Source organism: Triticum aestivum, chromosome 3A, assembly GCF_018294505.1.
Source record: "Triticum aestivum cultivar Chinese Spring chromosome 3A, IWGSC CS RefSeq v2.1, whole genome shotgun sequence".
Classification (NCBI taxonomy): Eukaryota; Viridiplantae; Streptophyta; class Magnoliopsida; order Poales; family Poaceae; genus Triticum; species Triticum aestivum.
Window position 1 is genome coordinate 745,803,898 of NC_057800.1, and position 72,089 is coordinate 745,875,986.

The window sequence follows — 72,089 nt, forward strand, 5'->3', positions numbered from 1 at the left end:
TCATTGCATCCAATCCAAATAGAATTGGAAATTCAGAATTAAGAAAAGCGCATAATATGCTGACTGCTGAGGCCTGGCAGCAATAGACGGGCAGATAAGAATTGTGTGACCCGTAAGAATCAGTCAAGAAAATACATTCACCCAATCAGAGAGAAAACTCTAGTCTGTATCTCCTCATGGTGTAGTGACCACCTGAAAAACACTCGTGTGACTCAAGTTCAGAGGAAGTACAAGGAAAAAGGGATTTACAGTGCTCGTACCTCATGTGTTTGTTTCCTGAAGTGAGCACACTGGAGAAACTGGATGTCGCTCACCGGAAATACATCGCCGTCGCCAGAGAGATCCCTTTGGAGTTGATTGCAAGAATTGGATCCGAGCCTCAGATGGAAGTGGTGGGAGGGGCTAATTCAGAGGGTTTCAGCGGCGTCTGCACACCATCTATTCTTCATCGCTTCTTTTTCTTCCCCTTCAGCGAGCACCTTAGCATCAAAGGAAGCTACCGGGAAACCATGAGGGGCATCTTCTTCCTGCCGTCGGGGGGTCGATGTTGTTCGAACAGTGATGGAGGATGGGAGGACAAGAGGAAGTAGAGGATGCGGTGGTCTGCTGCTGCTCAGGGAACGTGTACGGCGGTCGGGTATATGTTTTAGGGAAGGTGTGCGGTGGTGTGAGGAGGCCGTCGCCGCCGCCATCACCTGGAGAGGCATGCGGCCCTCGCGTGCTCCCTCCCTTGCCTCTGCGCTGACACCAACCGTCTATTCACGATCGCAGGCTACACAACGTCAGTGCATTAGAGGGCCTCCAAGTCGTTCATTGGAGCAGCAGCCCATTTAGTGTTGGGCCGTCCGGGACGCTTGAGGTGGAGTGGTAAAAGGCTGTCGGGCATGCACAGTGAAACGACGGGACAATCGACAACGTTGAATGAACTAATCGGACGGTTTAGAGAGCCAAATCGCTGTGGAGGGGCCTAGGTGGCTCAGTTTTACTGTTTTTCAATCTGTTTCTGATGCTCAGACTATTATAAGTCAGAGGGTTTGTGCATTCTTTATTCAGAGTTAATAAAACTGCTTTTTGAGAACAAAATGCAAGTTGACACTAAAACCGAGTTCCAGCATGATCTTGCAATGTGTCTTCAGGTATTTTGTTAATTCTTTCTCACGCTGGGGTAAATGCAACTCTATTAGGCGCTTGCTTAAAAATGTCACTAGACACCATTACTGTCAGCTCAAACCTTGTTTACCATATTATAATGACCAAAATATACATGGACCAACATGTCATCTCTCCCTCTATCTCATTACGTAAAAGTGTGTATCCCACTTGATCCTAACAACATACATATTTTCCTCTAGAATTATTTGCTTGCTTACTCCTAACAAGTGAGGTTCACACTTATTATTGTAAGATTGAGAAAGCTAACATGTGGGTCTAGGAGTATTATGGTCATATAACATTTTCAATGGGTTTGACCTGACAATAATGTTGTCTAATGGCATTTTTGAGAAAACATCTAATGGAACGATGGAAATTTTGAGGTATCTAATGGCATTTTTGAGCAAGCATCTCATTGAACGATGGCATTTTTGAGTAGTTGTAAATTCTGATGGCAAAACTGAGTAATGAGACACAATTAATGACATAAATGATAAAAACCCTTAAAAATAAAATAAAAATGATTAGGAGGAAGTTGAGGGGAACTGACAAAAGTTGCTTTTGGAAAACTTCCCCTAACTTTCAAGGAAAGTCCAAAAACTAGTTTTACAGAAAGATTTTTAAGGGAGTTGTTAGAGTTGCTCTTTTTCTAAAGAGAAAAATTCACTATAGGTCCTTTAACTTGCGTCGATGACCACTTTAGTCCCTGTAGTACAAAATACCCGAAATACCATCCCTAAACTTGTCCTAGGGGTTCACATACGGTCCATTATACTGTTTGGTCTATGTATTCGCTGATTTGGCAACGTCAACTCGTGCCACGTGGGCGCTGACTGCTACCTCATCTCCAGCCGCTTGAATACGCAGGAAAACAGGGGGTCTTTTGCAAATTACGCACATAAAACAGCTGCCCCCTCCCCATCTGGTCGGACCGTGCGACCCTTCCCACCTGGTCGGACCGCCCCAACCTAGTCCGTCCCCGCCGCCACCTCCCTCCGCCGCCCTCTGCTGTCGCCGCTGCCTCCATTGCAATCTGCCAGTTGCAACGGGGAGGACTGGGATAAGCCACATCACTCCTCCTCCTGTTCTACGCCTTTCTTCGTCAAAAACACCACAACAAAGTAAAACTCCCAATGGCCGAACTGGCGGCGGCGCCCGCGGGGATGGACCCGCCCAACGGATTCTCTGCGGCCACTCGGACCTTCCACAGCGTTCGCTCCAGCTCACGGCCGCGGCCGCGGCCTACGCCTTCTTGCTCCTCGCCTCCCCGACCGCCCCGCGCTCGTCGACGACGCCACAGGCATTGTCGTCTCCTACACGTCCGTCATCGCCTCCGCCCGCTCCCTTGTAGGCGGCCTCTGGTCCTCCCTCGCCCTCCGCCTCGGGACGTTGCCTTGGTCATCGCGCCCTCGGGCCTCGAGGTCCCCGTGCTCCACTGGGGCTCATGTCCATCGGCGGCGTCGTGTCCTGTGTTTTGATTTTCGGTTTGAGATTTTCTCGCCCCAGCCGAGATGGCCGAATTTTGGCCATTTTTAAAAATTTTGACCAAATTTTCACCAAAATTTGACTAAAATTTAACCAAGATTTGTCAAATTTGACCAGTTTAGCCCGAAAGATAGATTTCGCCCCAGGCCGAGATGGCCGAAATTCGGCCGAAATCCAATTTTTTCGGGCAAAATTCAAAACACAGGTCGTGTCCCCCGCCAACCCGGCCTCAACCCCCAAGGAGTACGCGCACCAGGTTGCCCTCTTTAGGCCCGTCGTCGCGTTCGCGGCCCCCGAGGTCGCCGCCAAGCTGCCCGGGCACGTCAGGTGCATCGTCCTCGGGTCCGATGCGTACGAGAGTCTGTCCTGCGCAGGCGCAAAGGCGGCTCCTCCGCCGGCCTTCACGCTGCTCCCACTCCCCCTGTTCCACGTCTTCGGGTTCATGATGGTTTTGCGCTCCATGTCCATGGGGGACACGGCCGTGCTCATGGAGCGCTTCGACTTCGGTGCCGCGCTGCGTGTGATGGAGCGGTACCGCATCACGCTGCTGCCCGCGGCGCGGCCCGTCCTGGCGGCCATGATAAAGTCCGAGGAGGCACGCCGCCGCGACCTCTCCTTTCTCCTCGTCATCGCCGTCGGTGGCGCGCCCCTTGGCCGGGAGGTCGCCGAGCGCTTCGCCGCTGTCTTCACCAACGTCCAGATTGTTCAGGTTAAGCATCAGACTCCATCCAGGCTACAGAATCTACTACCCTATAAAAGCACGAAAGGGCGGAGAACCAAATCATCTCAACCATCAACCATGCTGATCTAATGGTCCAAATCGGCTTGTGGCATCAAACATGTTTAACACTGTAATTACCCACCACTGCCATTGGTTATAACCATGTTTGTTTAGCTCCTACAGAAAAAAGGCCTCTGGATCCCCTCTCCATCGTCACGCCCGCCCACGATCTCCTATTACCCTCGCAAACCATCAGGTAGTTTCGCCCCCACCAGCCCCTTCCCGCACCACCACCCTTCTCTCCCGCTTGCGTGGTCTTTGCCCCGCCCAAACCTCCCACATGGTCTTCATGCTCATGGCCGCCGCCTGGCCCGCCTCTGGAAACCGGCACCATCACGCGGCCAAATCTTCGGCTCCATCCCCTGCATCGCTGCCTTGCTTTGCTCCAAGAACGGCGGCCCCATGTCCCTGCTAGCGTCCATGACTCAACACCCTACACCCTGTGACCGGAGTAGGAGAGGACTTGCTCGAACATGGCAATCCCGGGCCTGTGCCTGCACTCTACACCACCCCTCTGCTCCGGTCACTTCAGCAAGCGATGCCACCGACGGAACCGAGCAGGGGCTTCTCCATCGCGCTGACAAAAGAGATGTGATCGTCGAGGAGTTCTTCTGACGCGCTGCACGTAGAAACAAATCAATGTAAGCATCAGACCCTCACATGTGATTTCTGATGTCCAATTATTTGTGTTGTCGTCGGCGTATCCCGGTAAGATCAGCAATACGATGCATCCCATTCTTGGTTACGTTTCTTACTTCATCTGATAAGGCCAGAGTAATTTATGAAATAAACTAACGCTTCTGCCGCACGGCGTTGACAGTTTTCAGAATCATGAAAAAAATTAACGCTTTGTCTGTTCAATCCAAGTCGGGACGCGAGCCGCCATGCCGCCCGTGCATGTAGACTACGCACCGCGATCAGCCGCCTCTGAGCCTCGTGTAGCGCGCCGTCGTCATCAGCGGCGGCGCCAGGTGATCCCGACGGGAGTGGGAGGATCTACAGCGTCCGTCCTCACTGTTCTTGGTGCTTCTCTGGCGCTGAGTGTGGTCCTGTCCTGCGCGCTGTTCTACATCGTCGGCCAGAAAAGCGAGTCTGGTCCGTCCGGGGAGAAGCAGGAAAACCTACAGGCCAGAAAAACGAGCATACAACTTGTGATGCAATTTTGAGGTCTGTAGGTTTACGTGGTTCTGATCTGATTGTTGCATTTTTTGTTCTGTTTCTATTCTTCAGTGAAAGATCTAAATGTAATCTTCTATATGTCCTTCATGTTTTGTTCGACACAGCCTTGTTAGTATAATTGTTACGCCGTGTTGTGCCATGGTGATTTGTCTATAACTGAATTCAAAATGATCTCAAAGTTGGCATGTGCGAGTGCCTGCGATATTCTCTGGTTGCAGTTTCTCCAATGCTGAATGTTTAGTCTCTTGAGACTCCAGATTGCCTTCACTTGGACGAACTTGAGCTAGCGGCTGTCGCAACATCAGTCGTCTCCTCCCCTTCCGACCGTTGGTAATTTACGGATGCTTCCTGACTTCTATTATCAGTTTAAAAAATATGCAAGTATTCACCTTTCTTTTGCAATGTTGGCCAGTTTAAATATGTCTGTTCAATACCCATTTATACTTCCACACGGTTTTAGACTCTTGATAAAATCACGATAGCTGCAACGTGATTCTTTCTGTAGCTTGTCTTTCACACTTGGAAACAATAGAATAGAAAATAGAATTATGTGTTTTATACATTCAATTAACCTTTTTTGTCTTATTATCCTTTGTATTTAACCATTTGCAATTTTTGATTCTTGCATTGCTTCTGTTATAGTACTATTATACTTTCAATTAACTGTTTCGAAATTATGAGCTTTCTATTATTTTTTAGTAGTCCATATATGATAGAGATATATGGAAATTGCAATTCTTTAGTGTCATATATTTATAAAATCATGGTTCCCATGCCTGGTCAGGGTTGAGGCTCCTTCGAATTTTTTCTTCTCATATGTTAAAACTTATTTGACAGTTGTGCTTTAAAACACAGATCAACAAGAATTATCCAGATGCACATCCATTTGTGTCAAGGGATTGTTCCTCAATTGAGGACCTAACGAACTCATCTGCCAATGGGAATGCAGAAAGTAGCCATACTCACAAACTTGAAAAGAAAAGTAGCCAACCATTGTATAAGAAGAAAGCAAAATTCCTCGCGAAACTTCGTGTCGCCCGACAACAAAAGAAGTCTAAAGTTCTAGGTAGTGTTAACCACGCCCAGGTAGCACGGTCAGATGCTTCTTCTTCAATAGGCCTGAACCGTCGATATCGAGGATGACCGCCGTGGTCGTCCATGAATCCTGAACCACAGTCACCGGGAACGGCTGCCAGTTTGGCATGGTGATCAAGGAGGTCCTTCGCAGGCAAGGCGCTCATGGGTAGTCCACCACTGGTGCCCTTGTGATTTGCTTCATTGGTACTCCCTCCGTCCGCGAATAAGTGTACTTCTACCTTTTGTGCTAAGTCAAAGTTTTAAAATTTTGACCAACTTTATAGAAAAGAGTAGTAACATATATGACATCAAATTGGTATATTATGAAACTACATTTCAAAATGAATCTAGTGATCCTAATTTAGTGCCATAAATACTGCTACTTTTTCCTATAAAATTGGTCAAAGTTTTAAAACTTTGACTTAAAACAAAAGCTAGATGTACACTTATTCGTGGACGGAGGGAGTATTTCAGAAGAACTGTTTTTACTATCATAATTTTCATCCTTGCCTGATTTTTTTAGCAGTACTTAAGCTTATATTCCGTTTGTACTCATATTAATTGTGATGATATTAAGGTTGTGATAATGTACATTTTTTTGAATATTTACTATGGAGCAAGGACCACAACCCTTTATTAATGAAATAAAAGAGTTAACCACTGTACGAGCAGACCAGCCAGTCTCAAGTCCAGAAGTTAGAAGGAATCTACATTATACCTACCTATATTTACATGAGGGTGTTGACCCAAGCTAAGACCTGTTGTTTGATGCTATCTCTAGGCCTATGCGCTAGAAGATGAATATCATGTACAAATTTACATTTCCAGGTAGCAAAAGAAGCACGCTCTCCCCTGACAGTTCTTCCATTCCTTAATATCCAAATGTTCCAAGCTGCCATGAGCATAAACTCGAAGAACAAAGGATGCCCAAACCTTGACCTTGCTTGATATATGCATTGCTGGACATCAGAGCCATGGGTCCTGTCAATCTGAAGGTAATTCCAAACCCTGTAGCTAAAATTAATTACATTGGAAAAACAGATGGGTCGTATCTTCATGGAGGTATGCGTTACATATAACACAGAGATTATCATCACTTGGGGACCTCCGGTGCCTTCTCACTAGCATGTCCTTGGTGTTGAGCCTGTCAAAAAACAGTAACCATGCAAAAACCTTTTTTTTCATTGTGCATCTACTTTTCCATAACCATTTACATGATTGGATTGTAGGAAGTTGAGAGTATAACGTACATTTTATCCCGCTGGCATATACTTCCTCCGTTTTTAAATATAAGTCTTTTTAGAAATTTCAATATGGAGTACATACAGATGTATATAGACGTAGTTTAGACTGTAGATTCACTCTCCATGTGTATATTTAGGAACGGAGGGAGTATATATATAGGTCGAAAGAACAATCAACGGCAGCGCAAGAACAATGAGAATAAAGCCGGGAAGTTAAATTCAATGCCTTTGTACATTAAAAAGTTTTTTTTGATTATAGCTTTTCTAAAACTTCAAGTATAAATATGTTTGTAATATTTCTAACTTCTATGATTGGATCATTTTATCTATATACGTGATTTTTCACGTGCAAGCTTACTAACTTGAAAAGTGTGGTACCATGTCATATGATGAACGTTACCATGGCTGTTTTTTCTTCTTGTCATCTTCTTACAGTACCATCGAGAACTGCCAATATACGATACGAGACATGCTGGCAAGGGGTATTTGATAGAAGTAGATGTATGTCTGAAAAGAGCATTAATCGAGACGTGCATTGCACGTGCAAGCTTACTAGTACTACTAAATCTTTCATGCAGGCTAGAGAATACTACTAAATCTTCCATGCAGGCCGGGCAGGAGGAGGAGGAGCCGTGGAGTGTGGAAGCCTGAGGCGATCTACGTGTGTGATTTAACCCTAATAAAATCGGTTTGTGATTTTGTGGGCCATATGAGGACCTGGAGAGATCGATCGGATCGAAAACGGCACTGCTGGAGGGAGAAGGATGGGGCGCACAACTTCCTAGGAGCATCCTGTGATCTTCCTTTTTCGGCCGTGCACTCAGACTAGAAAGGGACGCGGATTTTTCGAGCACCTGCGCCGGGGCCGCGTTATCCTGGCGGTCGAATAGTCGCGGTTTACCTAGAGATGTCCGACAGGAATACTGGTTTAGCCTACGTATTACCCTCGTCGTAGGGTAACAGCATCACGGGTAGGCTCTGCACATTTTTGTCTTCTATAGACAATTGCCCGTGCGTTGCAACAGGAGTATAAACATTTTAGTAGATTAGCCCCTGACTGCATATCTATTATTGTATTATTGGTTTTGAGAATCCACGTATATTAATATATTGATACGCTAATATCTTATCAAATATTTGTATGCAATCGCCATGATTTATCAGCCATTTTATTGCTAAGCACTTATTTGGTAAGAATTTAATGACTTGCCAACAAAACATGTATTTATTTTGGTAAGTTAATAAACATGAGATAATTGAATGGATGGGAGAAAAATCAAATATGGGAGGAAAAAATCAAAAAGAATAAGGAAAGAGTGGGACGTATATATGGAAGGTTGGACGAAAAGAGGTGAAATGAGAACCTTACGATCTTTTTAAGTATAGGGATATTGATACGCTAAAATCTTACCAAATCTTTGTATGCAATCGTCATGATTTCTTTGTCATTTTATTGTTAAGCACTTATTTGGTAAGAATTTAATGACTTGCCAACAAAATATGCGTTTATTTTGGTAAGATAATAAACATGAGACAATTGAATGGATGGGAGAAAAATCAGATATGGAAGGAAAAAATCAAAGAGGATAAGGAAAGAGTGGGACGTATATATGAAAAGTTAGACGAAAGAGAGATGAAATGGGAATCTTACGTTCTTTTTAAGTAGTAGAGATTTAATGACTTGCCAACAAAATATGTATTTATTTTGATAAGTTAATAAATATGAGACAATTGAATGGATGAGAGAAAAATCAAATATGGGTGGAAAAAATAAAAAAGGATAAGAAAAGAGTGGGACGTATATATGGAAGGTTGGACGAAAGAAAGGTGAAATAGGGACCGCGACTGGCCATCCATTCTTAGCAAGCCGGCAGATCGATGGAGGGGGGGCGGCGGCGGATCTATCCCCGGGCGCCCGAGCGTCTGCCCGCTCCTATTCCCCAAGAACGCGAGCGTCCGCCCATCCATATCCCCCAAAGAACTCCTCTTCATCCATTGACGGGAGGCGGGAGGAGCCTGATTCAGGACTGGCGGCTGGAACGCGAGGGTCTCGTTTCGCCCGGATCCCAGGTATGCGCCGTCCCCTTTATGCCTCCGCTAGATTCGATAGTTTCCTCAGAGAAAGAAAGATTCATTTCTTTGCCTCCCGAAACTAAATCCAGTCATCATCTTCCCGTTCTAAATCCGGTAGTTTCCATTTATTAGCACGAGCGAGGAAGGAAAAAATGGTGTGAGGGGCGTTGGTGTAGAGCGCTGGATTTACGATTCGACGCTTATTTGGCCTGATTCATTTCATAAACTTATGCATGAATATATCTTTTCCCCCCGGTTCCAGGCGTATTATTGCTGAATGTCGCAGTTCGGCAGAACATGCCATACCCATCTCATCCATGGTGCCCGACAGTTACTACATTTTTATATTCAGTTTTGCTAAAGCACATCTAGATGTGCTATAAGTATTGCACATTTAAGTCCTATGTCATTGATCTTATGTTGAGATTCGTGTAGATATTTTTTTTTCTTTTTTCTCTTTCTTTCTATGCTTAACTCACTCACTTAGATGTGCAATAACTAGAGCACATCCAGATGCTTTTATATTTTAATACTCCGGCCATAATATGATTTATTTATACCCACTCAAAAACCTAGATACAAAAAGGTGTGGCTCGCCGTGGTATTTGTATTCCCAGATTAAGCGTAATCTGGACATATCTTATTGTATTTGCATCACTCCAAAATCATGATGTTTTCAAGAAACATTCATTTGTGCATAATGAAGATTTTTTTTAAAACTATGACGAATTTTATAGCAAATTCAAAAACTATACACCCTAATGTTTAAAAATCAAAACTATGACCCCATCGGCCTCTCGCGGGCTGAAAAGGGTTTTTCGGCCTGCTGTTGGCCGAAGTGAGCTTTTTAGCCTCCAGTCGGCCGAAAAGTGGTCAGCTGGGCTGAAAATAGTAACTTCGGCTTACTGTTGACCGAAAAGTGATCTTCGGCTTCGTGAAGGCCGAAGAGTGCCGGAGCCATCCAGGCCCTTTGCCTGGCTGCAGCTGCACGTACACTGGCTGGCTTGCTGCCATATGCATGCAGCAGCCTTTACTCGTGGATATGGACTCAATCTCACATGCATGCAGCTGCACGTACCTTGTCGTTCCATCCATCGATCTTATATGGCATTATCTAATCACGCGAAGCTGGCCGTTGGTGGCTTGGTGCTACTGATTATCTAATCGCATGTACTAATGCATGTCCCAGACGCTCGCCTCGCTGCAGTTACAGACTCGTTGGAATTGACCCGTCGTTCCATCCACCCATCCATCGATCTCACATGGCATGCAAAGTTTGTACGTCCACCACGTGCCTGTTCATCTGGTGATGGAGACGGTACCGCGTGTGCATGTACTATCTATGTAGACTAGTAATAGTGCTTTGCATGTGGATATACTATCTACGTATACTAGTAGCAGTGCAGGATTATTGTGCAAGTGCATGGTCGGTACTAGTAGTGTGTGTTAGAGCAACTCCTACCTGCCGATCCAAACGGATAAAAAGTGGCCGTTTGGATCGGCCGAGCGAGTGCATGTGTCCGATTTTTCGTTTGGGTCGACGCATGCACTCAACGCTCGCAGGACGTTTGAATCGACGCATGCACCCAACACTGGCAGGACCAGACCTCCCAATTGGGAGAGTCGGGCCATCCGCCGCTGCTCTGCCGTGAGCAGCTCGTGCTGGCCCGATTATTAAGATCAATCTAGGAGATGCACATCTACAAGAAAAGAGTGGTGTCTACATACCCTTATAAACCGAAAACGTTAACAATTTAGAGATCGTGGTTGGCTTAGTCGGTCGCGGTTTGGGTTTGGGTACGCACTTCAATCGAAACAGATACGCGTGAACGATTTAGGTTGGCCGGTTGGAGTTGCTCTTATAGCCGCGTACTACATGCTGCAGGTGATTAGATAATACAGTAGCACCAACGGCCAGCTGCGCGTGATTAGATAATGCCATGTGAGATTAATGGATGGAACAACATGTACGTGCAGCAGCATGCATATGAGATGAGTCCATATCCACGAGCAGAGGCTGCTGCATGCATATGGCAGCAAGCCTGCCAACCAGCGTACATGCAGCTGCAGCGAGGCGTACGGCTCCGGCACTCTTCGGCCTTCACGAAGCCGAAGACCACACTCTTCGGTCTACACAGGGCCGAAGACCACTCTTCCGCCAGCAGTAAGCCGAAGCTGCTATCTTTGGCCCAACTGGCCACTCTTTGGCTAGCAGGAGGCTGAAGAGCTCACTTCGGCCAACGGTGCACCGAAAAAATCCTTTTCGGCCAACAGGAGGCCGACGGGATCATAGTTTTGATTTTTATGTATTAGGACGCATAGTTTTCGAATTTACTATAAAATTCATCGTACTTTCAAAAAAAAATCCATAATGAATGTTTGTTCCAGATGATATGTGCGGCTACATCCAAACATAAGTTTCAGACACCTGAGATTTTTTTTAAAATTTCTCACACCATATACTTGTTGTGATATTCGATGACCTGGAACATGCAGGCATACCTAAAACTGATGTGATCGGGCGTTCAATATCACCCATATACGTTTATGGAAACTATTGGCGTAGTATAAACATTTGTTATTATTCATGGCAGAAATATGGACATGTTTTTAACAGCTATTTTTCAATATAATTGCTTATTTTTCGTTTCTTAACATGTAGGCCATGGATTGCCCACTTTGCAAAAACCCGCCTGCCGTATGTGGAGATCTCGAAGGACCATCCTGCCACATTTCAGTTCCAACGACAACCTTCTGCACATTCAGAGCACCGGTTAAATGTAGAACTCTTCAGGACGGATAAACAAAATCGTTGATTTCTATACTACAGCTGTTACCCAACAAACACCTTGGCGCAACCAATGTAAAAAAAAGGCTAACTACAGTGATGTTCGATCATGGAGATAGGAGGACCAGGATTCATGGTCCTGGCTGGCAGATGTTTAGACATATGCAGCTCCAGTGACTATATCTAAGTTTGGTAGGCACGGTTTTACTAATGGAGTAATGGTCATCTGTCCCGCCTTGAAAAGTCTGCTCTAAATATGAGTAGTTCATCTCGGATTTTACTTGCGCAATAACATGATTGGAAAATAAACACTAAACTTCAACGGCAGCAATTCGTGATACAGGATCACAAAGCATGTTGTGGGTTCACCATTGATAGATCACACCATCGCCACCGCTTCCTCCCGGTTGTCCTATTACACATCATGTCCCTGGCACATGCAAGCAATTCATGTGCCTCGCACGTACCATTTCAGAGTTGAAACCCCTCAGCGCGTCTGCATCCTATGCCTTGTACTCCCTCCGTTTCTAAATATTTGTCTTTCTAGGCATTTCAACAAGTGACTACATACAAGGCCGGCCCTGGGGCATGGCGAGGAGTGCGGCCGCCTAGGGCCCAGCCCAAGCAGGGGCCCATCCGTTTGCATGTCTCTAGTAGATATATAAGCATATTAGGAAGAAGAAAAGATAGAGAAGGTAAAAAGACCAGCCAAGAGACAACCATCAGCCAGTCACCTACTCCCGCTGCGCGACCAAGCTAGGAATTAACTCTTGCGGCGAAAATTTTGGCCATGAAATCAGCCAATCTGCTAATATCCTTGATTATCGATCTCAATTATGCCGGATCTATGCAGTATGAGATGTGTATCCATTCCATGCACCAAAAATCCCATTAGTTTGGCAAGTATGAGTCGCAGCATGCAATACTCCTTCTCACAAAATTAAAAAACATGCAACACTCCTTTAATTAGGCCCCATGCATCATGCAATACTCCGATTCAAACTAAAAAAAGCATGCAATACTCCACTAATTAGGCATCATGGCAACCAATGATTTTCTCGTTGGATGAATCTCGTTGTCGGTTCTTCCGACGGGGTCGCAGCCACTACAGCACCTGCCACACATTATTGGTGATAGTCGTGGCAGTCAGAGCCGTGCCAAGGCGAGGGTCCATGGCCGGTGGAGTTCAGAAGTTCGCACAAGGGCCTCTAAGATGCTAGGGCCGGCCCTGACTACATACGAAGCAAAATGAGTGAATCTACACTCTAAAATATGTCTACATACATCCGTATGTAGTAGTCATTTGAAATATCTAAAAAGACAAATATTTAGGAACGGAGGGAGTACATGACACCCATATGTCTTGTGCCTTGTACATGGCACCCACATGTCTTGTGCCTTGTACATGGCACGTGACTGTACCATACTCCACGGTCACATGATTGCCAGACATCTGCAACTGTGCCAGGTACACTATCCAACCTGAATCGGCTGCAAATGTGCACTTAGTCAACTTGGGTGTTCCCAAACCCATGATAAGCGGCCGGTGGCACGTCCAACAATTCCCCTGTGCCAGGCACTTGTTTCAGCATGATACTTACCGTGATCACAATTTGTCTGATTTATGGATACACGTTTGTTGGTCTAAATGTCCTAAAGGTAATATGTCGCCAACCATCTGTCATCGACCTGGATATGAAAGTGAAATTAAGTTAAATCAATTCATTATTTGAATAGAAAAGAAGAAAATTAAAACTAATAATGTTCCATTATATATCTTTTGTCGGAACGCTGTCTACATCAACGTACTCACCACGTGAATATCATATCTCGCTTGGTCCAATGAATTTCATGCAGAAGTTCATGGTGTAAGACCACCTACTACCTTGTGAGCAAAGTGTCCAACACCTTGCGGTCATGGTGGAGACGTGGCCGGGAAGACCACCTAGTACTACCAAAGTAGCCAGTAGGGAAGGGTGGCGTCGACGGCGGGCGTTCGGCGGCCGTTGCAGCGCCTGCCGGAATGTGTTGGAGTCAACGTGTGTGAACGACGACTGTAGCTCCCCTGGAACCGAATGCGGCGACAACCCCTCCGAAAACGCTGGCAGGAACTCCTCCGGAAAGGGGGCGTCTTCCAGCTATGGCAAGCAATAGTTGTGATTTGGCGGGTGGGGTGGGGTGAGGGGAAGGTCTCGTAGAGCAGAGAAAATGAGGGTCTGTGTCCGTGACGGGCGGGCGAGGGAAGGACAAGGGCGCGCGTCCCGCCAGTCCGCGGGCGTCCACTTTGACGCAAACGCGGCCCAAATTTGAGCCGGGACTGGGTCGAAAACGGACATTTGTCTGTTCGCTCACACGCGTTGGGCTGCTTTTTTGTCTGTTTACCCACAAACGGACTCGGCCAGATCATTTGGGTTCGTGCCTTGGAGTTTACTTTAGGGCAACTCCAACGCGGTGACCCAAACGACCGATTTGGTCCGCGTTTTTTCCGCTCGGGTTGCTAGTCTGCCCGTGTCCATTTTTTCGTTTGGGTCAGCCATTGCACCCAATGGAACCGGACGCATTTTGGAGATGTCCGCGTCGGCATTCGGTTGAACACCTGGTGGGCGAGCTCCCGCATCGCGTCCGCGAGCCTCGCCCCATCCCCGCGCCGCAGCTCGCCGCGCTCGACCCATAGCTAGCCGCCACGTAGCCCGCCATCGCTCGCCCTGCCCCGTAGTGGCCGCCCCGCTCGCCTCCGCACGTGCCCCGCCGTGTTCTCGTGCGCTCGACTAAACCGGGCGCGGCAGGACGAGCGCGGCCAGGAGCGCCAACCGGGCACGACGGAGACGAGGCCGAGCGCGGCGCGGGGGCGGCGACGCCCCGATGCATGGGAGGCGAGGCGAGGTCGGCCACCGACGTGGGTGTATGGTGGCATCGTGGGGTGGGCAGGGGGAGAGAGAGAGAGAGAGAGAGAGAGAGAGATAGAGAGAGATGTGTTTGTGACAGTGGGCCAGGCCTCGCATACGCTGGACGAAGAGGACACAGAAAACGTCTGGTGTGTGTCCGCCTCCGATCCAAATGTGACCTAAATTTGGGACTAAAATGGGTCTAAACGGACATAAATCAAACACAAAATGGAAATGGGTATTTGCTTTGGACCGGCGCTTTTGTCCGTTTCAACCCAAATGGATATGCACGGACGAATTGGGTCGGCCCTTGCTCTTATGTCATCTCCAACACCGACCCGCAAATACCTCCTCCCGCCGTCCTACAACCTTTCCCGTGCCTGGACCCTTGCCGTCCTCCACCCCCTGCTCCCAATCCTCACCACAGGGCCCGATCCACCGCCGGAGATGTCGTCTAACCAGACCCAGACCACTGCGATGGAGACGCAGTCCGCCTCGTTCGTCGGTGTCCCTTCGTCAGTTGTGACTTGCAAGGCAAAGAACGTCGCCCGGAAGTTGCGGCGACGCCAGCAGAGAGCGAGGGAAGCGACTGCATCGCGCTAACGCCGCGGCTACAAAAATGTCATCCACATGGACGGGCATTTTCTCGGCGAGGGAGAACTAGAAGGAGGAGAACTACAAGCTCATGTTGGGTGCGCAAAAGGAAAGGATGGAGTGGGACCGAAGGAGGGCGGAGAAGAAGCTCGAATTGTGAGGGAGAAGATCGAGTTGGAGAAGTAAGAAGCGGTGATCAAAAGGAAACTCGAGAAGGCCAAGACATTTGGCGACATAGAGCTTCAGAAGAAGAAGTTGCAACTCGCGCCGGACGCGGACGATGCGAGGATCATGTTGGCGGACGAAAACCCTCTTGGATTTTTGTATGCGAAGAAGTGGCTTGCGGACAAAATGAAGGAGATCAATGACCGTAGGGACTACGAGGCGGTGAGGACGGTTGCAGCACAGATGCAGGCGAAGGAGACAACCCGGATGCAGACGAAACAACCAGCTCGGATGCACGGAGCAGGACGAGCAAAACATATTCCGCCTGGAGCACGATGCATTCCGCTCGGGGCAGGCGCCCAGCCAGTGATCCGAGGCCATCCGTCACGCTTGGACATCGATTTCATTTTGGCATATCCGGACTGTTGAACTATGATTTGCTTTGCTTTGTTTCAAAATTTTAAAATCGAACAATTTGTATCGTATGTGTTAGAGTTGTGTCGAATATTATGTACAAGGTAGGTTACAGTTGGAATAGGAGTTGTATTGTGTTTACATAGGATATGGAGTCGTGTCCTAGTAGGACACTTGTATCCTAGGCCTATCATATATAGCGGGGTAGACACACGATGTAACCTATGCTAACATAATAGCACCGGAACGTAGGGGAAGCCGGCGGCTTGTGCCGGTGTCCAGGGCGACCGGGTGTGGTATTGTAGCGGTGTCATGGGGAGGAGCGTCCATAGTCAGGCCCCGGGGATGTAGCCATATCGATGAACCTCGTTAACAAATCTCGATGTCGTGCTCGTGTGATTGCTTGGTCTTTGAATGATTGACGGAGTGCCTCAGATTTATTTTAACAAGTGGTATCATGAGCAAGGTTGAAAAGGTCCGTGAGGCAATAGAGTTGATCGAGCTGGCTAAGCGCTGATTTTTTTCATCATGAAGGCGATCGTGTATCAGCGGACGCAAGCGAATCGAGTCGAGGCCGAATTCTCGACAAGATCGGATAGCAGCAGACGGCGGCGGTTTGCGGCGGATCGATCGGCGCGGTGCCTGGAAGCGGCCTAGTTGGGTGCGCGTTGGTTCAACGATCGTGAGGCCCGCTGAGCAGCGGCCCTGGCATGAGGCGCCTATAGCACGTGTGGCTGCTGGTCAACGCAGCTGGATCAAGAGGAGACTCCGATGGGGCGCACGGGCTGGACGAGATTCAGACCGTTGGCAAGCGGCCCACGCGGTTTTTTTTTTCTGTGTTCGTGCTTGGAGATGGGCTGACGACGCACGAGATTTGTTTGAAGACAAAAGGAGACTGAGTCTCCATGACACGAGAGGCAGATCACATCTAGTAGTAAAAATCCAACGTGATATAGCAGTACATTGGAAAGCTTTAGCCAAAGCAAGCTAGCATCGGGAGTTGAGGTCAAGGCAAGAGCAAATTCACGTACAATCAACTGGTTGATTTGTTACTGGTAGTACACAAGTTCTGTACTTGAGCATCGCGTGGGAAGCTCGGACATTTTCTTTTCACATTGTCAGCTATATGAAGAACCACGGTGTCATCGGATACTAGGTTTGAGGTGGAGAAGTTTACGAAACTGGAAACCTTGTGTTATGGCAGACACGGGTGAAAGATTTGTTGGCATAACAGGGATGCTTGAAGGCGTTGCGGGAAGTCAGGACAGCTGATATGGAAGTATCATGCGATGGATGGGAATTCGTGGAAGACGGAATGGAAGCCTCAAGCGTGTCGTACAGTCGAACGAGATCGGCTGGGTCGGACTGGATAGTCTGATGGATCGACGCAAGTCGGTTGGTACAGAAGACGGCGGTGGGATCGGCAATGACGACATAGGAGCGTGATGCTGATGGTGACTGACTTCTGGGTGTGGAAACACGTGACGCAGGCCCTGAGGGCTTGTGTGGCTTCGACAAGACTATGGCGCGGGGTTGAATCAAGGTGATGTACACACAGAGTTGATGTCGATGGGGCGCGGGGTGGACTGATCCTCTACCATGGAGTCATGTTGAAGGTGGAGCTGGATTGAGGGGCTACGGCGTAAGTCGACAGAGAGTCGAAGTCTATTCAGCTGGGAAAAGCGAATTTGACTCGGGATGACTATAAGCAACGGTGAAATTCCTACAAGTTTCAGACAGGCGGTCAAGAAAGGAGCGGTGATGTTGAGTTCAGGTAACTCTTATGTGTGACACCCAATATGTGAGTTGTTCATTTTCACGCAGGTCAGTGATCAGTGTGTGATGGCTTTGGACTGATACTCTGGAAGTTGGGAGCACAAACTAGAGTAATAAAGAACTTAATTTTTGCTCGAGTGTTGACTGTGATCATGAAAAGAAGGGACTACAAGTTGCAGGTGGAGTCATATGGAGTCTTTGGAGTAGCAGCGGTACTTATGGGATAAGCTCAAGTCCAATGTACATGGAAGTTTGACGCATTGACGAATTTAAGGTGGTGGAGAATATTCGCCAAGGTGGAGTTTGTTAGAGTTGTGTCGAATATTATGTACAAGATAGGTCAGTTGGACTAGGAGTTGTATTGTGTTTACATAGGATATGGAGTCGTGTCCTAGTAGGACACTTGTATCCTAGGCCTCTCATATATAGCGGGGTAGACACACGATGTAACCTATGCCAACATAATAGCACCGGAACGCAGGGGAAGCCGGCGGCTTGTGCCGGTGTCCAGGGCGACCGGGTGCGGTATTGTAGCGGTGTCATGGGGAGGAGCGCCCATAGTCAGGTCCCGGGGATGTAGCCATATCGGTGAACCTCGTTAACAAATCTCGGTGTCGTGCTCGTGTGATTGCTTGATCCTCGGATGATCGACAGAGTGCCTCGGATTTATTCTAACAGTACAATCGACATGCATGGATTGCATGAATTTAAGAATCCGGATTTGAGGTATATGGATGCGCAGTGCAACATATGAAGGACCTGCAGGACTGTCCGCGAGTGTGCCCGACGCGCCCGTGGATCGGATTTGCCAAATCCTACTGTAAATGCTCTTACACATTATTTACATTTACATAGAAAACCAGCAATGCTGGATGTTTCAAAAAAACATTTACATGGACATGCACTTATTCACTTGATTTAAGCAGCACACATGTACCCACCGAGAATTAAGAAGAACTAGAGGCTGGGGCGCGCCCTAGCGCGCCTCTTGTGCGATCCTGTGCGTACTTGCCTTGATGGTGGAGTTGCGAACGTGCATATGCGTTTTAGAGTACCTCAATTGTTAAAATATGAATACAATTAACACAAGCTTAGAAGAAAAGTGTTCGATCATCATACATATAAGAGGTAGTAGGTGCATATTATAAGATAGGCCAGAGTCTTACAAGGTGGATGATAGAGCACAGCATTGAGATAAGCTAAAGATGATAGATGGTTCATATATATCCTGCTGATGACCTTATGCCTAGAGACGATGCGATGGACGGTGAGGGAGAGACGATGTGATGACCTTATGCCTTTCCTTGCGCTTGAAATAGAAGGCGCGGATGTCGCCCTCCTGGATGTTAGCGTGGTGACGAAACAATGATCAATCTGTTGTGATGGTGGCCTTCTTGCCGGTTTCAAGCATGAAGCGATTGTCGTAGTTCACGGTGCCGGCTGCGAGCTTCAGTGGAAGGGTGTCATCATTTCCGTCAATGTACTTCCGCCCTCTGTGTACTCTACCTGAAAATACTATCAAGACAAAGAGAAGCACTTAATTGATGGCAAGACTTCTTCTGAAATATTAGACATGTACAACTCATCTGATCCCCTTTGGCCGGGAGCCATGAGTCAAAGATTTTGAAACTGCAAGAGTACGACACACGATGCAGAGAGCTAGCCATTCATGTAATTAATACCGAAGCAAAAATCTTAATCAACGACCAAACTAAAATAATACTCCCTCCGTTCCGAAATATTAGTCTTTTCTGAGATTCCAAATGGGGACTACATACGCAACAAAATGAGTGAATCTACATTCGACAATATGTGTATATACATCCATGTGTAGTCCTTATTAAAATATCTAAAAAGACTTATATTTAGGAAAGGAGGAGTATAATCTGGACTAATCCAAAAGCCAATGAGATAAATCATAGACTAAATGAAACTAATGATCGAACTACAAAGAGCAGATATAACCTTGTAATGCCTGAAAAGTGTATCTGAATGTTATGATAGAAGTGTCCATGAGAATAGAGTTGAAGCTATACCTGATGGGTTGCACCCCCGTTTAGTGTGACTCGAGGTGCCGTAGCGCGTTCCTACCTGCGACGGGTGCGGTTCTTGCAGATATGGTTGCCGCGTAGCGCCGCCGACATGGCCATCTTTTTACACGAGGATTAAGAAAAGGCTTAAAGTTTGGATAAAAATAATATTAGTTCATGAAACAATTCTAGATATTAACCACCACAAGCATGTCAAACCTTGACAAACCCAATTGAAACAGTTGTTCTAGAGATAGAAAAGGAAAACATCAATGGCATAAAGCGGGCGACTAGAGGAACGCTGAACTGCGCGACAGTATAGAAATAGCCATATAATCACCATCCTTAAGTTGGTATACATAATCAAGTTCTTGAAAAATCTCTTCAATTTGTGTTTGTACCCTGAATCTCTGGTCAAGTCATAATCCAGTGAAACATTTCTAGATCCCCAGAAAGTACTTTTCTTCTAGTATGCTACTATCTTGAATCAGATGGTCTAATTCAGGTGATATTGATAAACTACAACACATTAATTTCATAATAAGAATGCAACTGACTGTAGGAACCGAATTGCAGGAAACGGGAGACAAATCAGAGGAACGAAAATTTATAACAAAACACCAACAAAATTTGTCCGAGAGTCACGAATCAAAGATTTTAAAACAGCAAGTCTACACACAAACCAAATTTCTAGATCTCCATGTAATGAACTGATGTAAAGAAATTTGTAAAACACGAGCCTATGCACAACCCATCTCACCCCCTTTGGCCGAGAGGCACGAATCAAAGAATAGTAATGTCAAATATCCCCTCATGTCTGATAATTTTTTACTGGCATGGGTGTATGTGTCAATGATACCCTCAATGTTTGCATCATGCAAAAGAACTGTATAATGTGAAGCTGGAATTTGAAGTACGAAAAAATGCATTCTTATAGAGCAGATGTAATTTGAAGCTGGAATGTATAAAAAGTGCACTCAAACAGATTTCATTGCAAATAAAAAAACATGCTTGAGATTTGAACCCTGCCCCGCTATGAATAGGACAAACTACTCAACTCAGTTTCTAGAATTATCATATAAAAATCTCATGCTGGATAAAACAAATCGCGCATCATTTTGCTAATTAGTGGACCATCATGCATGAGCTTTCCGCTCATGCTAGCGATAGTTTTGCGTCTCTTTCTTTGGATTGTAATGAACATTATAGTTAACCAATAAAGGTCCATATTTTCCTTAGAAACATTAGTGCACTGAATAAATGTAGGCAAGAGTAGCTAATACCTGGCTGCAATTGGAGCATCAGTAGTTCCAACTTATCGTGCAGTACCAAGCAGAGGCCATCAATCAGCCATCACCCATGGGATCGGACTAAGTTTGGAATACCTAGGAAAACATATTGCTTTATGAGTGATGTGATGCTATGTAACTTTAATAGGGCAAAGGCAGGGAAGATATGTTCTCATGTGAAATAGAAATCGGCCTATTGTTGATGGTATTAAATTAGAAACAAGTAAACTACAAATTCCGATACAACAAGAATTTCGGACCTGAACAACAGACGATATAGATGGCATATAGTGCAAACATTTTCTTGACATAACATCTAGAGTTCCACAGTAAACAGGAAGTAGAAATCCATGAAATTCAAAATACGAACGAAAGCACGACCTGCTGCGCGTTGCCCGCAAAAGCGGTGGGCCATTGGAATAGACAGCCAACTTGAATGTCGATAGGATCTAAACAGTATATACATAGGTAACTACATTCATAGGTGATTTTTCTTAACCTGGGTCGTCACAAATCGTAACTGATAAGGAGAGAAGTTGATTGCATACATGTAGGTTCAAAGTGAGATGGATCACAAATTTATTATGATAAGTTCAAATGTTTGGAGAAGTATGATCTAAACCCATTGGCCCCCTTTTTAGCAGCACAAAATCGACAGTAAATCCTCAAGCAGTTTGCACGACTGTAATAACGTCAAGTAGCTACAAGAGTTTTGTTCCCGCAAAAAAAAGAATTGTCATTTGTCAAAGCGTTTAGACACTAACCATGTTATTTGAGATGGAAAATTTCCTTCGTAGGTGTATAGGAAAGGATCTTTGAGAGTACCTGGTAAGATACAATTTTCTAGAAGCAAAAAGCCGCCAAAGCGGTGGGCAAACATGATGGGTACCGCAATGATGAGTGTCTGGCACTCCGAAACGGGTTGCGTTATAGCATCGATCATTCAATTTTTCAATATCCACCCACACCACAACAAATTAGTATAGCATGCTCAAAATTAATCTATCTGTAGCTGGACTTGAAGAACTGTTGATGAACTTAAAGAAAAAATGAATAGAATTAAAATGTATTAATTCAAAAACGACATGAAACATCATTGATGAACTTTGTATGTACCTAAGGGAAACATAAATGGGTAGTCCAGCAAAGCATAGTGTGGATAAATAGACCAGCAAAGCAAAGCATAGCAGTAATCTGAAAAACAGACCGACAACCATACTCAATTGTAGATAAATACTACAGCAGCACATACTTTTTATAGTATACTGAATTTAGTAACCTGGGTAGGTAGCTACAAATTTGGATTCTGACCTCCCTCAAATTACCATCTCTTATTGTATCATACCAAGGCTTCCTCACATGGCATCACATATGAAGTGCCCATTACTAACTTGTATTCTTTGTCCTGTTTATATATTTCCAGTACCTAAAAATGAGGAAGCTACATCAATCTTTTATTGCACCAAACCTTCCTCATACAACATCAAGAATATCAAACCCCGAAAAGTCAAGATAAACATGCATGTTAGCATGTATTCCAGTTTTCACTGATCATATTTAAGATCATGTGGCATGTCTCACCATTAAGCACAGAAGCTTGAGACACGATGAAGTACATTATATAGTAAGACATGATCTAGCCCAGCTATGTGATGAGCATAACCACTTCAAAATATAGGAATCTGTTTGAAAAACTTCTAATCTGATTTGGTGGCAACTCTGGCTGCAGCGGCAAGTGCCCATGCACCTGATAAAATATAAACCTTGTAATTAATTTACAGGAAAATATGAAAGGAAGCAAAGAAATTAGGAAGTATACTAAGGGATGCAATAAAACATCACGCATCTCACGGTCAGATATGAACATAGTGTCAAGTCAACTAATTTTTCAGTCTAGAGAAGTAAAATTCTTGCTAATGAAAAAACTCTGCAATGCACGAGCTGCATGGAAGATGCAAAACACAATTAAGCATACCTGATAGTTGTGTAAGGAAAGCATTACACAAAACCTACATATCCAACGGTAAAAAATAAACCTCAAGTGATGAATTAATTAGTGAGCAAACTACATGATGTATCATATCCTCTGCTCTGAAGATATATGGGTGCAACAAGCACTGAAGAGTTGTAACATGTACCGCACCTATAATAAGATTAGTAGCTCTCCTTTACAATTTACAACTGATGTCCACCATGACATGCAAATTATCCGACAATAGCTAATCTTTGGCAAAGAAGAAAATTCTCTTCTGAAATATCAATTGAACCATATGACCCAATTTCAGGATGTGAAAAATCTAGGTAAAACAGAAATTTATGATACAGTCTATAGATAACAATACATATGGATTTTAGTGCCCTATATACCAGTAGACATGACCATGAGCACAGATTAAAAGCCAAAAGGCATGAAAAGGCGTCAAATATTTACCATAGAAAAACAAAACTGGGAATGTCGAAAAGGCCGTAGACAGAGTATACAGATATAACGACACAGTAAGATCAATAACATGATGTAATAGTGGCTATGATTTGTTTCTGGTAAAACCATCACAGAGAAACAAAATTGTTGGACAAACAACCCTCTGTTTTTATGTGTGGCTGGACAAACAACCATATGTTTTCATGTGTAACAATAACACTAATTTCAACTCAAACGTTGGAAATTCAGATCATGGCACCCTTTCATGCACAAAAGAACGAGACCACCAACATTTCGATGCACAAAGGAACAATAATCGTAGGCCCTACCTGGATCCAGACAAAAAACAAAAAGCATAAATTTAACACCCACGCTAAAAACAAGCCAACATGGATACAAGGGAGCTACGAGAATCCAATGCACAGAGAATAGTACTTTTGGCTTTTACCAAAAAAGAAAGCCCTCATTGGCCAACCTGCACATCAATACACACAACAACCAGGACAAGCAGAACATACTGAATCCCAAAAACAAATTGCCATACAGCCGCACACCTAGCTATATATGGAAAAGAATATGAGTGGAAAGGGGGAGGAGAAGAGGGGTTGACCTGTCGATCCATGAACGGAGACGCAGGAGGGTGCTTATAAAGGATGTGCAGGCAGAGATCAAGGGAGGCACATCCAGGGGACCGACCAAGAGGAAGAGAATCCGCTCAAATTGGACCAATCTGTAGGGAAAATGAAAAAAATCTCATATGAGTAGCAACCAATGAACAGGAATGTCCAACCACAACTGGGAGCAGCCATCGCATTTGAGGTGAAGACCAACTTCAGAAACGAGGGGGCATCTTCTTCCTCCCCCGTGGCCTCCTGCCCTCTCTCCCACGACCTCCATGGCCTCCTCTTCTTCCTCCCCCATGAATTCCATGCCCTCTTCTCCTTCCTCCCCCACGACCTCATCTCCTTCCTGTGAGAGGTTAGGGTTAGATGTGCGGGCGCGCCTGGGGGCGTACAACAGCGGCTAGGGCAGCAAACCGGTAGAGTGAGGCGAGGAGGAGCCTTGCCTATTGATGGCGGCGTCGGAGATGGTCGTGCCCAGGAGGAACGGACGTGGCGGTGGCGGCGGCGATTTTTGGAGAGAGAGGGAGTCGGGAGAGCAAGAGGAGAAAGGGGATGGAGGGAGCTGCCTATCTGAGACTGCGATCGATCTCTTTTAATTTTTTTATCTCTCCCTTCGGCACAACACAGTAAAAGTGATGACCTGAATAGCCCCAGCTTTTATCTCTCCCTTCGGCACAACACAGTAAAAGTGATGACCTGAATAGCCCCAGCTTTTATCTCTCCCTTCGGCACAACACAGTAAAAATAATGAGTTTTATTGGTCACCCCGTGACCAACTGTGCTGCATGGGATGGTTTTGCATGGAATCCACTTTACCTGTCCGCGTGCTGCACAGTGCACACTGCAAAAGTCGATACGTCTAGTCCGGGTATCTAATCAGGTGAGTAGATCTTTTGTGCCAAGGGATTAAGGGCCAGTTCTTTTGGACAATTCTCCCAGAATTGACCCCCTCCCCAGCTTCTCCCAGAATTGCCACTCCATCTTTTTTTACAATTCCTAACTAGTTAAGGTCTAATTAGCTAGGAATTGCAAAAAAAGATGGAGTGGCAATTCTGGGAGAAGCTGGGAAGGAAGTCAATTTTGGAAGAATTACCCAAAAGAACTGGCTCCGGCAATGGTCCAGTCGTAGGTTGTAGTAGACGCCACGACGCAGATGAAACGCAGAGTCACGGGCCGCCTCCTGTAGTGTCCGATAGCGGCTGTCTTTATCTCGGTGTACAGTGCCCTATGCTATGTACTATGTAGGTAGGTGGATCACGTCCAGGGTCACACCTAACGCACGCGATATAACCGGTGGCGTGTGAATCTTACGGAAACAGCTGGCCCATATCCCCATGTATATGGACGTACCAGATAAGCGGGCCGGGGTGCAGGAGTTTTAATATATATTTTCGGACTAGAAAGGCAGGCTCTTGTCTTGCCTCTGATCCTCCCGGTCGCGCGAGTTCCTTGGAATGGAACACCTCCCAGAGCCCCTCTACGACACCGCCGACGGAAAGATACACCTTTCTTCAACCCCTCGTGTTTCACTACCAGATAATCGGGGTCCAATTCCATAGTTGATTGCCACATGGAAACCCGCATAAACCCCGCTCCTAGCAGCTTACTCTCCATCAGCTGCAGCTTCAGCTTCAGGTTCAGACGTTCAGTACTGCACTAGTGCGTGGAGTGTAGAAAATGGTGGTGTGGGCCGTCCTGGTGTACCTTGCCACGGTACGCCATGATGCTCATCGCCCTGGCAGTGCGAGGCTGAATGCGCCAAGCTCGAGGAGTGCGCAGGCAGGCTCCACGCGCTGCTGGACATGGCGCGCGACAGCGGGAGCACGCTCAAAAATGGGAGCGCGCGCTGGACATGGCGACAGCGGGCAGCGGGCAGGCTCCACGCGCTGCTGGAGCGGGAGCACGCGGCCGGCCTCGTACAGCGGGAGCGCGCGGCGGGCCTCGTGGCCTCGTACAGCGGGAGCACGCTCTGGCGCCGCGTCCGGACCGGCAGGAGCATGGAGACGCGGCTCCGGGACATGCGCAATCGCGTGAACTGCCTGTGCGCGCTCGTGCTCTGCGTGCACACCAATCTCCTCACGGCGACGGATACTTTTGATACTACGTGAGATGTTCGATCCATCTGTTTATATCCACGTCCATCAGCAGTTCACAGATTGTCTATGTTTAATTGCTAATAACTGGTGCAAGAGCCATCATTCATTACACGGCGCAGAAACCTCAGATACTTCCGACAGTCAAAGGTACGGCAGTATTGGTCAGGGAGGAGCAGACGACACCGAAGCAGGAGGATTTGAATCCGTGTGACTTCGCTTTGCAAACACATTTTTCTTTTTTGTTTCTCTCACATAAAACATGTTTTGAAGTTCAAACCTTTGCAGCGTGGCAAAGCTTTCTATCTAGAATCTAGGATAAATCTTTCAGATTTTTTGGTCAAAAATAAATATACAAAAAATGTTTTTTTAGATTTAAAAATCTGAAAGATTTATCTTAGATTCTAGATAGAAAGCTTTGCCACGCTGCAAAGGTTTGAACTTCAAAACATGTTTTATGCGAGAGAAACAAAAAAGAGAAAATTTCAGATAGAAAGTTAGTTGTGTTGCACAGATCTTAAAGCAATATTGGATAGCTAGGATAGCATGGCCCGGGTGCAGATGTTCTAAAAATCCACGTCCGGGAATCCATCCTTGGGCATAGAAACACAGGAATTTCTGTTTATGATGAGATCACCCTTTTAGCTCAAGCTCTACCAGCACCCGTTGCAATGAAAATCATAATCATGGGATGTTGGGACATTTGGATTCAGTGAAATGGGAAGATCTTCAGATTGCAGCCACACTCGATTTAGTCCTCGAGAAGACTGTTCAAAAATGATTTGTTTCTTCTCAAGCACAGAATTAAGAATAAATTTAAAGCTCAACTTTCTAGTTGAATTGATCGGTCCTTTTAGCTAAGACTGCTATATCATGCCGGGCTTCACTGGAGCAGGGATTGGATAGACGTTTTTTCTTTTCTTTCCTTTGGTTGTATTTATCTGTACATATTAAACCTTTTATTTTAATACATATACCGTAGAATGATTGTTCTACGGGTTTCACTAGAGCAGGGATTGATGTACATATCCTACATCAATGCAGGCAAGAGTTTAGTAGTTAAATCAATAAATGAAGTGAGCTTAGCTACAACAAACTAAACACTTATGTATTAGGGGCTTTAGTTACTAAACTTTTTAATGTACTTAGCACCTCATCTAAACACCTGTGCATTGGAAGAGGCGTTAGTGTGCTAGATGCCTCTCGGCAGCCTCCTCCGACACTGATACGTTGACCTTCGTCTTCTCCAAGTGCCGCCTTCGACCGCCTCCTCGCCACCGTCGGCCACGAAGCTGGAGGACGCAGGAGCACGACCACCGTGCACCACCGTGCTATACGTCTCGGCCACAGTGGCATGGTCGAGGACGTGGACATCTTTGCGGTGCCGGTGCAGTGGCCGAGGGAAGCAGCACCATTGCCATCCCAGCGCAACCTAGGATATCCAATAACTAGGTCATCCTAACTGAATTTTGAACAAACGTAAGCACCATCAGAAAACTTATTTGAAATTTGGACCATTTAAAAACACCAAAGTAATTGGAGTTTATGTTACACATAGTGGTGCGGCGCCACATATTTTGAAGATATAGTTCTATGTGGCGCCAAACTCATTGACTCAAGAGCTCTCCATGATATAGTTCTTGGGATACAATCTATGATCATCTTGTCATTCAAGATAGCAATTTTACTTACACTGCTTTGGTTAAAGACCTTTGGTTCCCTAACCAGAAACATTGGAATGCTCATCTCATTGCCTCATAATTATGGAAACAACAAAAATTATTAAACATGTACCTATCATTCATACAGATGATGATGATCTCTTATGCTGGAAACTAACTCCTACAGGGAAATTTACCTCGAAAAGTGCATATAAACTTTGTTTACAGGTCATGCATCAGGAAGGGGAGCCACAAACTAGAGCCATCTCCAACAGCATAAAATTGCTTTTGAAACAGGTTTGGAAGACAGAAGACATGGCTCCAAGAATTAAAACCTTTGCATGGAGACCACTCAGGAAAGCACTCCCATAAGGTAAAAGAGCAGGTAAATACTTTAAGCATATAGGTCAGCTTTGCAGTAGATGTGGTATGGAAGAAGACAATTTGCACACTTTTTTTTCAAGTGTCCTATTGATCTATTAATACACAATGATGATTCTTTAGTCACTGTTATTTTAAAAATTCAAAGCTCTAATCACCCACATGCTACATTAAGTAATATACTTGCAGGTACAGCAAAACAAAGGCATGATACAAGCAACAATCTCAGCCACTGCAACACAAGCCACTTCACCCCTACAAGCAGAAGGGAAAGGCCTTAAGCTAGCAGCAATTATTCTAAATAAAATGAAGGTACAGGAGGCAGCAGTATTCATAGACAACAGCACACTCGCCACAGCAGCGGCGGCCAGATCTCCACCATCACACCCTGTGAATTGGCAAATCAGGGAATTCATTCCAGACTTTTGTGAGATTACAGGCCCAAAGGAGATTAAGGTTTTCCACACTCAGCAAAGAACATGAAGCAGCAAAATTAGCTAGGTTCTATAACAATACAACTCCTTATGGTTCTAGGTTTAAATGTTCCAATGACGAAGTTCTAGGTTTAAATATTCCAATGAGGATCACTCATTCACTCTGATAGGCATTGTCCTCTAATACAGACTTTGACAGAAGTATTTTCACAGGGATATGCCATCACTCGTGTAAACTGTTTTAAGAGAAATGAAATGGCGCCTGGCACACTCTGGTTTGTTCAAAAAATAAAGTCAGTTTAACGGAGTTTGGGTATGCATGTCTAGACAAGGTATATTAAAATAACTAGGTGATACCCCGCGCGTTGCTGCGGGATCTCTTAGCCATATGCAATGACAATATATAAACAAAATAACTTTGTAAATTTATAAGCTACAGTAACAAATGAAAAAATAATGAAAATTTGTATCGTTTAGGATCTCCAACATGATGAATTCTTTTGTTCAAACCTCGGACAATAGGCATATTCTGAATTTTTATTTCAGCAAATGAAAACTGGGCACAACTAACATGGAGTCGGGCATTCAGATACTGCACAAAAATTACAGTATTTGTGCTAATTTGAGCTGTGTAACTTCCCATATATCCCGACCATCGTCCTTATGATCTTTCATAGGTATACCAAAGGAAGTTTATCCCTCCAATATAGTAGGGCCGGTAACATGATACTAACTGATTAGCAAAGGATCCATACTATGTACGTGTCAGGAAAAATATTTACCTAAAACAACATCATATTTGGATTCAGAACAGAGATACTTGAGCAGAGGAGGACAGGAAGATCAACAACCCAGCAGGGCTTTTAGTGAACGGAGATGAGTGGCAACTACAACAATTATATAAAATAAAAGGGTTGAAACTTAAACTGAGTATATACCACAGCATAGATTACCCATGTTGCTGGTGATATGTTCAAATATAGCTACCTGGCTCCATAAAGCAGCAAAACGATTTATGTCATCTTCGTACATTCCTTGTACTTTGTTTGAACATCCGAAGAACCGCTTTCAATATCTTCTGCATACTGCAAGGAGAAACATAAAAAGATCAAATGCTAGACAATGTGAAGTCCATCATAAGGATTTATAGTAAACCTTCTTTAGTCCTCTAGAAGCAAAGTTCTCATGATCGTTGTCCTGACCGTATTAAATCTTTCTGTATAACTGAACAATGCATTTCGTACTTTAATCTTCTCAGGGCCGGCCCTGTGCTTTGGGAGGCCCTAGGCGAACTCGGCGACATGGGCCCCTATGTAACTTTCAACCATACATCTTTAGTTTAAAATTTGACTACAATAATTTAACTGACTCCATCGACAACAATAATAACTAAATTTGAACCGGCTCCATCGACGACAATAATACCAAAAGGATAGCAAAATGAAACTAACATGACATGATTACCTCAAATAAGAACCAAATTCGACTGACTCCATCGACAATAATAATTCTTCAGTGCTTCAGAAAAAGTTTCTTTGGACGTTTCTTGATGCAAAGTCAATAAGGGCACAATCAAGATCAATATTGTCCAAGATATCCTTCTCAATGCAGCACATAGCCAAGCCATTTAACCTATCTTGCAACATAGTTGACCTCAAATAACTTTTCAGTAGTTTCAGTTTAGAGAAACTTCTTTCAGCTAAGGCTATAGTCACATGCACTCTTAAGAAGATCTGATAGGCAACAAAGACATTTGGATAGCAATCTACAACCATAACAAACTGAAGAATCTCAAGCGCTGACATCAAACCATCTGGCAAAGTTACCTGCAACACTTTGAACTCAGAGACAAAATCATGAAGATCAACATGAGATGAGTTATCATCAGAAAAAGCTTTTGCAAAAGTAGTGCAACATTCACGTAGACTGCTATCATCCAAGGACTTCGTATTTTTTTGAATTGAATAAGAAACCAAACACCTTTTCAAATTTCTTCAACTGATCAAAGCGACTAATCAATGAAAGAATTGCACTGTCAACGATGTAAAGTACTTATTCAAAGAACCAATCAGTGGTTGAAGTTTCAGATCACTTTCTTTCTTTTTTCTCCTTTTTTCAGCACCCAACAATTGCTTCTTCTTTGGCAACATGACAGGATAATGTCCTAAAATCATGAAGAAAAGAGGGTACAAAGAATTAAGAATTTATATATCGGATGATTGGAACCCTAGACATACATGGATGGATAGTTGAATACGTACATAGTAAATAAAAACTAAAGTATACTACTGAAATTGTCAAATTGGGATTTGGGGGGATGGATCAGGTCATCAGGAACATGGTGTCACATCCCTAGCTGCTGGTAGTGCTCTAGGCTAGCTTCATGTGTGCATCATGTCTATATTTTCGAAACTTGAACTGAGGAATTTTGGAAGCCTCAAAAACTTAAATAAAAGAGGGGCAAAAACCCTGGAAGTCTCATTCATTGCTCCAAAAATGCCCTTTTTAAATGTTTGATGATTTTTGGTAAGGGTTCTGGTCCCAACCAAAATATTGAACATTTTTAAGGAATTATTTTTGGGACTTTGGATTTAATTCATTAGCTATTTGAATTTGAATTATATTCATATAATTAGAATATAATTTCAAATACCCCAGAAATATTTTATAAGCTTTTGGAAAAGTCCATCTAGCAATATAAAATATTCAGAGGAGCTTTGGCATTGTTTGAATTATTATTTTTAATTCAAAACAGTGGCAAAGAATTAAATAAAACAAAACAGAGAGAAAAAATAAAAAGAGCAAAGTTACCTGGCCTTACCGTGCAGCCCACCAGAGCCTGGCCCAGCTCCATCTGGCCGGCCCAGCCGGCCCAGCCCACCTCCTCCCCCTTGTCCTCTTCCTCCTCTGCCAGGAGGACGAACAGAGGCGAGGCGTGGCGCGCGCCCGAGAGGCCTCGGCCACCTCCTGCTTCCCCCCCTGGCCACCTCCTGCCTGGTTGCCTCCCTCCTCGACGCCCGGAGACGCCACGCACTCCCCCTCGCCCCCTGCACCTCTCCTCTCCCCCCCTGGACCCCATTCCCTCCTCTGCTTCCCTCTCGCGCACACCACCGAGCGGAGCTCGCCGTCATCGTCGCCGTACCCATGGCCACCGGCCACCCCTAGCCTCCCTGACGCCTCCCAAAGCTCTGCCTCGACCTACTCTTCCTCCCCACCCCTCCAAGCAACACCCGGAGCCCTGTAGCCACGCCATCACCGCCATCTTCATCGCCACGGCCGGCAATCGCCGCCGTTCGATTCGCCGCCGACAGGACGTCCCCGAGCCCACCCAACGTCTCGTCCGACTCCCCGTGAGCTCCTCTTCTCTTCCCCTCACTCCCCGCACCTGATTTCGTCCCCTAGCTCCATCTTCCACCACGGCCGAAGCTCGCCGCCGCCGTGCCTCGTCGCCGTCGTGGCCAGAGCTACTGTGGCTCGAAGCCGGGCACACCATCGTGCTCCACACCTCACCAGGAGCACGTAGCACGCACCAACGCCTCCCCTAGCGCCCTGCATCGCCTAAACCGCCGTTGGCCGAACTCCGGCCGCCGCTCACGAGCTCGCCGTCGTCGGTACCGGCCACCACAGGCACGGCCACCACCACCATTCGATGCGCACCAGCAAGGGCTCTCCAACGAGCCCAAGCACAGCCTCGCCCGTGCCCTGTAGCGCGTTTCCGGCTCGCGCCGCCGTCTCGGGCCTCGCCGGCGTCATGTCGCCGGTGGGTTTGACCCCACTGACCCGAGATTTGACCCTGCTAATTAACCCTGTGACACTGACAGCAGGGCCCCACCTGCTAATTAATCCTAGATTAGTTTCTGTTTAGTTTTTAACTAATCCTAGTGGCCCCACGCGTCAGCTTTGACTAAGCTGACGTGGCTGTTGACTGGGCCCACATGTCAGCGACACTAATCAGCCCCAGTCACTGACCAGTGGACCCCACTGGTCAGGTTTGACCTGAACCTGCCCTGTTGACCTGATGACGTCAAGGTGATGTCATGCTGACGCATTAAATGATTTTCTGGATTTAAAATAAATCAGAAAATCCAGAAAATAGCTAAAACTTCTAAAAATCATAGAAAATTAACCGTAACTCCAAATTAAATAAATTATATATGAAAAATTATCAGAAAAATTCAAGGAATCCATCTGTACCATTTTCATGCATGTTTGAACAATGTTTGTCCTCTGTTTTGGACAAAACAAATAAATGGCATTTAAATAATCACATATGGAGTTTGAATTTGAATCTTGGATTCAAACCAACTTCATTTAATCTGGTTTTAGTTGCATTAGCTCAAAACACATTCATTTTTGCCATGTCATAGCATGCATCATATTGTGCATTGCATTGATCGTGTTTTTCTGTATTTGCCGGTAATTGTCCCCTCTCGATAGACGTGATTCCGATGATGTGATCGTTGACACTGATGAAGACTCAATGCTATCTTCAGAAGTGCCAGGCAAGCAAAACCCCCTTGTTCATTCCGATAAAATCCCACTCTCTCGCTCCTGCTCTCTATTACTGCATTAGGACAACAACGATTCAACTGTTACTTGCTGCGGTAGCTGAACCCCTCTATCCTTTGCATGACCTGTCATTCCACAGTAAATAGATGAAACCCACTAGCATGAGTAGGAGTTGTTTGAGCCCTGATGTGCCTACTCATTCATGCTTGTTTGTCATGCCTGCTACTGCTTAGAGTTGAGTCAGGTCTGATTCATCGGGGATGAATCAGAGACGTGTGAACATGTCCTACTGTGTGTGAGCTAAGTGTGTGAACACGATTTGGTAAAGGTAGCGGTGAGAGGCCATGTAGGAGTACATGGTGGGTTGTCTCATTGCAGCCGTCCTCAGGAACTGAGTTCTGTGTTTGTGATCCATGATCAGTTACTACCACACATTGGGCTCCGGGCACTCCAAGCTCTCTCGACTTATTAATCAACTTGATCTCTGTCCAGGAGTTGCAACTAGTTTCTGGTGTTTGTAGGTAGTGTTAGTAGTCTACCAAGTGGCACCCGGTACAGGTGGGCTTGGGACAGACTAGGCACAGTGGCCCGGTGTACCAAGTGGCACCCGGTTGGTGGGCTTGGGAACCCTGCACACATCGTTTGGGGCCGTAAGCGACACCCCGGCCGGATCTCCTTGCGGATGGAACCCGAATAGGCAATAAACCTGGACTAGAGACTTGTTCGGTTAGTCAGGTCGTGGCCGACTCCCTCGCCCGGCTTCCGCTTGAAGGTTGCCGAGGTACATGACGTGTACAGGGCGATAAGTGGCGAAAGCGTGTGTGAAGAAGTACACCCCTGCAGGGTTATCATTATCTATTCGAATAGCCGGATTCCTCGGATATGGAAACTTGGACCCCTTGCATAGTTCATAGACAAGTGAAAGTGGATACTCTAAAATACGCAAGATAAGCGTGAGTGCTATGGATGGCGTTCTCGTAGGGAGACGGGAGCGGATCCATAGTGGTGTATTGGTTGGTGAATATGTGGACTCGTGTGCGCCACCTCAAAAGAGTTACTTGCAGTCGTAGTTCAGGATAGCCACCGAGTCAAAGCTGGCTTGCTGCAGTCAACCCCTCCACCCCCTTGTTGATAATGATGCATATGTAGATAGTTCTGATGTAAGTCTTGCTGGGTACATTTGTACTCACGTTTGCCTATTTTATGTTTTTGCAGAGAGACTTCAGTCTCACTAGTAGTTCCGCTTGGACTTCGACGTTTAGCTTGTTACCTCAGCTACGATCTTGTGCCCTCGGCAGGGCCTGATAGATAGTCAGGCTTCTCAGCTTTTTTCATTTATAGATGTCTGTACTCAGACATGATAGCTTCCGCTTGTGCTTTGACTTGTATGCTCTGATTGTTGGGTCATGAGACCCATGTTTGTAATATCTCGCTCCTCGGAGCCTATTGAATAAATTACTTGAGTCGTAGAGTCATGTTGTGATGCCATGTTGTATTTGCACATATCGAGCATATTGTGTGTATGCTATTGAAATGCTTGGTATGTGTGGGATCTGACCATCTAGTTGTTTATCTTTAGTAGCCTCTCTTACCGGGAAATGTCTCCTAGTGTTTCCACCGAGCCATGGTAGCTTGCTACTGCTCCGGAACACTTAGGCTGGCCGGCATGTGTCCTTCTTCGTTCCTGTGTCTGTCCCTACGGGGAAATGTCACGCGATGAATACCGGAGTCCTGTTAGCCCGCTACAGCCCGGTTCACCGGAGTCCTGCTAGCCCAGTGCTACAGCCTGGATTCACTCGCTGATGATCGACACGTTCGATGCTGTGTCATGGATGCCTGTCCCTGTAAGTTTGTGCCACTTTGGGTTTACGACTAGCCATGTCAGCCCGGGCTCCTTATCATATGGATGCTAGCGACACTGTCATATACGTGTGCCAAAAGGCGCAAACGGTCCCGGGCAAAGGTAAGGTGACACCCGTGGGAATACCGTGCGTGAGGCCGCAAAGTGATATGAGGTGTTACATGCTAGATCGATGTGGCATTGAGTCGGGGTCCTGACAGCGTTGGTATCAGAGCTTGACTGCCTGTAGGTTTACCAAGCCAAACTGGTCGAAGTTGAGTCTAGAAATTCTTTAGTTATATAAGGGATTTGATTGTGGGATGGAACGTAAGGCTCTTTTTTTTACTCCCTATACCTCATGGCCTTCTGATCTGAGTCATCATCTTCTCTTCTACGGGGATTAAGAACTAGGCTATCTCTTCTTTCTATTAGGATCACGTGTTGCTAATCAGTAGACTTATAAGATTGTTGGTTTTAAGCCTCAGTTCAGCTCCTACTATCTTCTGTATGTTAATTGTTGATCTCCAAACCTTGATATTGTGCTTCTGAGTGGTTATGCCACCATTTTTGTGAATGTCTCAAATCTTTTCTGAGCATTTACAGCCGTTATGCTGTCCGAGTCATTCCAGGTTTCTAAATAGTCTGATGCATTTGCAAAATCCTTTCCCTCTGGTTTCGATGTTCCTTTATGCCAGCTCAATCACACTAATTGTTGAGTTGAGGTATTCTATTGCCTTGACATTATGTTGGAGTTACTATTATGACCCTAGGTGTCTCAGGGGATCATCTAGTAGTCTAGCCATGATTTATGTTCCAGTGTGATGACTCTGGCCGTCATTATCGAAAGCATCCCGTGATGCCATTTAGTAGTAGGTATTCTATCCCTGGGTTTTGAACCCGAGATTCACCCTACTTGCTTCATGTTGATAGTTTTGCTCGTTCCTTTAGGCTATTAGTAACCTTTGCATTAGTCCTCGATGTTCGTGGTATTCCTTTCTTCCAAATACTATGAACCGCTTATGGCAGATGTTCCTCGCTGATCGAAAGATCACAATCAGAGTGCTCTCGATGGGTTCCCGATTCTACATTGTGACTCTGCCAGTTCTACCTTTCTGCATGGGTTATCCGGAAGAAATATGTGGAATTTGTTCGACATGCTAAACCATGCATCCACAACTCAGAAAATCGTATGTTCCTTTGAGTTGTCCCTCTTTAGTTGTCTTCTGACCCTCGTCTATCAATTGATAGTCAAGAGTATGCGTGCATTCGTTCGTCGATGCCTATTACCCTTGTGGTCCGCCAAGCCATTCTATTTCAGAATGAATAGGAGAAACAAACTCCAGTACCTCATCCATATTTAGGATTGGGTCAAAGTAGTTGTGTTCCGCAGATCAAGTTACAATCCAGCTTCTGGTCTGCTCTACCCTGAAGTATTACCTTCTTTATGACAGGAATTTCATGAGAATTGCACCACCTTTTGTGAATTCTTGACATAGTGATACTTCTCGCCATCCTTTTTCATTCCTCGGTTCCGTGTTGTTGCAGCCGGAGTGCCGACAAGTGAATCATGATGTGTGAACTCAATACTCCTAGCAACCCCATTGCTTGGTAGTTAATGGACAATAATCTTATTCTTAGTATGTTGGTTATTGAATCACCATTCTAAGATTGATCGTGCTACCTAGTCCTTATTTCCTGGTGCACTCTTTGATTGATGAGTTAGGATTTGTCAAGTCCTCGCTCATTTGATCATATCATCTTGCCCTGAAAAGCAAGATTGTTCTCGAGCTTAGTAACATATCGGTGGTTCATGATTTTCCGAAGATCTTCTCGGAAGTATTACCAGGTTGTCACCTGACCGCTATGTTGAGCTCGTGATCAAGTTGGTTTCTTGTGAACCACCCTCTCTCCAAGATCGGTGTTAGATATCCCTGAGCTAGTTGGTTAAGCTAGACAACAACTTGGAGAGTTGGAAGATAAAAGCTTGCCTGACTTAGTTCGTTCCAAAGGGATATTCTTGTGTAGTGTGTGTTGAAGAAAGATGATATCTTCATCGATTGGTCCCTGTGATCAGTTGCTGGACCTATTGTCTTATCAATCCTTTGATTTGAGTGTGGGCTATCGTCAAATCAAGTCAGATCCAACGATGTTCGTAATGTTGTCTTACTCGTGGTTGATCCCTCGAGCATACACCATTATATCTTTTGGTTCTGACCAATGCTATCACCGTGTTCACACGATGGTGGAAGTCCAGTGATATGGAAATTCCGATGAGTTGTTGTTGAGCCCATTGACAACATTCTTATCTCCTCCATGATGTTGTTGAACATTAAGTTAGTGTTGGAAACTTTTGAAAGCATTTTCTTCATGCTAGCTCATGAAGTACTTGTTGATGAAAGGAGTGACTTCCTTTGATTCACGTGCATTTGATGCAAGTTGCCGCCGTGGATTCGAGAAAGTCAATGTTGCTTCTTTTGGAATCATCCCAAATCAGTCATGCATACGTGCGAAATATTCTGTGGTTCGGAGACTTGCAACCTCCATTCTATATGGGTCCCTAGCACACCAAGCCACTGATTGATTTGTTCAAGATTAATAAGTTCTAAGTGCTAGTCCCGAAGGTACCAGACGGATTTGTACAAAACTTCGATATCCTCGCTGATGGTTCCCCCCTCCTGAACTCGGTAGTGTTTTATTATAAGACTACTTTGTGGTCATGCTTGTCTGGGACAACGTGTTCACATGTTTGTAGCAGAACCAGCTCATGTTTTGGAGCTTACTATCGTAGTTCATTTCCCGAGAATCTCGCAACGTCATCTCGTCGATTTGTGTTGCAAACTTTCATTTTTCTTCCTAGACTCGATGAGCCTGGAATATTCTGACACCAACCAGATCTGAATCTCAGGCAGATATGATGGTTGGAACATTTCCCAAGAATTATAATATTGGTCGCGTGATAACCGGTAAAGTGGATGTCGTGGCCAACACACCCAGCCGGAAGACCTGTTATTATAATATCTTGATTGATGAAGTTGGCCACCTCCCCATAGGGATTTCGTAGGGTTTACCCCCTAGTTGCCCCTATGGATTTTTGTGTTCCCGAAGTCCGACCTTTTACTTGATGTTTTAGATATCAAACCATATCTATGAATGGGTTACACTAGCACGTCAAGGAGAACATTAGAAGCGGAGTGTTAATTGTCTCTCGGTCGATCATCCAGATTTTGTTTCCTTGGCCTCGCTAGGGTGAAATCTGAGTTGATGTTATCTTCCTTCGCAGCTGCATCATCCATCGCTATTCATCATGGTAGTATGTTGTGTTGTCAGCACCTTGACACGGTTGTTGATAAAACCTTGATGATTATGGAAATGCTCAAGTTCTTGAGAGCACGCACAAGCGCTAGGTGTTATCATCGGCACTAACTGGGATTCCTCTCGGTTTCCTCGGCAATGCTATGACCTTTTCAAACAGTGAATTCACCCTCTATTGTTGGATTCTTCCCCAGTTACCAGAATCATTCCCAGCATTTGCATTTTGTTCCTAGCTTGCACCGCCAATGTGCCATTCTACCATGGGTCTCTTCCATCTCCGGTGATAAGCAAATTCATCCATTACGTTGTCTTCAACAAGGTAATCCACATCATCCAAGTCCGAGTATGCTATTCTACCGACCCCGCCAATCGATTGCTGTGATTTGCCTTAGGCTGATATAGAGAGTCTCAATGATCTCTATATCAAAGGTAATTCTTTTTGCCACTTAAGATAATAATCTACGAATCACCCTTCTCCAGGATGTTTCGTCGTGGTATCATGGCAATTCAACTCCTCGCTACGTTGACAACCGACCGCCACATTCTTAAGTCTGGAATTGTTGTCTACCTAGTGAACCTTTGTCATCTGCTTCACCCCATTCCTATGGATGTGTGCTTCGTCTCTCAGCTCGAGAGAAGGTTGCTATGTCTCATTCCGTGAGTTAATCCTGAGTTGTTCAATCTTCGAGAAGATCGACCCTGCTAGAGTCTCCTTCTTTTCCTCCATGTCATGTTGACAGGATCGTTCAAGGCAAGACTTCAAGACAATGATGGTGAATGAATCAACGTTCAACTGAAGTGCACCCTGGATCGTGAAGATTATACTAGTCTGCGTTACCCTTCACTTTACCCTACGCTTGAATCTCGAGACGAGATTCTTGTTTAGTGGGGGTGAGTTGTCACATCCCTAGCTGCTGGTAGTGCTCTAGGCTAGCTTCATGTGTGCATCATGTCTATATTTTCGAAACTTGAACTGAGGAATTTTGGAAGCCTCAAAAACTTAAATAAAAGAGGGGCAAAAACCCTGGAAGTCTCATTCATTGCTCCAAAAATGCCCTTTTTAAATGTTTGATGATTTTTGGTAAGGGTTCTGGTCCCAACCAAAATATTGAACATTTTTAAGGAATTATTTTTGGGACTTTGGATTTAATTCATTAGCTATTTGAATTTGAATTATATTCATATAATTAGAATATAATTTCAAATACCCCCAGAAATATTTTATAAGCTTTTGGAAAAGTCCATCTAGCAATATAAAATATTCAGAGGAGCTTTGGCATTGTTTGAATTATTATTTTTAATTCAAAACAGTGGCAAAAGAATTAAATAAAACAAAACAGAGAGAAAAAAATAAAAAGAGCAAAGTTACCTGGCCTTACCGTGCAGCCCACCAGAGCCTGGCCCAGCTCCATCTGGCCGGCCCAGCCGGCCCAGCCCACCTCCTCCCCCTTGTCCTCTTCCTCCTCTGCCAGGAGGACGAACAGAGGCGAGGCGTGGCGCGCGCCCGAGAGGCCTCGGCCACCTCCTGCTTCCCCCCCTGGCCACCTCCTGCCTGGTTGCCTCCCTCCTCGACGCCCGGAGACGCCACGCACTCCCCCTCGCCCCCTGCACCTCTCCTCTCCCCCCTGGACCCCATTCCCTCCTCTGCTTCCCTCTCGCGCACACCACTGAGCGGAGCTCGCCGTCATCGTCGCCGTACCCATGGCCACCGGCCACCCCTAGCCTCCCCGACGCCTCCCAAAGCTCTGCCTCGACCTACTCTTCCTCCCCACCCCTCCAAGCAACACCCGGAGCCCTGTAGCCACGCCATCACCGCCATCTTCATCGCCACGGCCGGCAATCGCCGCCGTTCGATTCGCCGCCGACAGGACGTCCCCGAGCCCACCCAGCGTCTCGTCCGACTCCCCGTGAGCTCCTCTTCTCTTCCCCTCACTCCCCGCACCTGATTTCGTCCCCTAGCTCCATCTTCCACCACGGCCGAAGCTCGCCGCCGCCGTGCCTCGTCGCCGTCGTGGCCAGAGCTACTGTGGCTCGAAGCCGGGCACACCATCGTGCTCCACACCTCACCAGGAGCACGTAGCACGCACCAACGCCTCCCCTAGCGCCCTGCATCGCCTAAACCGCCGTTGGCCGAACTCCGGCCGCCGCTCACGAGCTCGCCGTCGTCGGTACCGGCCACCACAGGCACGGCCACCACCACCATTCGATGCGCACCAGCAAGGGCTCTCCAACGAGCCCAAGCACAGCCTCGCCCGTGCCCTGTAGCGCGTTTCCGGCTCGCGCCGCCGTCTCGGGCCTCGCCGGCGTCATGTCGCCGGTGGGTTTGACCCCACTGACCCGGGATTTGACCCTGCTAATTAACCCTGTGACACTGACAGCAGGGCCCCACCTGCTAATTAATCCTAGATTAGTTTCTGTTTAGTTTTTAACTAATCCTAGTGGCCCCACGCGTCAGCTTTGACTAAGCTGACGTGGCTGTTGACTGGGCCCACATGTCAGCGACACTAATCAGCCCCAGTCACTGACCAGTGGACCCCACTGGTCAGGTTTGACCTGAACCTGCCCTGTTGACCTGATGACGTCAAGGTGATGTCATGCTGACGCATTAAATGATTTTCTGGATTTAAAATAAATCAGAAAATCCAAAAAATGCCTATAACTTCTAAAAATCATAGAAAATTAACCGTAACTCCAAATGAAATAAATTATATATGAAAAATTATCAGAAAAATTCAAGGAATCCATCTGTACCATTTTCATGCATGTTTGAACAATGTTTGTCCTCTGTTTTGGACAAAACAAATAAATGGCATTTAAATAATCACATATGGAGTTTGAATTTGAATCTTGGATTCAAACCAACTTCATTTAATCTGGTTTTAGTTGCATTAGCTCAAAACACATTCATTTTTGCCATGTCATAGCATGCATCATATTGTGCATTGCATTGATCGTGTTTTTCTGTATTTGCCGGTAATTGTCCCCTCTCGATAGACGTGATTCCGATGATGTGATCGTTGACACTGATGAAGACTCAATGCTATCTTCAGAAGTGCCAGGCAAGCAAAACCCCCTTGTTCATTCCGATAAAATCCCACTCTCTCGCTCCTGCTCTCTATTACTGCATTAGGACAACAACGATTCAACTGTTACTTGCTGCGGTAGCTGAACCCCTCTATCCTTTGCATGACCTGTCATTCCACAGTAAATAGATGAAACCCACTAGCATGAGTAGGAGTTGTTTGAGCCCTGATGTGCCTACTCATTCATGCTTGTTTGTCATGCCTGCTACTGCTTAGAGTTGAGTCAGGTCTGATTCATCGGGGATGAATCAGAGGCGTGTGAACATGTCCTACTGTGTGTGAGCTAAGTGTGTGAACACGATTTGGTAAAGGTAGCGGTGAGAGGCCATGTAGGAGTACATGGTGGGTTGTCTCATTGCAGCCGTCCTCAGGAACTGAGTTCTGTGTTTGTGATCCATGATCAGTTACTACCACACATTGGGCTCCGGGCACTCCAAGCTCTCTCGACTTATTAATCAACTTGATCTCTGTCCAGGAGTTGCAACTAGTTTCTGGTGTTTGTAGGTAGTGTTAGTAGTCTACCAAGTGGCACCCGGTACAGGTGGGCTTGGGACAGACTAGGCACAGTGGCCCGATGTACCAAGTGGCACCCGGTTGGTGGGCTTGGGAACCCTGCACACATCGTTTGGGGCCGTAAGCGACACCCCGGCCGGATCTCCTTGCGGATGGAACCCGAATAGGCAATAAACCTGGACTAGAGACTTGTTCGGTTAGTCAGGTCGTGGCCGACTCCCTCGCCCGGCTTCCGCTTGAAGGTTGCCGAGGTACATGACGTGTACAGGGCGATAAGTGGCGAAAGCGTGTGTGAAGAAGTGCACCCCTGCAGGGTTATCATTATCTATTCGAATAGCCGGATTCCTCGGATATGGAAACTTGGACCCCTTGCATAGTTCATAGACAAGTGAAAGTGCATACTCTAAAATACGCAAGATAAGCGTGAGTGCTATGGATGGCGTTCTCGTAGGGAGACGGGAGCGGATCCATAGTGGTGTATTGGTTGGTGAATATGTGGACTCGTGTGCGCCACCTCAAAAGAGTTACTTGCAGTCGTAGTTCAGGATAGCCACCGAGTCAAAGCTGGCTTGCTGCAGTCAACCCCTCCACCCCCTTGTTGATAATGATGCATATGTAGATAGTTCTGATGTAAGTCTTGCTGGGTACATTTGTACTCACGTTTGCCTATTTTATGTTTTTGCAGAGAGACTTCAGTCTCACTAGTAGTTCCGCTTGGACTTCGACGTTTAGCTTGTTACCTCAGCTACGATCTTGTGCCCTCGGCAGGGCCTGATAGATAGTCAGGCTTCTCAGCTTTTTTCATTTATAGATGTCTGTACTCAGACATGATAGCTTCCGCTTGTGCTTTGACTTGTATGCTCTGATTGTTGGGTCATGAGACCCATGTTTGTAATATCTCGCTCCTCGGAGCCTATTGAATAAATTACTTGAGTCGTAGAGTCATGTTGTGATGCCATGTTGTATTTGCACATATCGAGCATATTGTGTGTATGCTATTGAAATGCTTGGTATGTGTGGGATCTGACCATCTAGTTGTTTATCTTTAGTAGCCTCTCTTACCGGGAAATGTCTCCTAGTGTTTCCACCGAGCCATGGTAGCTTGCTACTGCTCCGGAACACTTAGGCTGGCCGGCATGTGTCCTTCTTCGTTCCTGTGTCTGTCCCTACGGGGAAATGTCACGCAATGAATACCGGAGTCCTGTTAGCCCGCTACAGCCCAGTTCACCGGAGTCCTGCTAGCCCAGTGCTACAGCCTGGATTCACTCGCTGATGACCGACACGTTCGATGCTGGGTCATGGATGCCTGTCCCTGTAAGTTTGTGCCACTTTGGGTTTACGACTAGCCATGTCAGCCCGGGCTCCTTATCATATGGATGCTAGCGACACTGTCATATACGTGTGCCAAAAGGCGCAAACGGTCCCGGGCAAAGGTAAGGCGACACCCGTGGGAATACCGTGCGTGAGGCCGCAAAGTGATATGAGGTGTTACATGCTAGATCGATGTGGCATTGAGTCGGGGTCCTGACACATGGATGGGTCATGGATACGTATACGTACTATTACTAACTCTGTGGATTGTGGTGTACTCACGTGCTGAAGAAACTGACGGATGAAATGGGTCATGGATTACCTCGTTGGCCCGTTGCAGACTTTGGGCTACCGGACTGCTGTGCGGCGCGCTCAGCGGCGAGCCGGCGGCGGCCGAGACGGCGAGGCGCCGAGCGACGAGCAGCAGGCGGGACGAAGATACTAGAGACGAACCGTCCAGACTCCAGACGAAGGAAAAGAAAATGAGCAGCCGATACTGATCGCTAGCCGCTAGCTTAATGCTTCGTAATCGATCACATGGGCCTCGCGCCCTAGCCAATCTCGTTTTCTTACGTATTTTTTGCTGGGAAATAGTATGTATACATTGTTAGATGTGTTAGATATATATAGTCTCTCTTTTCTGTTTATCCCCATTACACATGTATATATACTGGCCCTAGGCCCTGCTGAGAATGTAGTTGCTCATTTCTCTAACGTGGTATCAGTTGCCAGGTTTCTCCTCCTCTCCCGCACGCTGCAGCTTCGTGCCTAGCTCCCCGTCGCCGGCCATCTCCGGCCACCTCCTCCCCCGCCGCCGGCCGTCTGCGCCTCACCCGCGCCCGGCAGAAGCCGCTGCAGCTGCTCCCCGCAACTGTTGCTTCCCTGCAGCGACGCGACCCAGCTCGCGCTAGTGCTCGCAGCCGCCCGTAGGCGCCGCCCCGAGCCGCCGCCCCGAGCCGCCTCCGCCCTCCGGCTGCTCCGCCCGCGGCCGCTGCTACTGGCTCCATGCAGCGCCCGGCTGCCGCCCGCTCCCTGCAGCGCCCGGCCGCCGCCGGGGCTCCGCCCGGCCGCCTCCTGGCCTGTGCCCAGCCGCGCCCGGCGGGTGGTGCCTTGGGGCTGCCTCTGCCGCGCCCTGCCGGCCGGTGAGGTTCCGATCTCGATCCCGTTCTAGGCGTTGACCTCGTTTCAAAAGAAAAGAAAAGAAAGACGAAGTAAAAGAAGAAGGCGCGTGCGCTCCTCATGGCTTCTTCGGGCTATGTTGTTGTTCCTCGGTGCGCGGTGATCTTCGATTGAACCAACTATGCCGAGTTCGTGGGTTTTATGTGCATCCATATGCGTGGCCTCCTTCTGTGGGGTGTTCTCTCTGGCGAGATCCCCCGTCCGCCGTGCCCGGTGCCTCCCGTGACTCATGTGCCACCTGTTCTTGCTGCTGATGCATCTCAGGCTGATCGAGATGCCGCTAAGGCCCTTGATGACGCTGCAGTTGATGCTTATGATCAGCAGGTATCAGCTTATTCCGCTGCATTTTCTGTTTACCGCGAGGATCTGACTGCTTACACTCAATGGTGCAATGATGATGCTCGGGCTCCTGCTGTTCTCACCGCCAGTGTTCTCCCTCAGTTTGTGTCCGAGTTCATGGGCCTCGGCACAGTTGCAGCAATGTGGTCGTTTCTCTGTCAGCGCTATTAGCCATCTGGTGATGCCCTGTATTTTTAGTGGTGTGTCAGGAGCATGCTCTTCAGCAAGGTGACTCGTCTATTGACGAGTTCTACACTCAGTGTTCCGCTATTTGGCATCAGCTAGATTCTCTTTGCATAGTTGTTTGTGGAACTTGCCGTTGCTGTCAGACTACCAGGGCCGATTTGGATTTTCAGCGTGTCCATGAGTTTTTATCTCGCCTCCGCACCGAGTTTGATCCTAGGCGTGCCCACTTACTTGCTCATGGTCGTGTTCCTATCATCGAGGTTCTTGCTGAGCTTCGTTCTAAGGAGACCCGTCTTCGCTCTGCTGGGTTAATTGTGGTTCCTTCTGTCCTGGCTGCCAGGGCTCCTGTATCGGTTGCTCGTCCCACCGCTCCGCCGCTCCTGCCCACACCTTCTGGGGGGTCAGTCGCCCTCCTTATACTAAGAGGGGCCAGTCGCGGAGTGACATGGTCTTTGGCTATTGTTCCCGGTGTTGGGGAACGTAGCAGAAATTTTAAAATTTTCTACGCATCACCAAGATCAATCTATGGAGTCATCTAGCAATGAGGGAGAGAGGAGTGCATCTACATATCCTTGTAGATCACGAGCGGAAGCGTTCAAGAGAACGGGGTTGATCGAGTTGTACTCGACGTGATCCAAATCACCGAAGATCCTAGTGCCGAACGGACGGCACCTCCGCGTTCAACACACGTACGGAGCGAGGACGTCTCCCGCGCCTTGATCCAGCAAGGAGGAGGGAGAGGTTGAGGAAGAGGGCTCCAACAGCAGCACGATGGCGTGGTGGTGATGAAGCTGCAGTACTCCGGCAGGGCTTTGCCAAGCTCTTATGGAGGAGGAGATGTGTTGGGGAGGGGAGGGGCTGCGCCTTGGATGTTGTGTGCAGCCCTCCCCTCACCCCTCTATTTATAGGGGAAAGGGAAAGGGGGCCGGCCCCCTCTAGATGAGATCTAGAGGGGGGGGCGACCAAGGGGAGGGGGGCTTGCCCCCAAGCAAGGGGGCACCCCCCCTTAGGGTTTCCCCCAACCCTAGGCGCATGGGCCCTAGGGGGGTGTGGCGCCCCAGCCCACTTGGGCTGGTTCCCTTCTCCATACAGCCCATAAGGCCCTCCGGAAGAGGTGGACCCTCCCGGTGGACCCCCGGAACCCCTCGGGTGGCCCCGGTACAATACCGATATGCCCCTGAAACTTTCCGGCGACCATATGACAACTTCTCATATATAATCTTTACCTCCGGACCATTCCGGAACTCCTCGTGACGTTTGGGATCTCATCCGGGACTCCGTTTGAACAACATTCGGTAATCACATACAAGTCTTCCTAACAACCCTAGTGTCACCAAACCTTAAGTGTGTAGACCCTACGGGTTCGGGAGACATGCAGACATGACCGAGACGACTCTCCGGTCAATAACCAACAGCGGGATCTGGATACCCATGTTGGCTCCCACATGCTCCACGATGATCTCATCGGATGAACCACGATGTCGAGGATTCAATCAATCCGTATACAATTCCCTTTGTCAATCGGTACGTTACTTGTCCGAGACTCGATCGTCGGTGTCCCAATACCTTGTTCAGTCTCGTTATCGGCAATTTACTTTACTCGTACCATAATGCATGATCCCGTGATCAACCACTTGATCACATTGAGCTCATTATGATGATGCATTACCGAGTGGGCCCAGAGATACCTCTCCGTCATACGTAGTGACAAATCCCAGTCTCGATTCGTGCCAACCGAACAGACACTTTGGGAGATACCTGTAATGTACCTTTATAGTCACCCAGTTACGTTGTGACGTTTGGCACACCCAAGGCACTCCTACGGTATCCGGGAGTTGCACAATCTCATGGTCTAAGGAAATGATACTTGACATTCAGAAAAGCTACAACAAACGAACTACACGATCTTTGAGCTAAGCTTAGGATTGGGTCTTGTCCATCACATCATTCTCCTAATGATGTGATCCCGTTATCAATGACATCTAATGTCCATAGTCAGGAAACCATGACTATCCTTTGATCAATGAGCTAGTCAACTAGAGGCTCACTAGGGACGTGTTGTGGTCTATGTATTCACACATGTATTACAATTTCCTGATAACACAATTATAGCATGAACAATAGACAATTATCATGAACAAAGAAATATAATAATAACCATTTTATTATTGCCTCTAGGGCATATTTCCAATAGTCTCCCACTTGCACTAGAGTCAATATTCTAGTTACATTGTGATGAATCGAACACCCATGCAGTTCTGGTGTTGATCATGCTTTGCTCTAGGGAGAGGTTTAGTCAACGGATCTGCTACATTCAGGTCCGTATGTACTTTACAAATCTCTATGTCTCCATTTTGAACACTTTCACGAATGGAGTTGAAGCGACGCTTGATATGCCTGGTCTTCCTGTGAAACCTGGGCTCCTTGGCAAGGGCAATAGCTCCAGTGTTGTCACAGAAGAGGGTCATGGGGCCCGACGCATTGGGTATGACTCCTAGGTCGGTAATGAACTCCTTCACTCAGACTGCTTCTTGTGCTGCCTCCGAGGCTGCCATGTACTCCGCTTCACATGTAGATCCCGCCACAACGCTTTGCTTGCAACTGCACGAGCTTACTACCCCACCATTCAAAATATACATGTATCTGGTTTGTGACTTAGAGTCATCCAGATCTGTGTCGAAGCTAGCATCGACGTAACCCTTTACGACAAGCTCTTTGTCACCTCCATAAACGAGAAACATTTCCTTAGTCCTTTTCAGGTACTTCAGGATATTCTTGACCGCTGTCCAGTGTTCCATGCCGGGATTACTTTGGTACCTTCCTACCAAACTCACGGCAAGGTTTACATCAGGTCTGGTACATAGCATAGCATACATGATAGACCCTATGGCCGAGGCATAGGGGACGACACTCATCTTTTCTCTATCTTCTGCCGTGGTCGGGCATTGAGCCGTGCTCGATCTTGTACCTTGCAATACAGGCAAGAACCCCTTCTTTGACTGATCCATTTTGAACTTCTTCAATATCTTGTCAAGGTACGTACTCTGTGAAAGACCAATGAGGCGTCTCGATCTATCTCTATAGATCTTGATGCCTAATATATAAGCAGCTTCTCCAAGGTCCTTCATTGAAAAACACTTGTTCAAGTAGGCCTTTATGCTTTTCAAGAATTCTATGGCATTTCCCATCAACAGTATGTCATCCACATACAATATGAGAAATGCTACAGAGCTCCCACTCACTTTCTTGTAAATGCAGGCTTCTCCATAAGTCTGCATAAACCCAAACGCTTTGACCATCTCATCAAAACGAATGTTCCAACTCCGAGATGCTTGCACCAGCCCATAAATCGAGCATTGGAGCTTGCACACCTTGTCAACATTCTTAGGATCAACAAAACCTTCCGGCTGCATCATATACAATTCTTCCTTAAGGAAACCATTAAGGAATGCCGTTTTGACGTCCATTTGCCATATCTCATAATCATAGAATGCGGCAATTGCTAACATGATTCAGACAGACTTCAGCTTCGCTACGGGTGAGAAAGTCTCATCGTAGTCAACCCCTTGAACTTGTCGATAACCCTTAGCGACAAGCCGAGCTTTATAGATGGTCACATTACCATCCACGTCTGTCTTCTTCTTAAAGATCCATTTATTTTCTATGGCTCACCGATCAACGGGCAAGTCAGTCAAAGTCCATACTTCGTTTTCATACATGGATCCTATCTCGGATTTCATGGCTTCCAGCCATTTGTCGGAATCCGGGCCCGCCATCGCTTCTTCATAGTTCGAAGGTTCACCGTTGTCTAACAACATGATTTCCAAGACAGGGTTGCCGTACCACTCTGGTGCGGAACGTGTCCTTGTGGACCTACGAAGTTCAGTAGGAACTTGATCTGAAGTTTCATGATCATCATCATCAACTTCCTCTCTAGTCGGTGCAGGCACCTCAGGAACATTTTCTTGAGCTGCGCCACTTACCAGTTCAAGAGGTAATACTTCATCAAGTTCTACCTTCCTCCCACTTATTTCTTTCGAGAGAAACTCTTTCTCTAGAAAGGACCCGTTCTTGGCAACAAAGATCTTGCCTTCGGATCCGAGGTAGAAGGTATACCCAACAGTTTCTTTAGGGTATCCTATGAAGACGCATTTTTCCGACTTGGGTTCGAGCTTTTCAGGTTGAAGTTTCTTGACATAAGCATCGCATCCCCAAACTTTTAGAAATGACAGCTTAGGTTTCTTCCCAAACCATAATTCATACGGTGTCGTCTCAACGGATTTCGACGGAGCCCTATTTAAAGTGAATGCGGCAGTCTCTAAAGCATAGCCCCAAAATGATAGCGGTAAATCGGTAAGAGACATCATAGATCGCACCATATCTAATAGAGTGTGATTACGACGTTCGGACACACCATTACACTGAGGTGTTCCAGGCGGCGTGAGTTTTGAAACTATTCCACATTTTCTTAAGTGTGTGCAAAATTCGTGACTCAATTATTCTCCCCCATGATCTGATCGCAAGAACTTGATTTTCCTGTCATGTTGATTCTCAACCTCACTCTAGAATTCCTTGAACTTTTCAAAGGTCTCAGACTTGTGTTTCATTAAGTAGACATACCCATATCTACTCAAGTCATCAGTGAGGGTGAGAACATAACGATAGCCACCGCGAGCCTCAACACTCATTGGACCGCACACATCAGTATGTATCATTTCCAATAAGTTGGTTGCTCGCTCCATTGTTCCTGAGAACGGAGTCTTGGTCATTTTACCCATGAGGCATGGTTCGCATGTGTCAAATGATTCGTAATCAAGAGACTCTAAAAGTCCATCTGCATGGAGCTTCTTCATGCGTTTGACACCTATGTGACCAAGGCGGTAGTGCCACAAGTATGTGGGACTATCATTATCAACCTTACATCTTTTGGTATTCACACTATGAATATGTGTAGCATTACGCTCGAGATTCATTAAGAATAAACCATTCACCATCGGAGCATGACCATAAAACATATCTCTCATATAAATAGAACAACCATTATTCTCGGATTTAAATGAGTAGCCATCTCGTATTAAACGAGATCCTGATACAATGTTCATGCTCAAAGGTGGAACTAAATAACAATTATTGAGGTTTAAAACTAATCCCGTAGGTAAATGTAGAGGTAGTGTGCCGATGGTGATCACATCGACCTTGGAACCATTCGCGACGCGCATCGTCACCTCGTCCTTCGTCAGTCTCCGCTTATTCCGCAGCTCCTGCTTTGAGTTACAAATGTGAGCAACCGCACCAGTATCAAATACCTGGGAGCTAGTACGAGTACTGGTAAGGTACACATCAATTACATGTATATCACATATACCTTTCATGATGCCGGCCTTCTTGTCCGCTAAGTATTTGGGGCAGTTCCGCTTCCAGTGACCACTTCCCTTGCAATAAAAACACTCAGTCTCGGGCTTGGGTCCATTCTTTGGCTTCTTCCCGGCAGCTTGCTTACCGGGCGCGGCAACTCCCTTGCTGTCCTTCTTGAAGTTCTTCTTACCCTTGCCTTTCTTGAACTTAGTGGTTTTATTCACCATCAACACTTGATGTTCCTTTTTGACTTCTACCTCTGCTGATTTCAGCATTGCAAATACTTCAGGAATGGTCTTTTCCATCCCCTGCATATTGAAGTTCATCACAAAGCTCTTGTAGCTCGGTGGAAGCGACTGAAGGATTCTGTCAATGACCGCATCATCCGGGAGATTAACTCCCATCTGAGTCAAGCGGTTATGCAACCCAGACATTTTGAGTATGTGCTCACTGACAGAACTATTTTCCTCCATCTTACAGCTGAAGAACTTGTCAGAGACTTCATATCTCTCGACCCGGGCATGAGCTTGAAAAACCATTTTCAGCTCTTCGAACATCTCATATGCTCCATGTCTCTCAAAACGCTTTTGGAGCCCCGGTTCTAAGCTGTAAAGCATGCCGCACTGAACGAGGGAGTAATCATCAGCACGTGTCTGCCAAGCGTTCATAACGTCTTGGTTCTGTGGGACGGGTGCGTCACCTAGCGGTGCTTCTAGGACATAATCTTTCTTGGCAGCTATGAGGATGATCCTCAGGTTCCGGACCCAGTCCGTATAGTTGCTGCCATCGTCTTTCAGCTTGGTTTTCTCTAGGAACGCGTTGAAGTTGAGGACAACGTGGGCCATTTGATCTACAAGACATATTGTAAAGATTTTAGACTAAGTTCATGATAATTAAGTTCATCTAATCAAATTATTAAATGAACTCCCACTCAGATAGACATCCCTCCAGTCATCTAAGTATAACATGATCCGAGTTAACTAGGCCGTGTCCGATCATCACGTGAGATGGACTAGTCAACATCGGTGAACATCTTCATGTTGATCGTATCTTCTATACGACTCATGCTCGACCTTTTGGTCTTCTGTGTTCCGAGGCCATGTCTGTACATGCTAGGCTCGTCAAGTCAACCTAAGTGTATTGCGTGTGTAAATCTGTCTTACACCCGTTGTATTCGAACGTTAGAATCTATCACACCCGATCATCACGTGGTGCTTCGAAACAACGAACCTTCGCAACGGTGCACAGTTAGGGGGAACACTTTCTTGAAATTATTATGAGGGATCATCTTATTTAAGCTACCGTCGTTCTAAGCAAATAAGATGTAAAACATGATAAACATCACATGCAATCAAATAGTGACATGATATGGCCAATATCATTTGCTCCTTTGATCTCCATCTTTGGGGCTCCATGATCATCGTTGTCACCGGCATGACACCATGATCTCCATCATCATGATCTCCATCATCGTGTCTTCTTGAAGTTGTCTCGTCATCTATTACTTCTACTACTATGGCTAACGCTTTAGCAATAAAGTAAAGTAATTACATGACGTTTATGTTGACACGCAGGTCATAAATAAATAAAGACAACTCCTATGGCTCCTGCCGGTTGTCATACTCATCGACATGCAAGTCGTGATTCCTATTACAAGAACATGATCAATCTCATACATCACATATATCATTCATCATTCATCACAACCTTTGGCCATATCACATCACAAAACACTTGCTGCAAAAACAAGTTAGACGTCCTCTAATTGTTGTTGCAAGTTTTTACGTGGCTGCTGTAGGTTTCTAGCAAGAACGTTTCTTACCTACGCCAAAACCACAATGTGAATTGCCAATTTCTATTTACCCTTCATAAGGACCCTGTTCATCGAATCCGATCCGACTAAAGTGGGAGAGACGGACACCCGCCAGCCACCTTATGCAACTAGTGCATGTCAGTCGGTGGAACCGGTCTCACGTAAGCGTACGTGTAAGGTTGGTCCAGGCCGCTTCATCCCACGATGCCACCGAATCAAGATAAGACTAGTAACGGCAAGCAAATTGACAATATCGACGCCCACAACTACTTTGTGTTCTACTCGTGCATAGTAACTACGCATAGACCTAGCTCATGATGCCACTGTTGGGGAACGTAGCAGAAATTTTAAAATTTTCTACGCATCACCAAGATCAATCTATGGAGTCATCTAGCAACGAGGGAGAGAGGAGTGCATCTACATACCCTTGTAGATCACGAGCGGAAGCATTCAAGAGAACGGAGTTGATGGAGTCGTACTCGGCGTGATCCAAATCACCGAAGATCCTAGTGCCGAACGGACGGCACCTCCGCGTTCAACACACGTACGGAGCGAGGACGTCTCCTGCGCCTTGATCCAGCAAGGAGGAGGGAGAGGTTGAGGAAGAGGGCCCCAACAGCAGCACGACGGCGTGGTGGTGATGAAGCTGCAGTACTCCGGCAGGGCTTCACCAAGCTCTTATGGAGGAGGAGAGGTGTTGGGAAGGGGAGGGGCTGCGCCTTGGATGTTGTGTGCAGCCCTCCCCTCACCCCTCTATTTATAGGGGAAAGGGGAAGGGGGCCGGCCCCCTCTAGATGAGATCTAGAGGGGGGGCGGCGGCCAAGGGGAGGGGGGCTTGCCCCCAAGCAAGGGGGCGCCCCCCTTAGGGTTTCCCCCAACCCTAGGCGCATGGGCCCTAGGGGGGTGTGGCGCCCCAGCCCACTTGGGCTGGTTCCCTTCTCCATACAGCCCATAAGGCCCTCCGGAAGAGGTGGACCCTCCCAGTGGACCCCCGGAACCCCTCCGGTGGCCCCGGTACAATACCGATATGCCCCCGAAACTTTCCGACGACCATATGACAACTTCCCATATATAAATCTTTACCTCCGGACCATTCCAGAACTCCTCGTGACGTCCGGGATCTCATCCGGGACTCCGAACAACATTCGGTAATCACATACAAGTCTTCCTAACAACCCTAGCGTCACCGAACCTTAAGTGTGTAGACCCTACGGGTTCGGGAGACATGAAGACATGACCGAGACGACTCTCCGGTCAATAACCAACAACGGGATCTGGATACCCATGTTGGCTCCCACATGCTCCACGATGATCTCATCAGATGAACCATGATGTCGAGGATTCAATCAATCCGTATACAATTCCCTTTGTCAATCGGTACGTTACTTGTTCGAGACTCGATCGTCGGTATCCCAATACCTTGTTCAGTCTCGTTACCGGCAAGTTACTTTACTCGTACCGTAATGCATGATCCCGTGATCAACCACTTGATCACATTGAGCTCATTATGATGATGCATTACCGAGTGGGCCTAGAGATACCTCTCCGTCATACGGAGTGACAAATCCCAGACTCGATTCGTGCCAACCCAACAGACACTTTCGGAGATACCTGTAATGTACCTTTATAGTCACCCAGTTACGTTGTGACGTTTGGCACACCCAAGGCACTCCTACGGTATCCGGGAGTTGCACAATCTCATGGTCTATGGAAATGATACTTGACATTCAGAAAAGCTACAGCAAACGAACTACACGATCTTTGAGCTAAGCTTAGGATTGGGTCTTGTCCATCACATCATTCTCCTAATGATGTGATCCCGTTATCAATGACATCTAATGTCCATAGTCAGGAAACCATGACTATCCTTTGATCAACAAGCTAGTCAACTAGAGGCTCACTAGGGACGTGTTGTGGTCTATGTATTCACACATGTATTACAATTTCCGGATAACACAATTATAGCATGAACAATAGACAATTATCATGAACAAAGAAATATAATAATGACCATTTTATTATTGCCTCTAGGGCATATTTCCAACACCCGGCAAGGTCACCCAGAGGCTGATTGTCACAGGAAGCAGCGTGACCAGCGACGCTCCTCTTCCAGTGGGACTAATGCGTCGCTCTCGATCTCGTCACTCAATGATCAAGACATTGTGAAGCTCAAGCGCCTCCTAGCTGCCTCTAGCTCCTCATCGACTGGGTCTGCTGCTGCTGTTGTGTCTGCCAACTCTACTGCTGGTGCGACGGCTGTCACACCTCCGTCATCATCCGCCACTACACCGTCAGGTACATCTTCGTGGGTTTTGGATTCAGGAGCTTCTTTTCATATGTCTTCCGATTCTTCTGCTTTTTCTTCTCTTCGACCTCTTAATTCTATTGTTAATGTTCTTACTGCTGATGGCACATCTCTTCTATCGCTAGTCGAGGCACTCTCTCTACCTCGCCGTTCTCAGTTGCTAGTGTCTCTCATGTTCCTCATCTTACCATGAATCTTTTTTTCCGCTTCCCAACTTACCAATTCTGGTTGTCGTGTTATTCTTGATCCCGACTCTTGTTCTGTCCAGGACCTCCACACCAAGGCCCTAGTTGGTTCTGGCCCTCGGCACCGTGACTCAGAGGGCCTTTGGCAAGTTGACTGGCTTCATGTTCCTTCCACTGCCACCACATCAGCCAGTTCCCATGCTCTCGCTGCCTCCTCTTCTGCGTCCTTCCAGCAGTGGCATCATCGCCTGGGTCACATATGTGGCTCTCGCTTATCATCCTTGGTGCGCCAGGGTGTCTTAGGGTCTATTTCTGGAGATGTTTCTTTACATTGTGAGGGTTGTAGACTTGGCAAACAGACTCAGTTACCTTATCCTCATAGCGAGTTGGTGTCTCAGCGTCCTTTTGATTTGATTCACTCTGATGTATGGGGTCATGCTCCCTTTGATTCGAAAGGTGGTCATCGCTACTATGTGTTATTTATTGATGATTTCTCTCGCTACACTTGGCTTTACTTTATGAAATCTCGCAGTGAGGTCCTCTCCATCTACAAGCGTTTTGCTGCCATGGTTCACACCCAGTTTTCCACACCTATTCGCACTTTCCGTGTTGACTCTGCTGGCGAGTTTATCTTCCAAATGTTGTGTGGTTTTCTCATGGAGCAGGGTACTCTTGCCCAGTTCTCCTGTCCTGGTGCCCATGCTCAGAATGGTGTTGCCGAACGTAAACATCGCCATCTGCTTGAGACGGCTCATGCTCTGATGATCGACGCTTCCCTTCCACCTCATTTTTGGGCCGAGGCTGTGTCTGCATCTACGTACCTTATCAACATTCAGCCATCGACTACCTTGCAGGGTGGTATTCCTATGGAGCGTCTCACTGGTCGCTCTCCAGACTACTCTGCTCTTCGCATGTTTGGGTGTGTGTGCTATGTTCTTCTTGCTCCTCGAGAACGCATCAAACTGACTGCTCAATCGGTTGAGTGTGTTTTTCTCGGCTACAGCGACGAGCACAAGGGCTATCGCTGTTGGGATCCAGTTGGTCGTCGGCTGCGCATTTCGTGTGATGTAACCTTTGATGAGTCCCATTCATACTACCCGCGTCCTCCCTCCTCAAGCTTCTCTCTGGAAGATATTTCTTTTCTTCTTCTTCCTGATACATCCTCTCATGTGCCTCCTGTTTCATCCCTTCCTCCGGTACCGCTCACTCATCCTCCTCCATCACCGTCACCACAGCCACCACTTTCACCTCCATCCACCTCTCCCCCATCCTCTCCAATCTGTCGTCCTCTCTCTCCTTTTCCTCTTCATTACACTCGTTGTCCTTGTCTTTGTGGATGCTTCTACTGACACTCCCTCCACTTCCGGAGCCACTCCTTCCACGCCTCCCCCGGTTCACAACTTCCGTGCTCGGCCTTGCCCCGCACCTGATCGCTACTCTCCTGACCAGTATGGTCTCTCTGTTGTTGCCGAGCCCACCTCCTATCAGACTGCCATGACTCAACCTGAATGGCAGCTTGCTATGGCTGAGGAGCTTGCTGCTCTTGAGCACTCTGGCACATGGGATCTGGTTTCGCTTCCTTCTGGTGTTCGTCCCATTACCTGCAAGTGGGTCTATAAGATTAAGACTCGCTCTGATGGCTCTCTTGAGCGCTACAAAGCCCGTCTTGTGGCTCGTTGTTTTCAACAGGAGCAGGGACGTGATTATGAGGAGACCTTTGCTCCTGTGGCCCATATGACCATTGTCCGCACTCTCCTTGCTGTTGCCTCTGTTCGACATTGGTCTGTGTCTCAGCTTGATGTCCAGAACGCATTTCTCAATGGTGAGTTGCGTGAGGAGGTTTACATGCAGCCACCACCCGGATACTATGCTCATGATGGCATGGTATATGTCGCCTTCGCCGCTCCCTCTATGGCCTCAAACAAGCTCCTCGCGCCTGGTTTGAGCGCTTTGCCTCTGTTATCACTGCCGCCGGCTTCTCACCCAGTGATCATGATCCCGCGTTGTTTGTTCACACGTCTCCTCGTGGTCGGACTCTTCTCCTTCTCTATGTTGATGACATGATCATTACGGGTGATGACCTTGACTACATTGGCTTTGTTAAGGCTCGCCTTCGTGACCAGTTCCTCATGAAGGATCTTGGTCCTCTTCGTTATTTTCTTGGGATTGAGGTCTCTTTGACCTCCGATGGTTTTTTCATCTCCCAGGAAAAATATATCCAGGACCTTCTTGATCGAGATGCTCTTGGTGGTGAGTGCACTGTTGTGACTCCTATGGAGCTCAACTTCCAGCTTCGTGCTTCTGATGGTGATCCTCTTCCCAATCCTAGTCGCTATCGCCACCTCGTTGGGAGTCTTGTCTATCTCATTGTCACGCGCCCTGACATCTCCTACCCTGTCCATATCCTTAGTCAGTTTGTCTCGGCCCCCACCTCTGTCTCGGCCCCCACCTCTGTCCACTATAGCCATCTCCTTCGTGTTTTACGATATCTTCGTGGCACGATCTCCCATCTTCTCTTCTTTCCCCGCTCCATCTCTCTCGAGCTCCAGGCCTACTCGGATGCTACCCGGGCTAGTGATCCCTCTGATCGACGTTCCCTGTCTACTTACTGTGTTTTTCTTGGTGGCTCCCTGATTGCCTGGAAGACGAAGAAACAGACTGCAGTTTCTCGCTCGAGTACAGAGGCTGAGTTACGAGCAATGACTATGTTGACGGCTGAAGTGATCTGGTTACGATGGCTACTTGAGGATTTTGGTGTGTCGACTACTACCTCGACTCCCTTACTGTCAGACAGCACCGGAGCTATCAGTATTGCCTATGATGTTGGGTTTCGTAGTAATTTCAAAAAATTTCCGACGCACACGCAAGATCATGGTGATGCATAGCAACGAGAGGGGGAGAGTGTGATCTACGTACCCTTGTAGATCGACAACAGAAGCGTTAACTTGGTTAATGTAGTCATACGTCTCCACGGCCCGACCGATCAAGCACCGAAACTACGGCGCCTCCGAGTTCTAGCACACGTTCAGCTTGATGACGATCCCCGGACTCCGATCCAGCAAAGTGTCGGGGAAGAGTTCCGTCAGCACGACAGCGTGGTGACGATCTTGATGTACTACCGTCGCAGGGCTTCGCCTAAGCACCGCTACAATATTATCGAGGACTATGGTGGAAGGGGGCACCACACACGGCTAAGAATATGATCACGTGGATCAACTTGTGTCTCTAGGGGTGCCCCGTGCCTCCGTATATAAAGGCTCAAAGGGGGGGCTGGCCGGCCAAGAGGTGGCACGCCAGGAGGAGTCCTACTCCTTCCGGGAGTAGGACTCCCCCCTTTTCCTAGCTGGAATAGGATTCGCGGAGGGGGGGGGGGAAGAGGAGAGAGAGGAGGAAGGGGGGCCGGCCCCCTCTCCTTGTCCTATTCGGACCAAAGGGGGGAGGGGCGCGCGGCCCATCTCTGGCCACCTCTCCTCTCTTCCACTAAGGCCCACTAAGGCCCATATACCTCCCGGGGGGTTCCGGTAACCTCCCGGTAATCCGGTAAAATCCCGATTTCACCCGGAACGCTTCCGACATCCAAATATAGGCTTCCAAAATATTAATCTTTATGTCTCGACCATTTCGAGACTCCTCGTCATGTCCGTGATCACATCCGGGACTCCGAACAAACTTCGGTACATCAAAATGCATAAACTCATAATATAACTGTCATCGTAACCTTAAGCGTGCGGACCCTACAAGTTCGAGAACAATGTAGACATGACCGAGACACGTCTCCGGTCAATAACCAATAGCGAAACCTGGATGCTCATATTGACTCCTACATATTCTACGAAGATCTTTTATCGGTCAGACCGCATAACAACATACGTTGTTCCCTTTGTCATCGGTATGTTACTTTCTCGAGATTCGATCGTCGGTATCCAATACCTAGTTCAATCTCGTTACCGGCAAGTCTCTTTACTCGTTCTGTAATACATCATCCTGCAACTAACTCATTAGTTGCAATGCTTGCAAGGCTTCAGTGATGTGCATTACCGAGAGGGCCCAGAGATACCTCTCCGACAATCGGAGTGACAAATCCTAATCTCGAAATACGCCAACCCAACATGTACCTTTGGAGACACCTGTAGAGCTCCTTTATAATCACCCAGTTACGTTGTGACGTTTGGTAGCACATAAAGCGTTCCTCCGGCAAACGGGAGTTGCATAATCTCATAGTCATAGGAACATGTATAAGTCATGAAGAAAGCAATAGCAACATACTAAACGATCGGGGTGCTAAGCTAATGGAATGGGTCATGTCAATTGGATCATTCAACTAATGATGTGATCTCGTTAATCAAATAACAACTCCTTGTCCATGGTTAGGAAACATAACCATCTTTGATTAACGAGCTAGTCAAGTAGAGGCATACTAGTGACACTCTGTTTAACTATGTATTCACACATGTATTATGTTTCCAGTTAATACAATTCTAGCATGAATAATAAACTTTTATCATGATATAAGGAAATAAATAATAACTTTATTATTGCCTCTAGGGCATATTTCCTTCAGTCTCCCACTTGCACTAGAGTCAATAATCTAGATTATACTGTAATGATTCTAACACCCATGGAGCCTTGGTGCTGATCATGTTTTGCTCGTGGAAGAGGCTTAGTCAACGGGTCTGCTACATTCAGATCCGTATGTATCTTGCAAATCTCTATGTCTCCCACCTGGACTAGATCCCGGATGGAATTGAAGCGTCTCTTGACGTGCTTGGTTCTCTTGTGAAATCTGGATTCCTTCGCCAAGGCAATTGCACCAGTATTGTCACAAAAGATTTTCATTGGACCCGAAGCACTAGGTATGAGACCTAGATCGGATATGAACTCCTTCATCCAGACTCCTTCGTTTGCTGCTTCCGAAGCAGCTATGTACTCCGCTTCACATGTAGATCCCGCCACGACGCTTTGTTTAGAACTGCACCAACTGACAGCTCCACCGTTTAATGTAAACACGTATCCGGTTTGCGATTTAGAATCGTCCGGATCAGTGTCAAAGCTTGCATCCACGTAACCGTTTACAATGAGCTCTTTGTCACCTCCATATACGAGAAACATATCCTTAGTCCTTTTAAGGTACTTCAGGATGTTCTTGACCGCTGTCCAGTGATCCACTCCTGGATTACTTTGGTACCTCCCTGCTAGACTTATAGCAAGGCACACATCAGGTCTGGTACACAGCATTGCATACATGATAGAGCCTATGGCTGAAGCATAGGGAACATCTTTCATTTTCTCTCTATCTTCTGCAGTGGTCGGGCATTGAGTCTGACTCAACTTCACACCTTGTAACACAGGCAAGAACCCTTTCTTTGCTTGATCCATTTTGAACTTCTTCAAAACTTTGTCAAGGTATGTGCTTTGTGAAAGTCCAATTAAGCGTCTTGATCTATCTCTATAGATCTTAATGCCTAATATGTAAGCAGCTTCACCGAGGTCTTCCATTAAAAAACTCTTATTCAAGTATCCCTTTATGCTATCCAGAAATTCTATATCATTTCCAATCAGTAATATGTCATCCACATATAATATCAGAAATGCTACAGAGCTCCCACTCACTTTCTTGTAAATACAGGCTTCTCCAAAAGTTTGCATAAAACCAAATGCTTTGATCACACTATCAAAGCGTTTATTCCAACTCCGAGAGGCTTGCACCAGTCCATAAATGGATCGCTGGAGCTTGCACACTTTGTTAGCTCCCTTTGGATCGACAAAACCCTCTGGTTGCATCATATACAACTCTTCTTCCAGAAATCCATTTAGGAATGCAGTTTTGACATCCATCTGCCAAATTTCATAATCATAAAATGCGGCAATTGCTAACATGATTTGGACAGACTTAAGCATCGCTACGGGTGAGAAGGTCTCATCGTAGTCAATCCCTTGAACTTGCCGAAACCCTTTTGCGGCAAGTCGAGCTTTGTAGACAGTAATATTACCGTCGGCGTCAGTCTTCTTCTTGAAGATCCATTTATTCTTGATTGCTTGCCGATCATTGGGCAAGTCAACCAAAGTCCACACTTTGTTCTCATACATGGATCCCATCTCAGATTTCATGGCTTCAAGCCATTTTGCGGAATCTGGGATCACCATCGCTTCTTCATAGTTCGTAGGTTCATCATGATCTAGTAGCATGACTTCCAGAACAGGATTACCGTACCACTCTGGCGCGGATCTCACTCTGGTTGATCTACGAGGTTCAGTAGTGTCTTGTTTTGAAGTTTCATGATCATTATCATTAGCTTCCTCACTAATTGGTGTAGGTGCCACAAAAACAGTTTTCTGTGATGCACTACTTTCCAATAAGGGAGCAGGTACAGTTACCTCGTCAAGTTCTACTTTCCTCCCACTCACTTCTTTCGAGAGAAACTCCTTCTCCAGAAAGTTTCCGAACTTAGCAAAAAAAGTCTTGCCTTCGGATCTGTGATAGAAGGTGTATCCAATAGTCTCCTTTGGATATCCTATGAAGACACATTTCTCCGATTTGGGTTCGAGCTTATCAGGTTGAAGCTTTTTCACATAAGCATCGCAGCCCCAAACTTTCAGAAATGACAACTTTGGTTTCTTGCCAAACCATAGTTCATAAGGCGTCGTCTCAACGGATTTTGATGGTGCCCTATTAACGTGAATGCGGCCGTCTCCAAAGCATAACCCCAAAATGATAGCGGTAAATCAGTAAGAGACATCATAGATCGCACCATATCTAGTAAAGTACGATTACGACGTTCGGACACACCATTACGCTGTGGTGTTCCGGGTGGCGTGAGTTGCGAAACTATTCCGCATTGTTTCAAATGTACACCAAACTCGTAACTCAAATATTCTCCTCCACGATCAGATCGTAGAAACTTTATTTTCTTGTTACGATGATTTCAAACTTCACTCTGAAATTCTTTAAACTTTTCAAGCGTTTCAGACTTATGTTTCATTAAGTAGATATACCCATATCTGCTTAAGTCATCTGTGAAGGTGAGAAAATAACGATATCCGCCACGAGCCTCAATATTCACCGGACCACATACATCTGTATGTATGATTTCCAACAAATCTGTTGCTCTCTCCATAGTACCGGAGAACGACGTTTTAGTCATCTTGCCCATGAGGCACGGTTCGCAAGTACCAAGTGATTCATAATCAAGTGGTTCCAAAAGTCCATCAGTATGGAGTTTCTTCATGCGCTTTACACCGATATGACCTAAACGGCAGTGCCACAAATAAGTTGCACTATCATTATCAACTCTGCATCTTTTGGCTTGAACATTATGAATATGTGTGTCACTAGTATCGAGATTCAATAAGAATAGACCATTCTTCAAGGGTGCATGACCATAAAAGATATTACTCATATAAATAGAACAACCATTATTCTCTGATTTAAATGAATAACCGTCTCGCATCAAACAAGATCCAGATATAATGTTCATGCTTAACGCTGGCACCAAATAACAATTATTTAGGTCCAATATTAATCCCGAAGGTAGATGTAGAGGTAGCGCGCCGACTGCGATCACATCGACTTTGGAACCGTTTCCCACGCGCATCGTCACCTCGTCCTTAGCCAATCTTCGCTTAATTCATAGTCCCTGTTTCGAGTTGCAAATATTAGCAACAGAACCAGTATCAAATACCCAGGTGCTACTGCGAGCATTAGTAAGGTACACATCAATAACATGTATATCACATATACCTTTGTTCACCTTGCCATCCTTCTTATCCGCCAAATACTTGGGGTAGTTCCGCTTCCAGTGACCGGTCTGCTTGCAGTAGAAGCACTCAGTTTCAGGCTTAGGTCCAAACTTGGATTTCTTCTCTTGAGCAGCAACTTGCTTGCAGTTCTTCTTGAAGTTCCCCTTCTTCTTCCCTTTGCCCTTTTTCTTGGAACTAGTGGTCTTGTTGACCATCAACACTTGATGCTCCTTCTTGATTTCTACCTCCGCAGCTTTCATCATTGCGAAGAGCTCGGAAATAGTCTTATTCATCCCTTGCATATTATAGTTCATCACGAAGCTCTTGTAGCTTGGTGGAAGTGATTGGAGAATTCTGTCAATGACGCTATCATCCGGAAGATTAACTCCCAGTTGAATCAAGTGATTACAATACCCAGACATCTTGAGTATATGCTCACTGACAGAACTATTCTCCTCCATCTTGCAGCTATAGAACTTATTGGAGACTTCATATCTCTCAATCCGAGCATTTGCTTGAAATATTAACTTCAACTCCTGGAACATCTCATATGCCCCATGACGTTCAAAACGTCGTTGAAGTCTCGGTTCTAAGCCGTAAAGCATGGCACATTGAACTATCGAGTAGTCATCAGCTTTGCTCTGCCAGACGTTCATAACATCTGGCGTTGCTCCAGCAGCAGGCTGTTGGGGAACGTTGCAGAAAATTAAAATTTTTCCTACGGTTTCACCAAGATCCATCTATGAGTTCATCTAAGCAACGAGTCGAGGGAATGAGTTTGCATCTACATACCACTTGTAGATCGCGTGCGGAAGCTTGCAAGGTGATGATGGAGTCGTACTCAACGTGATTCGAATCACCGATGACCAAGTGCTGAACGGACAGCACCTCCGCGTTCAACACACGTACGGGACGGGAGACGTCTCCTCCTTCTTGATCCAGCAAGGGGGAAGGAGAGGTTGAGGAAGACAGCTCCACCAGCAGCACGACGGCGTGGTGATGGTGGAGAAGCAGTACTCCGACAGGGCTTCGCCAAGCACACAACGGAGGAGGAGAGGTGTTGGGGAGGGGAGGGCTGCGCCTTGGAGGGTGGTGCGGCTGCCCTCCCCTCACCCCTCTATTTATAGGGAGAAGGGAGAAGGGGGCCGGCCCCTCTAGAACCCATCTAGAGGGGGGGCGGCGGCCAAGGGGAGAGGGGGAGAGGGTGGCTTGCCCCCCAAGCCAAGGGGGCGCCCCCTCTAGGGTTCCCCCCTCAACCCTAGGCGCAAGGGCCCAAGGGAGGGGGTGCGCCCAGCCCACCAGGGGCTGGCTCCCTGCCCCACGCAGCCCATGTGGTCCCCCGGGAGGGGTGGCCCCTCCCGGTGGACCCCCGGAACCCTTCCGGTGGCCCCGGTACAATACCGGTATGACCCCGAAACTTCCCGGTGCCCGTTTGACAACTTCCCATATATAAATCTTTACCTCCGGACCCTTCCGGAGCTCCTCGTGACGTCCGGGATCCCATCCGGGACTCCGAACAACATTCGGTAGTCACATACTAGTCTTCCTAATAACCCTAGCGTCACCGAACCTTAAGTGTGTAGACCCTACGGGTTCGGGAGACATGCAGACATGACCGAGACGCTCTCAGGTCAATAACCAACAGCGGGATCTGGATACCCATGATGGCTCCCACATGCTCCTCGATGTTGTCATCGGATGAACCACGATGTCGAGGATTCGATCAAACCCTGTATACAATTCCCTTTGTCAATCGGTACGTTACTTGCCCGAGACTCGATCGTCGGTATCCCAATACCTTGTTCAGTCTCGTTACCGGCAAGTCACTTTACTCGTACCGTAATGCATGATCCCGTGTCCAACACCTTGGTCACATTGAGCTCATTATGATGATGCATTACCGAGTGGGCCCAGAGATACCTCTCCGTCATACGGAGTGACAAATCCCAGTCTCGATCCGTGTCAACCCAACAGATACTTTCGGAGATACCTGTAATGCACCTTTATAGTCACCCAGTTACGTTGTGACGTTTGATACACCCAAGGCACTCTTACGGTATCCGGGAGTTACACGATCTCATGGTCGAAGGAAGAGATACTTGACATTGGCAAAGCTCTAGCAAAACGAACTACACGATCTTTTATGCTATGCTTAGGATTGGGTCTTGTCCATCACATCATTCTCCTAATGATGTGATCCCGTTATCAACGACATCCAATGTCCATAGTCAGGAAACCATGACTATCTGTTGATCACAACGAGCTAGTCAACTAGAGGCTCACCAGGGACATATTGTGGTCTAAGTATTCACACGTGTATTACGATTTCCGGATAATACAGTTATAGCATGAATAAAAGACATTTATCATGAACATTGAAATATAATAATACTTTTATTATTGCCTCTAGGGCATATTTCCAACAGTCTCCCACTTGCACTAGAGTCACCAATCTAGTTACATTGTGATGAATCGAACACCCATAGAGTTCTGGTGTTGATCATGTTTTGCACGCGAGAGAGGTTTAGTCAGCGGATCTGCGACATTCAGATCCGTGTGCACTTTGCAAATCTCTATGTCTCCATCTTGAACATTTTCACGGATGGAGTTGAAACGACGCTTGATGTGCCTGGTCTTCTTGTGAAACCTGGGCTCCTTGGCGAGGGCAATAGCTCCAGTGTTGTCACAGAAGAGTTTGATCGGCCCCGACGCATTGGGTATGACTCCTAGGTCGGTGATGAACTCCTTCACCCAAATCGCTTCATGCGCTGCCTCCGAGGCTGCCATGTACTCCGCTTCACACGTAGATCCCGCCACGACGCTCTGCTTGCAGCTGCACCAGCTTACTGCTCCACCATTCAACATATACACGTATCCGGTTTGTGACTTAGAGTCATCCAGATCTGAGTCGAAGCTAGCGTCGACGTAACCCTTTACGACGAGCTCTTCGTCTCCTCCATAAACGAGAAACATGTCCTTCGTCCTTTTCAGGTACTTCAGGATATTCTTGACCGCTGTCCAGTGTTCCTTGCCGGGATTACTTTGGTATCTTGCTACCAAACTTACGGCAAGGTTTACATCGGGTCTGGTACACAGCATGGCATACATAATAGATCCTATGGCTGAAGCATAGGGGATGACACTCATCTCTTCTTTATCTTTTGCCGTGGTCGGTGACTGAGCCGAGCTCAGTCTCACACCTTGTAACATAGGCAAGAACCCCTTCTTGGACTGATCCATTTTGAACCTCTTCAAAATCTTATCAAGGTATGTGCTTTGTGAAAGACCTATGAGGCGTCTCGATCTATCTCTATAGATCTTGATGCCTAATATATAAGCAGCTTCTCCAAGGTCCTTCATTGAAAAACACTTATTCAAGTAGGCCTTAATGCTGTCCAGAAATTCTATATTATTTCCCATCAAGAGTATGTCATCTACATATAATATGAGAAATGCTACAGAGCTCCCACTCACTTTCTTGTAAACGCAGGCTTCTCCATAAGTCTGCATAAACCCAAACGCTTTGATCATCTCATCAAAGCGAATGTTCCAACTCCGAGATGCTTGCACCAGTCCATAAATGGATCGCTGGAGCTTGCATACTTTGTTAGCGTTCCGAGGATCGACAAAACCTTCCGGCTGCATCATATACAGCTCTTCCTTAAGATGTCCGTTAAGGAATGCCGTTTTGACGTCCATCTGCCATATCTCATAATCATAGTATGCGGCAATTGCTAACATGATTCGGACGGACTTCAGCTTCGCTACGGGAGAGAAAGTCTCGTCGTAGTCAATCCCTTGAACTTGTCGATAACCCTTAGCGACAAGTCGAGCCTTATAGATGGTAACATTACCATCCGCGTCCGTCTTCTTCTTAAAAATCCATTTGTTTTCTATCGCTCGCCAATCATCGGGCAAGTCTGTCAAAGTCCATACTTTGTTTTCATACATGGATTCTATCTCGGATTTCATGGCTTCAAGCCATTTGTTGGAATCCGGGCCCGCCATCGCTTCTTCATAGTTCGAAGGTTCATTGTTGTCTAACAACATGATTTCCAGGACAGGGTTGCCGTACCACTCTGGTGCGGAACGTGTCCTTGTGGACCTACGAAGTTCAGTAGTAACTTGATCCGAAGTACCTTGATCATCATCATTGTTTTCCTCTTCAGTTGGTGTGGGCATCACAGGAACATTTTCCTGAGCTGCACCACTTTCCCGTTCGAGAGGTAGTACTTCATCGAGTTCTACTTTCCTCCCACTTACTTCTTTCGAGAGAAACTCTTTTTCCAGAAAGCATCCGTTCTTGGCAACAAAGATCTTGCCTTCGGATCTTAAGTAGAAGGTATACCCGACAGTTTCCTTAGGGTATCCTATGAATACGCATTTTTCCGACTTGGGTTCGAGCTTTTCAGGTTGAAGTTTCTTGACATAAGCATCGCATCCCCAAACTTTTAGAAACGACAGCTTAGGTTTCTTTCCAAACCATAATTCATACGGTGTCGTCTCAACGGATTTAGACGGTGCCCTATTTAAAGTGAATGTAGCTGTCTCTAGAGCGTATCCCCAAAATGATAGCGGTAAATCGGTAAGAGACATCATAGACCGCACCATATCCAATAGAGTGCGATTACGACGTTCGGACACACCGTTTCGCTGAGGTGTTCCAGGCGGCGTGAGTTGTGAAACGATTCCACATTTCCTTAAGTGTGTACCAAATTCGTGACTTAAGTATTCTCCTCCACGATCTGATCGTAAGAATTTTATCTTTCGGTCACGTTGATTCTCTACCTCATTCTGAAATTCCTTGAACTTTTCAAAGGTCTCAGACTTGTGTTTCATTAAGTAGACATACCCATATCTACTCAAGTCATCAGTGAGAGTGAGAACATAACGATATCCTCCGCGAGCCTCAACGCTCATTGGACCGCACACATCGGTATGTATGATTTCCAACAAGTTGGTTGCTCGCTCCATTGTTCCGGAGAACGGAGTCTTGGTCATTTTGCCCAAGAGGCATGGTTCGCATGTGTCAAACGATTCATAATCAAGAGACTCCAAAAGTCCATCAGCATGGAGCTTCTTCATGCGCTTGACACCAATGTGACCAAGGCGGCAGTGCCACAAGTATGTGGGACTATCGTTATCAACTTTACATCTTTTGGCATCTACACTATGAACATGTGTAATATTACGCTCGAGATTCATTAAGAATAAACCATTGACCATCGGAGCATGACCATAAAACATATCTCTCATATAAATCGAACAACCATTATTCTCAGACTTAAATGAGTAGCCATCTCGTATTAAACGAGATCCAGATACAATGTTCATGCTCAAACTTGGCACTAAATAACAATTATTAAGGTTCAAAACTAATCCCGTAGGTAAATGTAGAGGCAGCGTGCCGACGGCGATCACATCGACTCTGGAACCATTCCCGACGCGCATCGTCACCTCGTCCTTCGCCAGTCTCCGTTTATTCCGCAGCTCCTGCTGTGAGTTACAAATATGAGCAACGGCACCGGTATCAAATACCCAGGAGTTACTACGAGTACTGGTAAGGTACACATCAATTACATGTATATCAAATATACCTTTGGTTTTGCCGGCCTTCTTATCTGCTAAGTATTTGGGGCAGTTCCGCTTCCAGTGACCCTTCCCCTTGCAATAAAAGCACTCAGTCTCAGGCTTAGGTCCATTCTTTGACTTCTTCCCGGTAACTGGCTTACCAGGCGCGGCAACATCTTTGCCGTCCTTCTTGAAGTTCTTCTTACCCTTGCCCTTCTTGAACTTAGTGGTCTTATTGACCATCAACACTTGATGTTCTTTCTTGATTTCAGCCTCTGCTGACTTCAGCATTGAGAACACTTCAGGAATGGTCTTTCCATCCCCTGCATGTTGTAGTTCATCACAAAGCTCTTGTAGCTTGGTGGGAGCGACTGGAGGATTCTGTCAATGACCGCCTCATCTGGGAGGTTAATGTTCAGCTGGGTCATACGGTTGTGCAACCCAGACATCTTCAGGATGTGCTCACTGACAGAACTGTTTTCCTCCATCTTACAACTGAAGAACTTGTCGGAGACATCATATCTCTCGACCCGGGCATGAGCTTGGAAAACTAGTTTCAGCTCTTCGAACATCTCAAATGCTCCGTGATGCTCAAAACGCTTTTGGAGCCCCGGTTCTAAGATGTAAAGCATGCCGCACTGAACGAGGGAGTAATCATCAGCGCGAGTTTGCCAAGCATTCATAATGTCTTGGTTCTCTGGGACGGGAGCGTCACCTAGCGGTCCTTCTAGGACATATTGTTTCCTGGCAGCTATGAGGATGATCCTCAGGTTCCGGACCCAGTCCGTATAGTTGCTGCCATCATCTTTCAGCTTGGTTTTCTCTAGGAACGCGTTGAAGTTCATGTTGACATGAGCGTTGGCCATTTGATCTACAAGACATATTTGCAAAGGTTTTAGACTAAGTTCATGATAATTAAGTTCTAATCAAATTATGAACTCCCACTCAGATTAGACATCCCTTTAGTCATCTAAGTGTTACACGATCCGAGTCGACTAGGCCGTGTCCGATCATCACGTGAGACGGACTAGTCATCGTCGGTGAACATTCTCATGTTGATCGTATCTTCCATACGACTCGTGTTCGACCTTTCGGTCTCCGTGTTCCGAGGCCATGTCTGCACATGCTAGGCTCGTCAAGTTAACCCTAAGTGTTTTCGCTGTGTAAAACTGTCTTACACCCGTTGTATGTGAACGTAAGAATCCATCACACCCGATCATCACGTGGTGCTTAGAAGCGACGAACTGTAGCAACGGTGCACAGTTAGGGGAGAACACTTCTTGAAATTTTTGTAAGGGATCATCTTATTTACTACCGTCGTCCTAAGTAAACAAGATGCATAAACATAATAAACATCACATGCAATTATATAGTTGTGACATGATATGGCCAATATCATATAGCTCCATTGATCTTCATCTTCGGGGCTCCATGATCATCTTGTCACCGGCTTGACACCATGATCTCCATCATCATGATCTCCATCATCGTGTCTTCATGAAGTTGTCACGCCAACGACTACTTCTACTTCTATGGCTAACGCGTTTAGCAATAAAGTAAAGTGAGTTACATGGCGTTCTTCAATGACACGCAGGTCATACAAAAAATAAAGACAACTCCTATGGCTCCTGCCGGTTGTCATACTCATCGACATGCAAGTCGTGAATCCTATTACAAAGAACATGATCTCATACATCACAATTCATCATTCATCACAACTTCTGGCCATATCACATCACATGATCAATCGCTGCAAAAACAAGTTAGACGTCCTCTAATTGTTGTTGCATCTTTTACGTGGCTGCAATTGGGTTCTAGCAAGAACGTTTTCTTACCTACGAATAACCACAACGTGATTTTGTCAATTTCTATTTACCCTTCATAAGGGCCCTGTTCATCGAATCCGCTCCAACTAAAGTGGGAGAGACAGAGACCCGCCAGCCACCTTATGCAACTAGTGCATGTCAGTCGGTGGAACCGGTCTCACGTAAGCGTACGTGTAAGGTTGGTCCGGGCCACTTCATCCCACAATACCGCCGAAGCAAGAAAATACTAGTAGAGGCAAGTAAGATGACAAAATCCACGCCCACAACAAAATTGTGTTCTACTCATGCAAAGAGAACTACGCATAGACCTAGCTCATGATGCCACTGTTGGGGAACGTTGCAGAAAATTAAAATTTTTCCTACGGTTTCACCAAGATCCATCTATGAGTTCATCTAAGCAACGAGTCGAGGGAATGAGTTTGCATCTACATACCACTTGTAGATCGCGTGCGGAAGCTTGCAAGGTGATGATGGAGTCGTACTCGACGTGATTCGAATCACCGATGACCAAGTGCTGAACGGACAGCACCTCCGCGTTCAACACACGTACGGGACGGGAGACGTCTCCTCCTTCTTGATCCAGCAAGGGGGAAGGAGAGGTTGAGGAAGACAGCTCCACCGGCAGCACGACGGCGTGGTGATGGTGGAGAAGCAGTACTCCGACAGGGCTTCGCCAAGCACACAACGGAGGAGGAGAGGTGTTGGGGAGGGGAGGGCTGCGCCTTGGAGGGTGGTGCGGCTGCCCTCCCCTCACCCCTCTATTTATAGGGAGAAGGGAGAAGGGGGCCGGCCCCTCTAGAACCCATCTAGAGGGGGGGCGGCGGCCAAGGGGAGAGGGGGAGAGGGTGGCTTGCCCCCCAAGCCAAGGGGGCGCCCCCTCTAGGGTTCCCCCCTCAACCCTAGGCGCAAGGGCCCAAGGGAGGGGGTGCGCCCAGCCCACCAGGGGCTGGCTCCCTGCCCCACGCAGCCCATGTGGTCCCCCGGGAGGGGTGGCCCCTCCCGGTGGACCCCCGGAACCCTTCCGGTGGCCCCGGTACAATACCGGTATGACCCCGAAACTTCCCGGTGCCCGTTTGACAACTTCCCATATATAAATCTTTACCTCCGGACCCTTCCGGAGCTCCTCGTGACGTCCGGGATCCCATCCGGGACTCCGAACAACATTCGGTAGTCACATACTAGTCTTCCTAATAACCCTAGCGTCACCGAACCTTAAGTGTGTAGACCCTACGGGTTCGGGAGACATGCAGACATGACCGAGACGCTCTCAGGTCAATAACCAACAGCGGGATCTGGATACCCATGATGGCTCCCACATGCTCCTCGATGTTGTCATCGGATGAACCACGATGTCGAGGATTCGATCAAACCCTGTATACAATTCCCTTTGTCAATCGGTACGTTACTTGCCCGAGACTCGATCGTCGGTATCCCAATACCTTGTTCAGTCTCGTTACCGGCAAGTCACTTTACTCGTACCGTAATGCATGATCCCGTGTCCAACACCTTGGTCACATTGAGCTCATTTTGATGATGCATTACCGAGTGGGCCCAGAGATACCTCTCCGTCATACGGAGTGACAAATCCCAGTCTCGATCCGTGTCAACCCAACAGATACTTTCGGAGATACCTGTAATGCACCTTTATAGTCACCCAGTTACGTTGTGACGTTTGATACACCCAAGGCACTCTTACGGTATCCGGGAGTTACACGATCTCATGGTCGAAGGAAGAGATACTTGACATTGGCAAAGCTCTAGCAAAACGAACTACACGATCTTTTATGCTATGCTTAGTATTGGGTCTTGTCCATCACATCATTCTCCTAATGATGTGATCCCGTTATCAACGACATCCAATGTCCATAGTCAGGAAACCATGACTATCTGTTGATCACAACGAGCTAGTCAACTAGAGGCTCACCAGGGACATATTGTGGTCTAAGTATTCACACGTGTATTACGATTTCCGGATAATACAGTTATAGCATGAATAAAAGACATTTATCATGAACATTGAAATATAATAATACTTTTATTATTGCCTCTAGGGCATATTTCCAACACAGGCCTGGCACCCAGCGGTGCTTCCAGGACGTAATTCTTCTGTGCAGCAATGAGGATAATCCTCAAGTTACGGACCTAGTCCGTGTAATTGCTACCATTATCTTTCAACTTTGCTTTCTCAAGGAACGCATTAAAATTCAACGGAACAACAGCACGGGCCATCTATCTACAATCAAACATACATACGCAAGATACTATCAGGTACTAAGTTCATGATAAATTTAGGTTCAATTAATTATATTACTTAAAGAACTCCCACTTAGATAGACATCCCTCTAATCCTCTAAGTGATTATGTGATCCAAGTCAACTAAACCATGTCCAATCATCACGTGAGATGGAGTATTTTCATTGGTGAACATCACTATGTTGATCATATCTACTATATGATTCACGCTCGACCTTTCGATCTC

General features: G+C 46.6%; 2 long non-coding RNA genes and 1 pseudogene across 10 annotated transcripts; 2 read left to right on the forward strand and 1 right to left on the reverse strand.

Moving 5' to 3' along the window:
- Nucleotides 1–2,285: 2,285 nt before the first annotated feature.
- LOC123057363 (4-coumarate--CoA ligase-like 5) lies at nucleotides 2,286–7,569 on the forward strand (annotated as a pseudogene).
- Nucleotides 7,570–8,699: 1,130 nt separating this feature from the next.
- LOC123059683 (uncharacterized) lies at nucleotides 8,700–11,990 on the forward strand. The gene is made up of 2 exons (XR_006427527.1): nucleotides 8,700–8,988; nucleotides 11,654–11,990. It is a non-coding gene; the product is annotated as an uncharacterized lncRNA (long non-coding RNA).
- A 6,707-nt stretch (nucleotides 11,991–18,697) lies between these two features.
- On the reverse strand, nucleotides 18,698–24,319 carry LOC123063703 (uncharacterized). 9 transcript variants are annotated; one of them, XR_006430526.1, is made up of 7 exons: nucleotides 24,186–24,319; nucleotides 23,965–24,084; nucleotides 22,514–22,679; nucleotides 22,049–22,358; nucleotides 20,927–21,028; nucleotides 19,650–19,763; nucleotides 18,698–19,128 (listed from the first exon to the last, which is right to left on the reverse strand). It is a non-coding gene; the product is annotated as an uncharacterized lncRNA (long non-coding RNA). The 9 variants fall into 9 exon arrangements; XR_006430528.1 differs by having other exon boundaries at nucleotides 22,049–22,126; nucleotides 22,244–22,358; nucleotides 23,965–24,319; XR_006430525.1 differs by having other exon boundaries at nucleotides 22,049–22,126; nucleotides 22,212–22,358; nucleotides 23,965–24,319.
- Nucleotides 24,320–72,089: the final 47,770 nt, after the last annotated feature.